A 70,001-nucleotide genomic window follows, 5' to 3' on the forward strand; every position below is an offset into this window, starting at 1 on the left:
ACGAAGTCTACCACGTGCCGCTACCACTTAGAACGCGCCACCACGCGCCGGACACTCTGTCTGAGCGTGAAAATCACGCGCCACACGAGCCCACTCGCTCCAGGTCTACAGTGCTGCGCCACACAGGATCCCTGCCCGCTAGTCTATCTTAGCTGCTGTGTACCGCGTCGCACTGGATCCCTACTCGCGGGTGCACCATAGCTGCTGTGCGCGCTCCACACTAGATCGCTCCCTGAGGCTGCACCTGGACCTTCGCCACACCGGATTACTACCCATAGGTTTATTTATTTAATATTTTTTTATTTTTCGAAAAAAAAAAAAAAAAAAAAAAAAAAAAAAAAAAAAAACTTCTACCAATCTTGATAATATTGTCCGTCCCATTGACAATATTTTAGATGGTTCCAATTATATGTTGTGGGCTCAAAATATGGAAGTTTTTTTGAGAGGGAGGAGATCATGGTGTTATATTTGTGGAGAAATTGTTGCACCCACACAAAAAGAAGATGAGTCAGCCGACAAATTTGCCAGTCGATTTGAAGATTGGGATAGTGCAAATTATCGTATTATTTCTTGGTTTATCAATACTTCAGTTCCTTCCATCCATAGTTTGCTCCCCAAGCTTGGGAATGCAAAGGCTGCCTGGGAGTTTTTAGCAACACGATACAATTGTACTTATGATGCCTCACTTGAGTTTCAGATTGAAACTAAACTTTATCAGACACGTCAAGAGCCAGGTCAGTCTATTGCTGATTTTTATTCTCAAACTAATAGTCTTTGGGAGCAATTATCCGCTACAGATCCTCAACTGAAGCATCCTGAAGATGTAGAAATATTTGCAAAGTATCAGGATCGTCGGAAGTTTATGCATTTTATGATGGCTCTTCGTGCGGATTTTGAACCCACTCGGGCTTCTCTCTTACACTGCAATCTTCTTCCCACATTGGAAGCTGCTGTAGCAGAACTTATTTCTGAAGAGACTCGACGGTTCACTATGCACTTGCAATCTCCAGATATGGCTGTCGCTGCTATACCTCTGAATGTTCCTAAATTTCCTCCTAGACGATCCACACCACAGTCTTCCTCCATGAATTTAATTTGCAACTATTGCAGGCAACATGGTCACTCTATTGCTAATTGCTATAAGCTCCAAAACAGACGTCAGTCACGAGCTCCTTTCCAACAAACAGCCACAGTTGTTTCATCTGGTTTCTCTGCACCTGCATCTTATACTGAGAACCAATCTCAATCCTCTGCTCTCACTGCATCTGACGTTGAGGCACTAATCCATCAGGTTCTGTCTCGTTCCTCTACTGCCTTGTCCATCACATCAGGCAAAAATTCATGGTTCATCGACTCTGCTTGTTGTAATCATATGAGCCATGACCCCACTTTATTTTCGTAAAAGTCTGCCCTTTCTCCCAACCCTGTCATTTATACTGTTGATGGTTCTAGGTTACCTGTTAGTCACAGTGGGTCTATTTCTTCACCTAATTTGTCTATTGATAACACATATCTTGTTCCCCAATTGTCATTAAATCTTCTTTCAGTTGGCCAACTTTGTGAACTAGGTTTGGAGTTGACATTTTCTAACAGGGGTGTTGATGTGCAGGATCCACAGACGAGTCAACTAATTGGGACCGGCCGTAAGATTGGACGTCTTTTTGAGCTTTCATTCTTGCAAACTTCTACTCACTTAGCAGCTGCTGTCAAAACACTCACTGCTTCTTCCAACTTATGGCATTCACGTTTGGGTCATGCCTCTCTACCACGTGTCTAACTTCTTGCATCTCAAGGTCATCTAGGATCAGTATATGTAAAATCTTTTGATTGTGTTTCTTGTCATCTTGGAAAACAAACACATTTATCTTTTAATAAAAGTGAGTCTTCATCTTCTGCACCATTTGATTTGGTTCATTCTGATATTTGGGGCCCTGCCCCTATTCCCACTGAGGAGGGATCTCGCTATTTTGTTATTTTTCTTGATGATTATTCTCGTTATACTTGGATATATTTATTACAGCATCGCTCTGAACTCACTCAAGTTTATCAAAATTTTCATCAAATGATACAAACCCAATTTTCTCGTATCATCAAAATTTTTGGTTCAGATAATGCTATGGAGTATAATGAGAAATCTTTTCAAAAATTTTTATAACAAAATGGGACCCTCTCTCATCGTTCTTGTCCTTACACTTCTCAGCAAAATGGGCGTGCAGAGCTCAAACATCGTCACATCTTAAACATTGTAAGAGCTCTTCTCATCTTTGCCTCACTTCCTGAATGCTTTTGGGGTGAGGCTACTCTCACTGCTATTTACACGATTAATCGTGTGCCTTCCCCGACTATTCACAACCAAACTCCTTATGAGCGCTTGTATGGTAGCATACCTAACTATTCTTTGCTTCGCGTCTTTGGTTGTATTTGCTTTGTCACTCTTCCTCCACATGAGCGTACTAAACTTGCACCCCGCTCTCACTTGTGTTGCTTCCTTGGTTATGGCATCACTCAAAAAGGTTATCGCTGCTATGACCTCATTGTTTGACGACTTAGGATCTCTCGCCATGTGGAGTTTTGGGAACATAAAATGTTCACTAGTCAAATGCCTTTTCCGCATTCCTCCTCTGCATATTCTCCTGTCTTCACTGACCCCTCTATTGTCTTATTTCCTGGATCATTTGCAGATAATTCAAGCTCATTGGACGAACCTTCTGCGGCTGCTTCTAATTTGCCTGATTCAACTATGGATCCTCCTGCTGCATCACACACTCCCGAGCCTTCTCATGAACTTCGTTGCTCCGATAGGGTAAGAGCACTACCTGCTCATCTCCATGATTATCATTGTTTTTCTGTTCTTGCTATTCTTCACGAACCTCACTCTTATCGTGAGGCTAGTGTTGACCATCTTTGGCAGAAAGCTATGTCTGATCAACTAGATGCCCTTTCTAAAACCCATACATGGGACTTGGTGAATTTGCCTCCTGGGAAGTTTGCAATGGGATGTAAGTGGGTTTATAAAATTAAAACTCATACAGATGGATCTGTGGAATGCTATAAGGCTCGTTTTGTTGCGAAAGGATTTACTCAGGAGTATGGTATTGACTATGAGGAGACTTTTGCTCATGTTGCTCGACTGACCTCTGTTAAATCCTTACTTGCAGTTGCTACTGTTCGTCATTGGCAATTATTTCAGATGAATGTTAAAAATGCATTCCTCAATGGTGATCTTACAGAAGAAGTCTACATGCACCCTCCACGTGGCTATCACCATCCACCGCACAAAGTTTGCAGACTCCGTCGGGCACTTTATGGTCTCAAGTAGGCTCCTCGTGCTTGGTTTGCCAAGTTCAGTTCTGTGGTTGCTCAACAAGGCTTTGTTTTTAGTTCTTATGACTCAGCTCTCTTTCTTCGGACTAGTAATAATGGTACTATCCTTATCCTTCTTTATGTAGATGATATGATTCTTACTGGTGATGACATTTCAGGCATCTGTGCTCTTCAATCCTTCATTAGCCAAAATTTTGAAATGAAGGACTTGGGGACACTCAGCTACTTCCTTGGTCTTGAGGTTACCTCGAGTAATGATGGTTATTATCTCTTTCAAGCCAAATATGCTTCTGATCTACTTTCCCGAGCAGGTCTGACAGACAGTAAAACAGCGAGCAGCCCCCTTGAGACCAATGTCAAACTTCTAGCCACAGATGGTGAGCCTTTATCAGATGCTACTCTATACAGGCAACTAGTAGGTAGTCTCATTTATCTTACTGTTACACGGCATGATATTGCCTATGCTGTTCATTTGGTGAGTTAATTTATGAGTGCACCTCGATCTACTAATTTTGCTGATGTTCTTCGCATTTTGCGCTATGTCAAGGGCACTATGTTTCATAGTATTCATTTCTCTTCTCATTCATCTCTTGAGCTCCGAGCCTACTCTGATGCTGATTGGGCTGGTGATCCTACTGATCGTCGCTCTACCACTGGATATTGTTTCCTACTTGGAACTTCTCTAATTTCATGGCGCAGTAAGAAATAATCTGTTGTTGCTCAATCTAGCACTGAAGCTGAGTATCGTGCTCTTGCTGACACTACATCTAAACTTCTCTAGTTACGATGACTTTTGTCCGACATGGGTGTTTCTCAGTCCACTAGTTCTCTTATTTATTGTGACAATCGGAGTGCCATACAGATTGCTCATAATGATGTTTTCCATAAGCGCACAAAACATATTGAGATTGATTGTCATTTCATCCGCCATCATCTTCAGCAAGGTATTTTACATCTTCATTCTGTCACCTCTGCAGATCAATTGGCTGACATCTTTACCAAATCTCATCCACCGGGACGACTCACTGATCTTATCTCCAAACTCAAGTTGGCTTCGCCCCCTAGAGTTTGAGGGGGGACGTTAAAATATTATGAATCCTCTATTTGCTTGGTCTCTACTCTTGGTTTGGTTGCCAAGTTAATTTCCTTCTAGAGATTGTTTTCTTGCAAGTTGCTTTATTTTGTAATTATTGTATTTCCTTTCTTTTAGGGCCTCATTCAACTATAAATAGGTTATTCCATTGTACAATTGAAAATACGTCAGAAATACAAATATCTTCTCCACAATTATCTTTCTGTTGTCCTTTTCTACAATATATATATAATTACAACATCCCTAATTGGTTTCTTTAACTGAGAAGAGGACTCCAAGGTGTGGCAACTAGCTATGTACAAATCATTCTTTCTCTTACAAGATAATCCAAGAAACTCATACATGTCAAGTTCTTCTAGTTTGATATCATTGGGGAGTTTCCAATTGAAGCAATACAACAACTAAGAAAGAGCAAGTTCAATGGTAGCTAAAGCAAATGATATGCCTGGACATATCCTCTTACCACCTCCAAAAGGAATGTATTCAAATTTTGTTCCTTTAAAATCAATACAAGAGCTGTGAAACCTCTCAAGGCGAAAGTAATCAGCATCAATCCAATATTTTGGATCTCTACCAATGACCCAAACATTAATGACTATTTTTGTGTTGCATGGAATCATATATCCACTAAGTTCACATTTTTCCCTTGATTCTCTTCGGACTAAGGCACCAGGAGGGTGTAATCGCAGAGTTTCTTTGACAACAAATTTCAAGTAATCTAGTTTCTCTATGTTTGGCTCATCAATGTTCCTCTTCCCCTAAAAGACTCGTCGCACTTCGGCTTGTGCCTTCTCCATTGCTCTTGGGTTTCTCAACAATTCTAACATTGCCTATTCTATTGTAGTTGCTGAAGTTGCACTTGTGCTCCAGAGACAACGTCCTGGAAAAGGATTTTGAACAATAAGAGCATAAACAAAGAATGTTACTGTACTTTTGGCAAGAATAGGGGAGAAGAAGGGAGCTACAATCAGATTGTTTTAATCTCTCCAATAAGACATGCACCATTAAATACTTTTTATTAGGACCATTTTATACCATACACAAAAACAAATTCTCAGGCGATAATACTTAACCAAACATAAGTACTAGAAGAAAAGTGGAAAATATCTAATAATATTGTGATTAATATGTTTGATATTTACATAAATTTAGCCATAACATTCTCCTCCTTGAACTCCCAATGTTTTTTTTCAGTTTTTGGAACTTCTCCTTGGTAATGCTTTACTGAAAATGTATGCTATTTGCTTCTCTAGCTTACCTGTCAAACTTCAACTCTACTTGCTTCTCTGATGTAGTGGTGCATAATTGCTGCAATACTTTAACTCTTGTTCAAATATGGGTGCGATCGGGCCATTCTACCACGTGTTGGGGAAGGGGGTCACCGTCCTATATCAGTGATTGTGTCTACAACTTCGGCCCTAAAACCTTTTGGTAAACTTTTTTATCTAGAATTGATTTAACCATCTCTATCACACGTACGGCTCGGTTCTTCACTATAAGCTTTCATTTGAATCACCAATTCAAAGAAAACCAATTAATAATCTTTCACATTTTTCATTTTCTTTCATCTCATATTTTCAAAATATCAACCAAGAGTACTCCAAGAGATTGAAGCTTGGTAGCTAGCCCTTACTTTCTTATCTCCATTGGAATACTCCTAGAAGTATATTCCATACTTCCAAACTCTTCTTTCTTCCACAATTATTAGGAAGATAGATTTTGACACTCCCGTTTGAATCACTCTAACAACACAAGCATGCCTACTTTTATCCTCCTTCAGTCCTTTTACTTTGTTGAGCTTCTATCAAGTTTGCTTTGAATAACTTGGGCACTCGATACACTGATTCAACAATGCCCAATAAATCCAAGTAAATAAATAAAGTCTTCATCTTAAACATTGCTCCAATTTATACTACTTGAGCTAATGATGTTTCTCTCTCAAAGTCACTTTTTTCTTCTTCTTCTCTTCCTGCCCTAAAACCTTCTGTGAAGACGAATTTGATACCTAGATATTCCAACAAGTATAGAACACAAGAAAAGCTAAGAAAACTAGAGCAAATTAAGTCTTAACAAAATAAACTCTTCTGCAGAAAACAGAGGAAATTTGCCATCTGAATTTTTTCTTCTTTTCTCTTACTCCATCAATACTTACAACCTTAAAGGAGTAAAAGAATTCTACTTAAAAGAAAAAGAAACAAAGAAATGTGGGTAATAATTGAATATTCCTTTTTCTGAGCAATTTCTGTAATAAATTCATAGATCTCACATACCAGAGTGACAGCTTTGATGTGGTTTCTTTTGATATTAAAGTCAAGCCCGCCCGACTCCCGAAGTTGAATAAGCACATAAACTATATCATCATCTTTGGTGGTCGTTGTAATTGTTGGCATTTGCTTGGTTACGCCAACAATTAACAAGAGCCGATGAAAAAAAATGTCGGCTCGAGCTTTTTTTTTGTTTTGTTTTTGTTTTATGTTTTTAACTTTATCATATTTAGCTCATAGTTTTTACCACTATTTAAACAATGCGTGGAAACCATTTAGAAGTCACTCATATTTCTCTTATAATGCAACCAAGCATAGTTGACAAACAAACAATATGAGCTTATAAGCAATAATTATTCCATTTTAAAAGAAAAAATGAGGGTGTTAGGGATGAAAGGCAAATGCACGTGACAATTTTCCATCTATTTTAACCTCTAAATAATGTTGATAGAGTGGCCTATTTGATATGAGATGATAGTTTAGCGTATTCATTACTGCCACTTTTTGATGTTTGGTGGTGTAAATTAAAAAGCAGTGATTGTTGATGGGGGGAATTGTATTTTCTCTCTATTTTTCCTTGGCTTGGTCTTCCCCTTAATAGTGGAATTAAATATGAGCGGGATCCTCCTCTTAACAAACTTTCATATTTTTTTTCTTTTATATTTTCTCATCTCATCTATAAATAGAAAAGGCCACATTAAAAATAGATAAATGATTAGTTAAAGGTGTCTAAAGAAACTAATAGATAGCTAGTGTAAATTGCAATGAAATAGTAATTCAAAAAGTCAAATGTTGAAAATATAAGTTTGAAGGTGTCTTTTCCAAAAAAAAAAAAAGGAAACCTCCCTCTAGAAACTACTCCTGATGTTTTGAAATTAAATAGTTTTTACCAATATTTCAAAAATGGATGGAAACCATTTAGAAGTCACTCATATTTCTTTTATAATGCAACCAAGCATGGTTGACAAACAAACAACGTAAGCTTATGAGCAATAATTATTCATTTTAAAAGTAAAAAATGAGGGTGTTAGGGATGAAAGACAGATGCACGTGACAATTTTTCATCTATTTTAACGTCTAAATAATATTGATTGAGTGGCCTATTTGATATGAGATGGTAGTTCGACATATTCATTAATGCTACTTTTTGATGTTTGGTGGCGTAAATTAAAAAGTGGTGATAATTTGCCTGAAGTAGATCTGTTTTTATAATTTAAGTTTGGACATGGGTTAGCGAATGTTGAAGTTATAAATAGGACATGATTATAAAACTTTTATGTTTGTTTATATAACGTTGTAACCTCATATCTTTGGTAATGATTTATCAAAACTTTACGCTCTCCTATGCTGGGGTGGAGGGAGAGGGGTCCTCAACTTCCAATTTTTTTTTTTTTTTTTTACCAGGGTAGAAAATCCCTTCTACCCCGGATGTCCAAGTTGCCCACCATCATCCACAGATGAAGAGCAATCGACACTCATTCATCAGACATCAGGAGCAAATGATTCAAGCAGCACTGGGATGTGTGAAAATTTTTTGCCACAGTTTCAGCGTTTCAGAATTTTTTTAGGTTTAGGCTAAAGATGAAAAGAGGAGAAGACGATCCAATCACGTGATGCATGTCCATTTATTAAACTCCCCGTTTAAAGGTTGTGGACCACTACCTTTGTTTGTTGGACCCTTTGTTGTGGACCCTACCTTTTCGTTTAACGAGTAAGTGGGCTTCGGGAAACAAAAAAAAAAAATGTCAATGGCCAGTGGGTTCGTTGAGATACCAAACTCCAGACTTTCTAGAAGTCCAAAACACTAAAACTCTTCACAAAAAATAAATAAAATCCAGCACAAAAGCAAAACACGATTAAACACAAAAGCATAAAGTATTGTTTGCCAACACGATTAAAAACAACATCCCTATTCGGTTCCTTTAACTAAGAGGAATCCAAGGTGTGGCAACTAAGTGCAAATCATTATTTCTCTTACAAGATAATCCGAGAAATTCAGACATGTCAAGTTCTTCTAGTTTGATATCATTGGGGAGTTTCCAATTGAAGCGATACAACAACTGAGAAAGAGCAAGTTCAATGGTAGCTAAAGCAAATGATATGCCTGGACATATCCTCTTACCATCTCCAAAAGGAATGTATTCAAATTTTGTTCCTTTAAAATCAATACAAGAGCTGTGGAACCTCTCTGGGCGAAAGCAATCAGCATCCATCCAATATTCTGGATCTCTACCGATGGCCCAAACATTAATGACTACTTTTGTGTTGCTTGGAATCATATATCCACTAAGTTCACACTTTTCCCTTGATTCTCTTGGGAGTAAGGCACCAGGAGGGTGTAATCGCAGAGTTTCTTTGACAACAAATTTCAAGTAATCTAGTTTCTCTATGTCTGTCTCATCAATGTTCCTCTTCCCCTCAAAGACTCGTCGCACTTCAGCTTGTGCCTTCTCCATTGCTCTTGGGTTTCTCAACAATTCTGACATTGCCCATTCTATTGTAGTTGCTGAAGTTTCACTTGCTCCAGAGACAACGTCCTGGAAAAGGATTTTGAACAATAAGAGCATAAACAAAGAATGTTACTGTACTTTTGGCAAGAATCAGGGGAGATGAAGGGAACTACAATTAGATTGTTTTAATCTCTCCAGTAAGACATGCACCATTAAATACTTATTGTTAGGACCATTTTATACCATACACAAAAACAAATTATCAGGCGATAATACTTGACTAAACATAAGTATTAGAACAAAAGTTGAAAATATCTAATAATATTGTGATTAATATGTTTGATATTTACAACACTTTAGCCATAACATTCTCTTTTTTTTTTTTTTTTTTTTTTTTTGATGAATAAGCAACTTCATTAACAAACAAACCAAGAACACATCAACAACTAATACAAGCCTGATTAACAGACTGAAAAAAGCCTACACAGAGGCCAAAAAACAACAAACAGCAGAAAAACTCTAGCCAACAGCCCAAAACAATTAAACTAAACCCTTACAGAGGGCTAAACAATAGCCTCAAATCAGAAACAAAAACCAACAAAACAAAGGAAAAAGACCCTATCCTCAAACAAGCCACATATAAAATCTGCAGCAACACCCTTACAGAGGAAACATAATATCCTCAAAACCATAAACAAACCACAAAAAGCCTGCAACATATCATCAACAAAACAAACTTTTAGACAAGTTTCATAAGGAGCAGAGTAAAATATTCTCCCTAGTCCTTGGGAACTTTCCTTTCCCGACAATTCTAGCACGAACTTCCCACAATACTTTCTTCAAAATCTGCTCCTCAGTGTGTGGATGGCCTGCATGCTTAATTTCATTTCTAGTGCACCAAATGTTATAAACTGCAGAACCCAAAGCCAGCCTACAAAGCAAGCCTTTAAGAGTGTTACAACTCCAAGAACTACGTCACAGCTGAAGAATATCCTCCCATATAATAGGGGAATTAGCCACTTTGCATCTAGTCATACAAAACTTCCAAATTCTATAACAAAAGTTGCATTCAAAAAATAAATGGTTTCGGCTCTCCATTTGAATCTGCAAAAACAGCATTGAATATCTCCTCTATAACCCCAACTCAGCAACCTTACTCCTGTAACCAACCTATCCTTCATGGCAAGCCATAAAATGAAAGCTTGCTTAGGAATGGCTAAAGAAAACTAGACCAGTCTCCACCACTCAATCTGATCCATTTTTTCCCTAAGAGCCTCCCAAGTATTTGAACTTACATAGATACCTTTCCTAGAAGCAATCCAAATAGGTTTATCACAAGAACCCAAACTGATTTCAGTAAGCCAAGTTTGAATATCCACCAAGGCTTCAGACCTAGCAGGCCTCCAAAACCATTCTCCATTATGGATAACAGAAAATAATTTTGCCTCCACACTACTTTGAGCATCATAAACAACTCTAAAACCATACTTCTCAAGAAGAATGCCATCAGGATGCCAAAAATCCATCCAGAGACATATATTACTTCCATCCCCAACCTCAAATCTCAAGAACTTCTTAGCAGTATCCCTCAACCTGAGAAGTTTCCTCCAACACCAAGAGCAATTCTACGGTATATTGACACTCCAAAAACTCTTATGTTTCAGAAACTTTGCCTTAATCCAGGCCACCCATAAAGAACCTGATCTAACAAACAAAGTCCATATGTGCCTAAGCATAGAGGTTTTATTCCAGACATCAATTCTCTTCAGCCCCAAACCACCCTCTTTCTTAGGAAAACAAATATCATTCCAAGCCACTTTTGCTTTTGCAGCCTCCATATCCTTCCCATTCCACAAAAACCTATTAAATTTCTGCTCAATAGCCTTTATAACCTTCTTAGGCAGAATGAAAATGCTAGCCATAACATTCTCCTCCTTGAACTCCCAATGTTTCTCTCAGTTTTTGGAACTTCTCCTTTCGTAATGCTTTAGTGAAAATGTCTGCTTCTATCAACTTTGTTGAGCTTCTACTTTTATTCTCCTTCAGTCCTTTTACTTTGTTGAGCTTCTATCAAGTTTGCTTTGAACTTGGGCACTTGATACACTGATTCAACAATGCCCAATAAATCTTAGTAAATAAATAAAGTCTTCAATTTATACTACTTGAGCTAATGATGTTTCTCTCTCAAAGTCACTTTTTTTTTTCTTCTTCTCTTCCTGTCCGAAAAACTTCTTCTGTGAACACGACTTTGATACCTAGATATTCCAACAAGTATATATAGAATACAAGAAAAGCTAAGAAAAATCTTCTGCAGAAAACAGAGTAATTAAATTTGCCATCTGAATTTTTTCTTCTTCAATCTTACTCACAAAGAAATGTGGGTAATAATTTAATTTTCCATTTTCTGAGCAATTTCTGTAATAAACTCATAGATCTTACATACCAGAGTGACAGCTTTGATGTGGTTTGTGGTGATATTAAAGTCAACCCCGCCCGTCTCCCGAAGTTGAAGAAGCACATCAACTATATCATCATCTTTGGTAGTTGTAATTGTTTGCATCTTCTCCTCGATTATATCCTCGAGAATCTTGTCCATCTTTCTGTGTAGTTTCTCCAATGCAGGCTTCATCCCAGTAAGGAAAGCAAGGAACTTCAATGAAGGGAAAAGATCAGGCACATTAAAGCCTCCACTGAGACTAAAACCTTCCCTGACCAACGATATGAATTCTTTTTCATACTTGCATTTCTTCCCAAATGCCGCCCTGGAAGCAATTCTATTTGTGAAGGAGAAGATTTTCTCGCTGAGATTGATCGGAAATCCCCCGGACCCGGACAATGAAATTGATTCCACAAGATTACACGCCTCTTCTTCTCGTACAGATCTAAACGACAGGACACGCTTAGCACTTAGGAGCTCCACGACACAAATCTTTCGAATTTGTCTCCAATAATCACCGTAGGGAGTAAAGACAATACCTGAATACCCATAAGACAAAACTTCAGCAGCAAGAGCGCTAGGCCGATTTGCGAATGCAGTGTCATGTGTCTTGAGCACCTGTTTGGCTAAATCTGGTGATGAAATGATTATGGCCGACACCTCACCCAGTTGCAGTTGCATAATGGGTCCATGTTTCTTGGCCAAGTCTCTCATGGAACGATGTGGTAGGGATGAAAAAGCCAGCTGGTGCAGGTTCCCTATAAGAGGCAGTTTCCATGGTCCTGGGGGAAGCTTCTGGAGAACTTGGCCTCTGGCTTTACATCTTTTCCAACAAATAAACAGGATGAAAAGGTTGAAGAAGGAGAAGAAGAGCCATGAAGAAAGAGGAAAGGAGAGACCTTGGAAATGAAACATGAGGGAAAACCGCAGAAACTCTGTTCTGAAGACACAGAGGGGGAATGGGAGAGGTACAAGTAAAGATTAATGGCGTCGCTGGCGGGAGGATGTAAAGTCAACGAATGAATGATTAGGTAGATCATGGAGAATGGGGTCCACTAGAACTTGCAAATCTTGGATCTGGCTTACATGTAGTTATTTTAATAACAGCATGTATGTTGTAGTGTAAGCAACGGTCAAAATTGAATCTTTCAAAAATTTTCTTTATTTTCTCTCTCCTATTAAAAGCTTTTCAAAGTAAGTCAACTTTGAGATTCAATCTTAACCATTACTTACACTACAGCATACATGCTGTCATTTTAATAACAGCATGTAAGCCAAATCCGCAAATCTTTCAATTACGGCTTTAAACGAACAAAGCTAACCATAAACCCGTTCAGGCCTTGTCTGATAAAGTTCGGTCTGTAAAGTCAATTATTAAATAAGCTGCTCGTGAACACGAAACTAAACTTGCTTATTAAAAAATATATACCCGTATAAACACTCGTTTAAAGCTCGCGAACATAGTCTCGACTCGCCTTTTTTATATATATATATATCAAGAAAACATGACCATCACATGATAAAGATGTAAAATGAGATTAGATAAGGTTTAAGAATCAAATGGCCTTATATGACAAAAAAAACAAAACAAATACTAGAATATAATCATATACCCTTTGCTTAATTACAAAAAAAAAAAAAAAAGTCAAAAAATGTTCTTATTCATTCATAGTAACTCGAACAACATAACCTATCTCAAAATCATCCCATTTAGACAAGAAATTGAAAGGCAGAAACTTCAAAACTGTCCGTGCTCAACACCAAAATTACCATGGCTACCAGAAAAACCACCACCAATATCACCATTACCACCCTCCAAATTCTGATTAACAAACTCATTCCCCAACCCCACATGATCCCCCACACCCACGCCTGATTCCATTGGAGACACCAAAGAACAAATCCTCATCATCATCATCTCTTCCACCCTTGCCGCCACTTTCCTCCGCACCTCCTGCAACGCCCTCGTATAGTGCTGCAACTCCTCCAAACCCATGTTCTCATCCAGCGGCGCATCCCACCAAAACCCTAATTCTTCGTTCCCGGCCGCATTCTTCTTCTTCTCCTCCTCAATCACGGCCACACGCTTTTTCTCTATTTCCAACTCCTTCTGAGCCTCAGCATACTGCCTGCTGAACTCATCCACAGGCACATACTTTTTGAACGGCTGTGGGAAGGTGTTTCCATTGCCGAGATAGCGGTTAAGGACGGCTTCAACATCGGGGTGGCCAAAGCAAAACGGCTTCTTTTTCTTCTCCGAGAACACAATGATGGCGACTTCAGCGCCGCACAAAACACAAAGCTCACCCGCTTTTTTGAAGAGGCCGGTGCGGCGCTTCGAGAAGGTGACTTGCTGCTTGCTACCATCTAGTTTCTTCATCTCTATCCTTTGTCTGCCTCTGGTTTTCTTGGTCGGCATATCCATGGCTGGCTGCTGATTCTAAACCAGAAAAGAAAAGGGTTAGAGAAGGATGAATGCATATATAGGGTATTTATACGTAGATCATGTTCCCTGGTACAAGGGTTAAAAGCTTGGTGATTGTAATTAATTTGTTCCCTTTACGTACTCCTTTCTTATTGGTGATATGCGTTGTAATTAATTTGTTCCCTTTACATACTCCTTTCTTATTGGTGATATGCCGAACAAAATCAACGTACACAATGAGGGAATAATTGGTGGGAACTCACTTGACTTAAGGGCAAACCCTAATTTAGATTCATCGCCGAATCTTTTTGATAACAGAAAGACCAAAGGAGAACGTAATAAGGAATATTATTAATTGAAAGTTACGATAATCAAGACAACTTTCCTGGGAAAATAAATAAACATTCAAAGAATTTGAAAGCATATGAGGAAGGAGGAAGACAAATTAGTAAGAAAAATTAGAAAATTAAAAAAGTTCTCTAATGGGTCTGGTTTCACATTTTACTCTTATTCTATTAATGTTATGTTCCCCATCAAGTGACAATTTTTTACACAATACTATGTGAACCCAACACGAATCTCTCACAAAATTAGTGGAATGTGATTGAGGAGTGTGACCCGTTTAATTAAATGAGTAAGTTAGAGTTAACTTATATAATCTTATACGTACACATGTTTTGGAACGACCCAATCTGAACACATGACATTTAGAATTGACAATTTTTTACATGATCAGCAAACCTGACATAAATCTAATACACTATTAATAAGTTAGGGTTGAGGGACCGAAACTGTTTAAAGGGATAAGACATGAACCATTTGTTTTGACACTCGCATGACGATGATATTATTGTTCAATATTAAAACAAGTACTTCTTGGAAGGAATAAACAAGGCTTTATTATGAAAAAAAAAAAAAAAAAAAAATTCCCATTAACATAACTTTTTTTCACCTAAATCTATAAAATGGAAAGTATCCCTTGGTGTAGGAGAGAATATTTGTGATTGATTGATTGTAAATTACTATGGAAAAACCATAAGTACTCCTTTCTATACAATATTAATGGTTGGTTATTCTATTGAATATTCTTATTCTTATTATTTTATTTTATAAAATTATATGAAAAACAAGATTTCATTAGGGAAAAAAAAAAATTTTAGAAATTTTTTCTAGAAATCTTTTTAGAAAAAATTAAACTGAAAAAATAAACTTTTTTTTTTTTTTTCTTTTGGCCAAGCCGTACGGTATATTTCCCTCCGCGCGTCCAAAAGCGTGGTTCAAGCTCTTTTCGTTACTATAAAGGACCACCATAATACAAGGAAGACAGGGGACTGGCGAGTGACGACCGGTCATCGACGCGCTTCTAGCTGTCGTGTAAACGTGCATCTAAGTTTTTAATTTTAATTTTTTTTTTTTTTTTTCCAAAGCTTTTGTTCTTTTTTGTTTTTGCTAACAATAATAATTGTGAAGCCAGATGTTCATTGAAATATCCTCGTAGAATACCTTAAAGATTTTAGCTTGGTCTTCTCTTTGAAGGAAGGCAGTGTCAAATTAAAAAAGGAAATGCTAAGTGTTCTTTTAGTGTTTTTTCGGTGTTCTCTCAACTGTATTATGGCTTTTAAAATCACCAATAGATTAAAGAAAAATGCTAGTTGTTCTTTTAGTGTCTTTCTGGTGTTCTCTTAACTGTGATGTGGCCTTTAAAATTATCGTTGAATTTGAGATTATCATTATTAACTTTTAATCTATTGGTGATTTTAAAAGTCATATCACAATTGGGAGGACACTAAGAGAATACTAGAAGAACACCCAACATTTTCCTAAATTAAAAGTTAATAATGATAATTTCAAATTCAACGATAATTTTAAAAGTCATATCACAGTTGAGAGAATACCAAGAGAACGCTAGAAGAACACCTAGCATTTCCCAATTAAAATTATGCCTTCTATTCTTTTTCCCAATAAAAATCTCATTATTTTATCACTTGAATCAAAAGTTAGGATTCAACTAATCAACATGAATGCTTTTTTCTAATAAAAAAAAAATGACATTAATGGCAGAGATTTGATTGTAGAGCTAGCCTTAGAAAAGTATGAACATTTTCTTTCTATAATCTCCATTATTCTTGTAAAAACTGAAATAACATCAATTATAATCCTATATATGATGCATTCATACACAAAGGATTAAATGCAGCTAAAGCCAATTTTGATCTTACTTAGACAATTTTATGTTAAACAAACTAGAACATGTGTAACCAAAATCAATTTTCATCTTGTAATTGGTAATTATGTACTTTCAATTCTTAAGCACTAGGTACTTTGTTAAATTATCAATGGCTCTTTGGGTCTAGCTAACTACCACAAGACCACCTTCCTCTGCCCCAAATAAGGAGCCCAAGACATCGAGCACGCCTCTTGCCCACCTGGCCATAAGAGGTCGACGAGGAGGTCCAGGATGTTGGGCCTAGTGTGTGCTATACCACAGCCAAAAACTAGGTGTATAAAGTATTATGGGGTGCAACATATCAAATCATCATCATGGTACACCAGGCACTTTCCTTGAAAAAATTTAGGGTTGATGGGGACTAACACGTCAACGTGCATTGCGGAATAAAAATGCGGAATAAAAATATAGTTTATAACAATACTCTTAAAAAAAAATTTATTTAAAAAAAAAAAAAAAATCAAAAGTGAGAAGACGATGAATTATTCATAGAATAGGTAGATTATAAATGAATTCTTTACTAGATGAGATTAACGTGAGACTAAGCTTTACAAATAGTCATAAGGAGCTTCAATTATAACTTTTCTCCATTTTTTTAGAGTGGTAATGTAAATATGGCTAACCCTTACATACATGAAACCTCTTATTACTATTATTATTATTATTATTATTATACTGTCTTTTGGGGTTTTGAAATGGTCAAAGTCTCAAAGGGAAATGATGAGGATTTTTGTTTTTTTTTTTTTGTCTGAAGGGATTGCTGAAGATTCACACAAGTTGCCTAAAGGCCTTCTAAATACTTTGGTCAAATCATAAGAGAGAAAATCCAAAATTCCATGTAACTTAACGCTTTTGGTTGCCTGCAGGCTGCAACCTTGTTGTGTGGCTAAAAAGGTCCACGTAGCATTAAACCAATCCAAACCAAAGGTCACCTGTTCTAATTCATGACTGCCATGCAGTTAATTTGCCAAACATGGGGAGAGAAAAAGCATAATAAGTACACAGCGAACCATTAGAGCTTGTACTCACACACGCTCCAAGCGCGTCTATTTCTTTCTATTTTCCATTATGTTTTTTTTCTTTTTGCTTTTCAATTTGATGAAATGATTGATTTGCGACTTGGGCTATCTTTTGTTTCAACTTTTTGCCTCCCTGACAGCTCAAATTAAAGTGATCTCAGAGATCTTTACCACCCTGCAAAAAGCCTTACAGAAAATTTAGCACCTTTTTAGTTTTCTGTCCAAACTCTTCTTTCCTTTGAGAGAGAATCTGCCTACTAATTCAAAGTAGTTCATGTTTATCTGAGAGAGAATATTTTTTGTGTGTACTTTTGATTCTGAGATGAATAACAGAACAAATGTTGCTGTTAGTACTCCTAGTATTACAACAACAAGGTTCATCAAATGTGTGACAGTTGGAGATGGTGCTGTTGGGAAGACAAGCCTTCTCATCTCCTACACTACCAACACTTTCCCAACTGTATAAATTTACTGTCTTTTCTTGCATGCTCTCTAGCTATTTCTTTTGTTCTCTTTTCTAATTGCTTTTCTTCATGTTCATATGATTTCCAATGGGTTTTTCTTATTGTTTGACAGGATTATATACCAACTGTTTTTGATAACTTCAGTGCCAATGTTGTGGTTGATGGGAAGACTGTGAATCTGGGTCTCTGGGATACTGCTGGTATTCTATAGTTCTCTCTTGCTTATGATTCATTTGCATGATATATGCATTTTTATTCTTTTATCTTTTTCCTTACTAGTTCTGCAGTGGTTGTTTAATTTCTAATGTTACAAGAACCTATGTCCTCCATAGGGAAAGAAATTTTGGCCTCTGATTTGAAGCCATTGTTTCATGATCAATGTAGCCTGGCTTTCATTTGTTGGAATGGTTATGTTGAAAACTTCTACTTTCTTGTTTTCTTCTATTTTTGAAAAACAAAATCTAATTTTGGTGACATGACTACACCAAACTAATTGCAATCAAGTAGTAGGGGTGATCCTATGATGGATTGGAAAGTTGAATATTCTGAATCATGAAATAATATGAATTTGTTCCATATATTTAAGAACTACATTAGAACTTCCATGTGATATAAAGCAGCATGCCCACCAAGCTTCGCTTTTGCTTTTGAAAACCAATTATTATAAAGAAGCATGATTCTTGGGATAAATAGTAACTTTTCGTGGGTAATTGGCTTCTATGGATATGATGAAAGCTTACCATGCATGCAATTCTTATAGGTCAAGAAGATTATAACAGGCTGAGGCCCCTAAGTTACAGAGGAGCTGATGTTTTCCTTCTTTGCTTTTCTCTCATAAGTAGGCCTAGCTTTGAGAACATAGCGAAGAAAGTAAGCTTCTTTTTGTCTATTAAAGTCTTCTTTTGATTCCCTTTCATTTACAAAATATTCAACCAAATGTATATACTAATCAAATTCTCTGTTTGTGCTTGTTTCTTTTTCTTTCTGCCTCTTATTATGTTGGATTAGTGGGTTCCGGAGCTGAGACATTATGCCCCCTCAGTGCCCATTGTTCTTGTGGGGACCAAGCTGGGTAAAAGATTCTTTCCTTTATCAATTTGCTTCTTTTTGTGAATGGGTGTTGCCAGAACTCTTCCCTTGCTTTTCTATCAAGTTTCCCAATGCTCTAAATAAAGACTAAAAGTAAAGAATGAAAAGTTCTTTTTTTCTGCTCTCTTCTGATTTTCAACAGTTTCACACCCAGAGAAATTTTACAAACATGAAGAATAGTTTACAAACAAATTTTACAACATGATGTGGCATAACATAATTGGAAATGAGATAAATTCAACTTTTGAAAAATCCAATCATATTGTGCCACATCATGTTATAAAAGTGTTTTTGTAAAATTTGTTAGCCTAGTATTTTTCTTGCCGTAAAACGGAAGGTCAAGATCGGTGCTTCCCCTGCCCACTTCCTTCACAAGCTACTCTGTGCTTGTGCATGTGGTTGTGTTATTATCTGCTAAAAATGTTATTTGGGATGGCAGATCTGAGAGAAGATCAACAGTTCCACTTAAATTATCCTGGGGCATGTACCATTTCTACGAAACAGGTTAAAAACGGTGTTTATTCATTTGTTAGTGACACTATACGATTTTATGCCAATCATGATTATTACTTTATATCTATATATAAGCTTCTTTTCAATACCAGGGTGAAGAACTCAAAAGGCAAATTGGAGCACTAGTGTATATAGAGTGCAGCTCAAAGACACAACAGGTATGTTTCACATCTATATATGTTGTAACATTTATGAAGATGCAGATCATATGAAACTTCAATACTCAGTCTTCTAGAACATAAACAATGTGAAAACGTATTGATTGATTGATAATTCAAACATGTTCTGTCTTGCCAATTGAAGCCACCATCAAGGAAGAAAATTTCTTCTAATAGTTTGTTCATTTAATAGCTTACTTTATTCATTATTGTATGGCATTCTTCCAAGTTGGCTTGAAGAACTGGCGGTTGAAACTTTACAGCTGAAAAAATGCAGAATTTGAAAGCTGTCTTTGACACCTCTATCAAGATGGTTCTGGATCCCCCGAAGGCCAAAAATCAAAAGAGAAAACTGAGGACCTGCATTGTTCTTTGATCATGCTCTAGTGCTGCTAGCTCCCTGATTTTATGCCAATGATGATGACTACCTTCTCTCTTCACAGCTGTCAATTCTCATCTTTTTTCCACTTTGTTTTCTTGTGGATGTTTTCTCTTGTGGATGTTTTCTTGAGATTGTATGGCATTCTTTTTAGTTTTTCCCTCTTTCTTTTCTTTCTTGCTTTTGTTAAATTTCTTTCTCTGGTATAATGGATTTTTGGATAAATGGGGAAGTCTGGTGCATTGTGTCTACTTTTCCTAATAATGCTCTCTCTTTTTTTACTTGTGTACATGTACTAGCTAGACAAAAGTAAACTTATAAATCATGGTTATTAACTTGACATAAGAATGGGCCTAATTAAACGCTAGTGTCACAGCTTCTCCCTCTCCTCCACTGCCCACACACCACCCCTTCAAATTCACTCGCCTCCGCTACATCCGACGACCGCCCTTGTTCGTGCGCATGCTCACCACGTGCTGCTGCCGCCACCACTGCTCCGTTTTTGCTCACACGGTGGATGCTTGGCTCCCCCTCTCTTTCTTCATTGGATCTCCATAGATTGTACTTTCTTTTTTCCTATAGGGAGTTCCATATCGAGTTGTAAATCTAGATGTGGTGTTTGCCAAGCCTATTTCGCCAGGTACCTCCCTCACCGAACGCCACGGTGGTACACCTCCTCGACAGCTTCAGTTCAACCACCATCAGTGCTCCTCTTCCTCTTGTAGTTCTCAAGATTGTTTGCTGTTGTTGTAGTCAAAGTTGTTTCGGGTAGATCCGCCTCTACACTGCTTCTTGAAATTGCCATCCAAGGCAGCCCCTCTCTTGGCTATGAAATAACCCAATGGGCTGGGCCAATCATTGGTTGTACCAGAGATTTTGTTGGGCTGTCCACTCTTTTTTTTTTAACTTGCATGTCAACGGGGAAGGAAATGAGGGAAGGAGATTCGAACTATTGGCTTACGCTTCATAAGGCATGGTCCATAGCCGATTGAACTACCTCTTAAGAACGCTACCCACTCATATTTGATGTAAGAGTAATACTACACACACATCTACTTCCTCACAAGAATAGTATATGCATGTGAAAATCATGTGCTCTAACTAAAAACATATATCAATTTAATAAATTGAATTGAGAATTTTCCTCTGATTTAGCTTTAGAGGAAAAACTTAATTTGTCTAGGTATATAGGTATAATTGTAAATCTCTTTTTTTAAGTGTTTTATTAAACGTTTGATGACAACAAGAACCCCACTAATGATTATTGAATAAAAACTTTGAATTAAAATTAGAAAACAATCAGATTGATCTCATGAGATCTCCAGTGCCTTCCAACGACTCATATATAAATGTAGATGGATATTGGATAGTCGAGATTGGGACTTCACCAGTTGTGCCTCAAATTTTGTCTCCAAAAAGCCAATTAAGGGTTCATGAGATCCTCTAGAATTATGCCTACCAAAATTCTATTTAATTAGTCTTTTGGCTATGGGATAGTTGAGATTGGGACTTCACCAGTTGGGACTTCACCAGTTGTGACCTTCCTCTCTTAATCTGTTTAAATTTCTGTGAAATTCATGCATCCTAATTCTAGTGCAATTGTACGCTCATATTATTTGGAATTTAGGCAAGTAATTGTTAGAGGACCCTTGTGGGCCCACCATCCCAAGCAGGTGTTTGGGCAGCTCGATAACTGCTTGAGCAGGTGCCAAGTGGGCTCCACAAGAGTATTATTAGCAGTCTCACCAAAATAATTAAAAATACATTTTTCTTTATTTTAACTACTCATTTTTTTATAGCACTCTAACGCCCTCACTATTTTAGCAATCCATTTTCACGATTTTATTTCAAATATTATTTTTAAAGATTTGGTTATTCTTTCTTTAACTATTAAAGGAGGAGAAAGAAAGAAAAAGAAAAAATGGGAAGAGAAACCATTTTCTATTCAATTGGTGTTTTCCATCAAATTGGTGAGGCTGAAAAGTTGAGTTTTTAAGCATTTTTATCAAATTGTCTCACCAAAATAACCAAAAAGTGGTTTTGATGAGGCTACTAATAGTGCTTTAAAGGAATTTTCTCACAATTGCCTGCATGGATGTGAGAGAGCGACGGCAAATAGTTTACACATATAAGAAGTGTAAACCATTTAACTCTTCATGAACGTTATTTCCCTTAGTTAATTGAAAATAATTTCAAATTAACTAATATTTTACATCGTGCTAAACCCAAAAAATATTTTACGCCGAAACAATTGCGGCGTAGATGGTTATTCAAAATCAACTTATTCTTATTAAAGAAAATTGAAACATTTTTGGAATTTAAAATTTGACAAGTTACAAGTAATATCGATATGGAAATACGTTTTGACCTCCCTTTCTTACTTGTTTTGCATGTAACTTGTCGTGTTGAAATTACCCAAGGAAAGAAATTCCAATACGACTTGGCTACATAAAAATAAAATAAATTCTATTTCTTAAGGGTGGGTTCGGCATTGTAATTTGATAGACGAAAAATGCAATTTTAAACTAAATCGATAAAATAGATTGTTTGACGTTTTTTTTTAAAATAGCCATTTGAAAAATGAATATATATATATATATATATATATATATATATATATATATATCTGTGTTTTCAAATCGTAGATGAGAAGATGCATTTTTTGAAAATACACAATTTTAAAGGCCAACTTGCCATTTTGCCAAACTTTTAATTGTGCTTTTAAGAATTACACATCCTTAAATCGTATTTTTTGAAGTCGCAAAGTCAAACGGACTACAACCCAAAAGCTTTTTGTATTTGGTAAAGCATTCTTCTTTTTCGTTTTTGGAAAAATCATATTTAAACCTTAAGTTTTCGTGTAATTTGGATTTAGTCTTTGAATTTCTAATTTTCAAGAATACAGTCATTAAGTTTTTTAATAAGTTAATTTAAAATAAGTCTCTTTATCACTTTATTGTGAAAACTATTGATTTGAATTCGATCACGTATGTCACACATCTGCACCCATGCAATGCCACTTCAGCAAATATCAAATCATTCATGAGAAAACATAAACAAAAACGAATGACTTACAAAATTACTTAGAGAAACACATATCCGACTTACATCCACTTCACAAAATAATTGAGCATCTCCGTTCAAATTCAATAATCTCATCACAACTGAAAAAAAAAAAAAAAAAAAAAAACCAAAAAAAATGGTCCAAAGCTCCTGTTGAAAAAAAAAAAGAAGCATTAATTAATTAATTAAGAATATCATTAATAACCCAAACCTGGAACGAAGGTAACTAAAAGTCTACCACTCAAATGGACTTGACTTTTGAGCGAGTTAAGAATTAAGATTAGACTCGCATTCAAAGCTCCTGTTGAACAAGAAAAAACAAACAAGAAAAACATTAATTAATTAATTAAGAACATCAGAAACAACCCAAACCTGGAACGAAGGTATTTAAAAGGATTCTTTCTATTTCAAAGGCAGTGGGTATATAACGTACGGCGTACGCCAAGAATGACATCCAAATGGACCAAATGAATGACTGATACGGATTCTTTCTATTTCAAAGGCAGTGGGTATGTAACGTACGGCGTACGCCAAGAATGACATCCAAATGAATGACCGATAGGGATGAGACTAGGGCTGTTAAGTGAGTGAAGCGTCTCGCGAGCAAGCTCGGGCTCGACTCGCATAAGCTCGGCTCGTGCTCGACTCGAATATTAAATGAAGCACTTCATGAACACAAATCCTAGCTCGAATATTAAACGAAGCAAGCTCGGCTCGACTTAGCTAAACTCGTGAACAGCTCGTATAAGCTCGAGTGTGTGTATATATATATATATAAACTAAGTAATACATAATTAATTATAAATCTCATAATTATTAAAACCTTAAAATTGCATTTATATTTAAGCGTTAGAGAATGAAAAATTCTACACCCTTCATGATCAAAGAGAGAGAGAGCAATCATTAAAAAGACCTCGATTCAATTAGAGCATATCCAAACGAAAGGAAGAAAAATTAAGCAGAAACTATTGTGAGAGATTGCAAAAGGCATAAACTATTGAAGAATCAAACAGACCCAAACACTATCACTACCTGTCTGGTGAGTGAGAGTGAGAGAGTGGGAAATGAGAGTTTAGGTGGAAGATCCGTTGTGACTGGTGAGGGGGATTGAGAGAGAAACGTTAAAAAAATATTTTTTTTGTAGGGGGCGTTGTCCCAATGTAGTTTGAATGCAACATGTTAACTTGTCCCACATTGTTAAGAAAACATCAATCTCCAAGTTTGCTTATCTATAAAAGGATGCATATCCTCTCTCTTTGAAACCAAATGCCTTGCTGTATTGACTCAAGCTCCATACTCGACTAGTCAGGCTAAGCAAATGCTCATATGCAAATTAACTTCTTAAGCCGTTTAAGAGTACTTGAAGTTAAAAAAAAAAAAAATTTAAAAAAAATTAAATATAAGAGCTAGCTCGCGAGCTGGCTCGGCTCGACTTATTATTAGCTCGAGCTCGATTTTTTTGGCTCGCCCTTAAGCTCGACTCGAGCTCGAGCTCGAGTAAAATTTAAACGAGCAAAGCCTGAACAAGGGAAGCTCGCTCAAGCTCGGCTCGTTTACACCCCTAGATGAGACTAATAGTTGTAAAATGTAACACATTATCAGTGACGCTTGTAATTTTGTAGCTTTGACTATGATTGTTTATAAAAATTTTATGCTCGTGATGATTTTTATGAATGAGACTCATATGAATTTCCTTTAAAAATTAAAAAATAAATAAATGAATGACATCCAAATAGGGGAAGGTAGAGCAGTCACAAACAATTTTTTTTTTTTACGATTTAGTTTAAAATTACATTTTTCATCTATGAAATCACAATGTCGAATTCACCCTTAAGAAATAGAATTTTTCTTTTTTTTAATAAATTGCGCTAGCAATAAGGCCCATTGTAGAGCAAAGAAGAAGAAGTATCAATGTTTCAACATATCAAATAAGGCTCATTCTGGCATGCACCCCACGCACCAACTCCAATTTTCGTCTCTTTTTGGCAGATTTTAGGCTCCTTTATTCCTTTTCAGTTGCTCTGGATCTCTCTCTCTCTGTGTATATAGAGAGAAATGCTATTTTTTTTTTTTTTTTTTCCGTTGATATTGTTTTCCAAATAGACTAATGGGATAAGTTTTTTTTTTTTTTTTTCTGCTTTTTTAAAAAATAATATTCACGTAAGATTATGAGAACGCCAAAAAGAATTGTATGGAAACTTCTAGAGATACACGCCTCCGCAACACTTAATATCGTCATTGATATTATTTGCCACTTAATTCTTGAAAATGATTCTATTATTGGTACTTCATGTTTCTCTCACTACAAAAATTAAGGACTTTATTGACGTGGCAAACAGTAACTAATGTTTGCCATGTCAATAATTTTTGACGTGTCTAAATAAATAGGTCAATAAAAACTTTCTTGACGTGGCGGATTTCAACACGTCAAAAATTTTTGATGTGTTGATATGGCATGTCAAAAATTTTTGACTTATTGAAATGGCACGTCAAAATTTTTTGACGTGGCCATCAAAAATTTTTGAAGTGTTATTTTTAGCACGTCAAAATTTTTTGACGTGCCATTATTCCACACGTCAATAATTATAATTAATTATAATTATACAATATAATTATAATTATAATATGCATGATAATATACAAAAAAATTTGACGTGCCATTAATTATACAATATGCATGATAATAATTATAATTAAAAAAAATATATATGTATTAAAAAATTAGGTTGTAAATTAATTTTAACTAATATATACGTATTGTATAAATTAATATTATCATGCATAAATCAAACATTTGATCATATTGGTATAAATTAATTGGTATATACCTATTGTATACCAATTAATATTATCATGCATAAATCATTCTAGTAATATTAATATGAAAGCCATTTTAATTTTAAAAAAATAGGACATACAGAATACATTTATTTTATAAGACCCGCAAACCCCACATGAACCTGGCTAACACAAAATATGTATTCGGCGAGTCCTTCACTTATCTCAATTGTTTATTGATCCTACAGTGGAAATACTTGGAAGCTCGATCTGATTCTTGGAACGTAATTATTAAGTCCTCACGAAAAAATGGATTTTATTATCTGTACATCTAGAATATTAATTTATTTGTTCTCTAATTAGTTTTAAGTATATTGTATTTATAATGTGTTATATAAGAGAAAAAAATGATATAAATTCAAAATTTAAAAATTTAGGGGAAACTTTAGTAAGCGCCCCCCCCCCCCCCCCCGGAACTTCCAACCAATTTAACAAGCACCCCCTGAATTACCAAAACTCTCACTTAAACTCCTTGAACTTTGGTTTCCTCTCACTTTGAACTCTTTTGTTAGTTTTCAACGTTAAACTAACATTTTGTGCCCATTATACCCTTAACCAAAACTACATTGTTTTGGGCTTCAAAACTACATCACCACCTAGCCTAAAACGACATCGTTTTGAGTATAATATTAGTAATAAAAAATTAAAAAATTAAAAAAAAAAAAAGAGGGACCAAATCGGAGCCACCCCTGGCCAGTTCTAAGGGTGGTCGAACCACCCCCATGGCTAAGGGAGTGGTCCGGCCACTCCCAAAAGGCCAAAAAAAAAGGGACAGAAGGGGGGGGGGGGGGGGGGATCGGGTGTTTTGGGGGTGGCCGGACCACCCCCAGGGGGCTGGGGTTGCATGGTTTCGGCCACCCGCTACAGGCCGTATGGGTGGCCGAACCACCCCCAGCCCCTTGGGGGTGGTCCGGCCACCCCAAAAAACCCGATCCTTTTTTTTTTTTTTTTTTTTGGCCATGCTCGTGTCGACCTTTGGATCCGCACCCAACAGAGGTAATGCTATATTTGTGTTGTTTTTGTTATTTTTCGGTTAACATGACTATAGCCCGCATTGATCACTTTAACTGTTAGAATTATGTCTCCACAAAAGTCTCAATTAGCAACGCATTGTTTCCGTGGTTCATTTTAGAACTAATGTATATTTGCATCACTGTATATCTGTGTTTTGAATTTTTTTTATAGATTATCATTGGTTCACAACTCATTTGCAAGTAATGCAGATTAAGCATTGGGGGATGACTATATTGACTTGGACTGATCGAGCACGTGGTTTATCATTACTGTTTGTTAAGTTTTATATATATTTTGTTACTATTTGTTGATGTATTTAGTTAGATCAAACTATATGTTTGTTGAGACTAGTTGGAACTTATTTGTAGCAGATAAAACAAAGATGGTTTGATTGTATATTTGTTTTGTGTCGTGTTGGAACGTATTTTCGATATAGATATTTGTAGTGTTGAAACGTATTTTTGATGTATATATTTGTTTTATTTTGTGTTGTGTTGTGTTGGAACGTAGTATTTGTGTTGAAATTTCATATGTATTGGATGTATATGCAAATTGAATTGAAATTTTATGTGTATTGGGTTGGATGTATTGCCTATATTTGATGTATTGAATTAATTGGATGTATTGGATATGTTTGAAATGGGGTTGGATATGTTTGATGTATTGGATTAATTTGATGCATTTAATTAATTGGATGTATTGGATGTATTGGATTGGATGTGTTAAATTGAATGTATATTGGATAGATTGGATATATATTGAATGTATTGGATATCAGGTTAATACGTAAATCTAGGTATAAATCCGAATAATTTATAAAATATATAAATGAAAAAAGAAAAAAAAGAAAAAAGATTTTTGACGTGTCAAATCAAAAATTTATGACGAGGTGAAATTTACCACATCAAAAAAATTTTAACGTGGTGAAATTTACCACGTCAAACATTTTTGACGTGATAAATTTCACCACGTCAAAATTTTTTTTTTGACGTACCATTTTCACCGAGTCAAATTTTTGACGTGGTAAAAGTGGAACGTCAATTTTTTTTTTTTTTACATTCTAGTTTTTGACACATCAAAAATTTTTGACATGGTGAAAATGCCACGTCAAAAACTTAAATTTTTTGACACCCGCTCTTTTAACCGTTGTGACACGTCAAAAGTGATACGTCAGAAATTGTTGGTAAAAAAAAAACTCGATATTTGTAGTGTCCTGTTCTCCTCAATCAACTCGATCCTTGAAAATTATTCTATTACTGTTATTACAGTTTTCTCATGGTCTCCTCAATCAGCTCCTTTAGAAGCTCATAAAAAAAAAAAAAAGGGCCTGTTTTGAATTATTGGTATGAACAGTGTTCGTTAGTTATTGGTCAGTCTTTATATTTGTTCTCTTGTTTTTCTGTCATTTTTTTTTTCTTATTAGTATATATTATATTCTTCTATTTTTCTCTAAATTGACGTGACTTTTAAAATTATTTTTATATTAAAATTCAATAATAATTTATTACAAATTAAATGGTCATTTACAATCACATTTAGCATAACCCTTTTATAAGGGTGTACATATAATACCATATCCGAAAGAGTGTCATGACAATTAACATGAGATAACATTGATTAATCAGCACTTTTGGTAAGTGTACTGGATTACCAGTTTCAACCTTTCAGTTTTTCTTCTTTTCCCATTAGTTTTATATTGGTCACCAAATTTCACCATGAGAAAATTAATGTCCCACCAATGTCCCAATGGTCACCTCAGGCACATTGCATGACTTTTAAACCCCTCTCTCTCTCTCAAGCTTCTCCTATTTACACCGACCAAAACCTTTTCGATCTCCTGCATAGTTCTTTCAAAAGCCACCCAAAACGACTAAAACACCAAAACACACAACATGGATTACGGAAAACAATCTGTTGGAAATCCTGCACTGCTCTTATTCTTCTTCTCCGGCGTCTTCTTTCTCTTTTTCTGGTCTTCCTCTTACAGAAATCCTTTCGTTGCATTCCAAAAGGACCCCATTTGCACATTTTCGAACACTGTAAGTTTTCCTCTTATTCCTTCATTCATTCCGCATGTCGGGCACAGAACAAGTCGCCGTGCAAAGCGCCACCTCCACAGAACTTGTTTGGGAAAACAATTCTTTTCAATTCTTCTTTTTTTTTCAGTTGATTTGAGATCGCTAACATTCAACTCAACTTAAAATTTTATATTCTTCAAAAACTCTTTTCTTTTTTTTGATGTTCATAATTTTGAATTCCGTAGAATAGAAAAAAATTGGAAACCCAAACGAGCCCACTTACCGGTAAAGCTAACCCTTTGAGATTAATGTTGTTAATCTTTCATTTTTGCAGACAACCATTTATGCCCTTCAAGATGAACTTGAAGAAGCTCTGACGAAAGCTTCAATGGCGAACAAAACGGTCATTATCGCAATCATAAACAAGGCGTACGCGGAGCAAGACATCAATGCCGACACCACCATGCTTGACCTGTTTCTCGAGAGCTTTTGGCTAGGGGAGGACACCAGACATCTGCTTGACCACCTCTTGCTCGTTGCCGTTGATCGGACGGCCTACGATCGCTGCCAGTTTCGACGGTTGAACTGCTACAGATTGGAAACGGACGGCGTGGATTTTGGGGGAGAAAAGATTTACATGTCCGACGACTTCATCAAGATGATGTGGAGAAGAACTCATTTTCTCTTAGAAGTTCTCAACCGCGGCTATAACTTCATCTTCACGGTAAGTCACCGTTATCTTTATTTGCAATTAGTGATTGTCAACGCCGTTTGGTTTACGGAGTCTTTTTGTTTTTTGGGCGGGGCGGGGCAAAGACGGGTAAGAGATCTGGTGACAAAGACTGATATGCCCTAGTTGAGAATTTATGGTGATGGTATTGCTCATTTAATATTCATTAACTCAACTGTTTTAAGTGAATTTTCTTTTTCATTTTAGTATTGAGATTATTTCGAATTTTCTTTAAATTTAAAATTTTTAAATTCATAAATTTTAACGCGTCTAAAATATAAACAGATTCGGTTTACATGCTGTTATTAAAATAACCTGTAGTTTAATCAATAATTAATATTGAATTTCTCAAAATATCTTTTTATTTTCTTTTTTCTATTAAAAATTTTTAGAAGTAAATCAACTTTAAGATTCAATCTTGACTATTGATTAAATTACAACATATATATATATTTTTTTTGACGTGAAACTACAACATACATAATAACAGCATATAAGTCATGTTTTAATATTTAATGAAGAAATATGTTTATTAAATTCCTTGAAGATGACTTTCTCATTAAATATTAAAACATAACTTATTTTAGACCCTTAAATGAGATGAATAGTTAAAATTTATAAATTTGAGAATTTCAAATTTTAAAATTTTTTTACAGAATCTCAATTCTAATTTTTAAAGTAGTTGACGTGAGAAGTCATTTAAAACATGTTTATTCATTATGCTTAGTGGGTTCATGTAGAGCGTTGAAGTTTGCAGATAGCCGAATCCTTTAAATAAATGCTAGCTATATATAATTTAGCCCCGATCTTATCTTAGACATAGCGGTAATATGATTATTAAGAACTAAGGCACCATTTGGTACTTGGGATTGTTATTTTATTAAAAAATAATAATAATAGTTATTATTAGTAACAGAGGACTTAGCTTAGTGATATATATGAGCTTAGTAATATTCATTGAAATTCAACCAAAAAGTTTGAACGAAAATTAAAAATAATGTGGGATTTTTTTATTTTTTATTTTTTTTTGGAAAAAAGGTTGCGTATTCCTCTGTATAAGGAAATACTTAATTGGTAGAAGTAATCTTTTTAAGCGCTAATTATTAAGTCAACACTATTTGGCGGTTTTGATTGGTGAGGTTTGGATAGAGATCATTAATGTACTGTGACAGGTTGAAGGATAGAAATGAAAGACAATTAATTAGTTACTGTTTATATAATTAATTAGCTTGACTTTTGGTTTCTCAGGAAACTGATGTTGGTGGGATCTCTAAATTTTATTTAATTAAAATCCCTTTAGCAGGAAAGAGGGCACCTGAATATTCTTTCACTTTAACTCTCAAAAAAATAAAAATGCTTTCACTTTATTTACTTTTTTTCTTTTGAGCTGTGAATTATTTCATTGATCTGTTTTTGGCCTGAGGGCAATAGTCTAGCTATAGCAATGCCAAAAGTTAGGGAAGCAAACATAGACAACTGCTGAGAACTGTGGACTGGACATTGACCTCTCAGTCACATGATCTAAACATTTGAACAAGACCCCAGGTGTCATGGAAATGGTTCTAAGTATATATATATATGGTTTTGTTTCTCAAGCAAGGTTTTATTAATTTCCTAGGATTTTTGTTTGCATTCATTTTGGTATCAAAATCAAGAGTTTGGGTTGCCTCCGGTGAATTTTTTTTAAAAAAATGGCGGACTTCGTCTCCGCCGTTCATTATTTCATAAAATGATCTTCAATTATTTTTTCACTGAAAGCAAGACAAACTCCAAAAACCGAGGGTTTTTGTTTGCTTTCTAAGGTTTTGATTCGAATCAAATCCAACATTGGAGAAAAAGCTTAGGAACTTTATAAGCATCAGCCAATGCGTCTCACACGAGCATCTGTTTTTGGTTCTAAGTGGGTGGCACGTACTATATATATGATAGAGAAGTTTCATTACATATATATATAAAACTTCCAATGATATATGATGGATTGCCGTGTGATTATTTAAATTAATAAACACTTGTTTTTGAAAAATAATTGGTGGGGGTCACGTACTTCCCAGAAAAGAAAAAAAGCAATATGTGGTTGGTGGTATGTCAAAAAGGTGGGGATATTTTCTCTACCTAAAACATAAATAAAATAAGTATAACGTCGGGTATTTAACTCTTTCGCCTTATTTCTAAAAGGTAATATCCCATGAAATGTCCTCGTAACTTTTTATGCCGACACTCATTCAACCAATTATTATCTTATTTGAAGAGCAATATTATCTAACACATTTTACTTTGTTTTTAAACCAAAGTGTAGTATTTACCATTTCTCTTATAATCTTTACAGATATTTATTATATTCATTTCACATCATTTCACATCGAATGTGATCTTAACGAATTTTAAGTGTTTTATGTTAGTTACTTAAAACATATACATCACATATATATCAGATAATATAAATTTGGTGTGATGATGGATGTGAACAGTGGCAGAGCCAGACAATTTATATTGGGATTGTTACTAAATTTTTTTTGAGAATGTCGAGTAGTACCTTGCGTAGGAGAGAAAAAAAAATATTCTTTTTTTTAGGACATGGGTAGGAAAAAAAAATTAAAAAGTTTTGGGGTTGCCACCGCCCTTAGTGTGAATAATAGAATTATTTTATTTGAATTTGGCTTTTGCTTTTTTTGTTTCCCTTAATGATTAGGTTGAATAGTTGATATGTAGCTCTTTCAACATGACGTATGAAGTCCAGCGTTTTTAACATATATGGACACATTGGAATCATATGGCTTCTCATGACCGATTATATCCATTAAATTAAGACACAAATGTTTTACATGGGACTTTGTGTCTTTGTTCATGGCCACAAAAGTTTCACGTGTCACCTGTGTAACGGGCCCAGCTTGTCAATGTCTGCATATATATATATATATATATATACCTAACATAATATATATATATATATATATATATATATATTATGTTAGGTGTAGTTGTTGTTAGATAGTAGGTCTCTTAAGAAGTAATATTATCTGATAGGGAGTATTATTTATTAGGTTATTTAGTTTATTAGTGTTTTATTGTTTTATTAATTGTTGAGTTCATTAGTTGTTTTATTGTTTTATTATTGATGTGTAGGTAGGACTCTAGTGTCAATGTGTTAATAAAAATAGATTTAATTATGTTAGTAGTTGAGTTATGATCCACATTGAAGAGTTTGTTTCTCTTGGGACTTTTTTATTGTGTTTTGTTATTTAAGCCTTTTATTGTGTTTTGTTATTTAAGCCTGTAATGCTAATATGCTATGGAATAAAAACAAATCAAGTAAATTATTCAAACCCTATGTTTGAATATAATTAAGATCAGTTGAGGGCATCTCTAATTGCTCGTAGGTTTAAGATTCTTCAAAAATTCTATCATATCAATCTCTTTACTATATTAATCTCTTTACTTAGTTCTTATCACGTTACATATAACAATATAGTTTGAGTTAGATCATCTGGTTTAGGGGAATTAGGTTGTCGACCAGGCCTACTACGTACCTACGACGTCGACAGAGCTCCAAAAGTCTTGAGTTGCATGTGGTGAAATTTTGTCGATTCAACTAATTTGAGGAACAATAATATGGTCTTCGTCATTTTGCTTGCTTTCTTGCACGACACTTCATATACGTATAGAACTTGACTTCTGGGTATCTAGGGTTGGTTACTGAACCCTTCTTGGGTTCCAAATTTGGTGAGTTTTTCCAAACTTGGATGGTTGGCTTTTCAAACCCAATGAAGGATTGTTCAAACACTCATGTCTTGTTCATATATTTCCAGTCAACTAATCAATCGCAACTCATGTCTTGTTCATATATTTCCAACCAACTATTCAATGGCCATAAATCCGTGGAGAAATTCTATTTGTTATTCTCATGTCTTATTTTTATTTTATTGGATTGACGTAACAATGTGGTATGAAAAATAAGCATTGCCGTGTCAATATGAGATTTTATATAAAAAAAAATTAGAAGATATTTTATGGTTTGCTAAAAGAAATTGAATAAAATATGCAATTTCTAGTTGTTTTCAATATCTTCTAATATTTGTATATTAATCAAACCCATTGTTTTGGTAATGCTTTTTAGAGGGTTTTTTTTTTCAATTTTAGTTATAACGTGATACAAAGGTAAAAGTTGTTTTGAATATTTTATGTGTATTGAGTTGTTTGCTAATGTGTGTTTTTTTTTTTTTAGTAAACAGCAAAAAGTTGTCCTAAAGGGTGATGCCAAATGAGTCCTAATTCCTCTAGTTGGGTTAACAATGGGTTTGGTCTGAGGGATGAATTTCCAATCCAAATCAATTCTTTGTTAGGGCTTGGACCTAGATATTTAATCGGGATAGAAATTTTCAGTAATTTTTATGTCAAAATTGCTACCAATGTGCTCAGTGGTAGATTTTCAGCAAATGTAAAAAAATTCTTATGAGAATTAAGACCTACGTGTCCAAATAAATTTTGAGTATCTCGCCTCCTTGTTTTTAGACAAGTAAGCCTCAGAAGTTCTCACACATTTGTTATCCAAATTACTAACAATTCGGACAATAAATTATTGGAGATCCCGATCCGTTCAATTGATCCCCTATATTCATAATCACTTCTCTCTTTTTTTTGGTAATTTTTTGTTTTTTTTTTTTAACATTTTAATTATATAGTTAATGACATTTATTTTTTGTAACAGGACACCGACGTAATGTGGCTAAGGAACCCATTTGCAAGGCTAAGCAAAAACGAAAGCGACGATCTCCAAATCAGCACCGACCTATTCCTCGGCGATCCACGGCCGGAAAAACAGCTCATCAACACCGGCTTTTACTTCGTCCGATCAAACAACAGGACTATCAAACTATTAAACACCTGGTACGCCAAGAAAGACAACGCCACGGGGCAGAAAGAGCAGGACGTGTTGCTGAATCTGATACGAGGAGGCATCATCGGAGAACTAAACCTGACCGTACGGTTTCTGGACACCCTCTATTTCAGTGGGTTTTGCCAGGACAGCAAGGATTTGAGGGCGGTGGCCACTGTCCACGCCAACTGCTGCCGGAGCATCGACGCCAAGGTGAAAGATTTGAAGGCCGTGCTTCGCGATTGGAAGCGATTCAAAAAGTACAGTTCTTATAAAAGATTGGACAATGTAACGGCTAATTTGCGGTGGTCGGGGCACTTTGGATGTTGGAATTCATGGAGGGTAGATAATAAGCCTAAAAAGTAAAAAGGGTTAAAACTTGTTTGGTTTGTAAGTTCAATTCTTTTCGAGAATGAGTGATACGCTGTCTCGTTTAATACTGGTTGACGTAATGTGTTTTAAATGACTTTGTATCACTCACCTAAAACACGTTACGTTAAGCGGTATAAGATGCGTGTGATAAATAAGTGTGAAAGTAAAATTACTCTTTCAAATTTGTTGTAGAAGAACTTGATACATTGGAGTAGAGGAAGAATGCGTACAAATAATATATGATTTATTATTATTGTTTGTTTCTTAATTAATAAAATTATTGTTTATTTCAAACGCTTAACATGTGAGGTGATCCTCCTTGAGTCCAGTTCTTTGCCCAACTGCCACCCACCAAGAGTGGGAATATAGATGAATGAACTATCTCTGACACTTTTTAAAACCAAATTGACAATTTAATAATAGGAAAAAAATACAAAATTAGTCATTGTGATGTGCCCGATTTACAATTAGCTTCATGTGGTATCAAAATGACCTAAAGGTTCTTGAGGTATGTCAAAAAAACAATTTAGTCCCTACACTCAAATTTCATCTTCTAATTTAATAGATTCCGTTAGTATGACATTGACTTAAATTAGACAAGTATCACAATTTTATTGGCTCTAACATTTCACACTATCATAATCTTTTAAGTCAGTGAATAGAATTTGACTGTAAAAACTAAATTGTTTTATATCTCATGGACCTTTGAATTTATTTTGATACCGCATAAAGTTAATTGCAACTCAGGTAAACTAAAAAGACTGATTTTATATTTTTCTCTTAATAATAAGGAAAAGTAAATACTAAAAAAATGTATTTTAACCCTATTTCTTAAAAGGATGTTTTATTCATTAAATTACTTAAAAAGAAAGAGCACTCTAACGTGTCAAAAAGAAGAAGAAAAAAACAAAAAAAAACAAAAAAAGCAAGCAAATTTATCAATTTAGCACTACTCAAATTTCTCGTCTCTGTCTCTCTCGTTGTCTTGCTCTCGTGCATCGGATCCACTCAAGTAAGTCCTTTACTTGATACAGTGCTACGTCACTTTACATGCCTCAACCGTTAAATTATCAATTATTTCAAAAGTTTAAATTTATAAGAATAGGTAAATTTAATCACTTAATCAATACTTTAACATTCACCCTCATGTGTGGGCTAAAACTCCATTTTAATAGGCGATACCCAACACGTGAAATATTTAATTTTAAATGGGGGTGATTTAATGGAGTCAAAGTTCGATCGGGGGTGATTTAATGGAATCAAAGTTTGATCACAGGACTTTTGGTTCTGATACCATGTTAAACTAACACTTGTCCTAAAAGCTTAAACTTATAGGAAGAGGTAAATTTAAGCACATAATCATTAGTTTAACACTCCCCATCACATGTGAGTTCAAACTCATTTTTAATAGGTGAGACCCAACACGTAGAATATTTAATTTAAATGAGGGGTAAATTGACGGAGTCAAAGTTTGATTTCAAGACCTTTAGCTTTGATATCATATTAAATTACCAGTTATCTAAAAAACTCAAGCTTATAAGAATAGGTAAATTTAATCACTTAATTAATACTTTAACACCAACACCGATTCCTTTGAAAATCTGTTTCAATCGCATTCACTCTGGATAGACTAATTACCGATTTCTATTCTTGATTTGTGATCTGTTTGGTTGCTCAGAAAATGTAAATTATTACTTTGAATATTTGGCTTAATTGAAGTCACACTTTTCCACTTCTATTTTGTTCTGAATGGTATTTGGTTACTGCTTCTTACTATTTGTCCATTTCGCACATTTTGTTTCTGATTCAAATTCAACTTCACTGTTTGCTTTATGCTCATAAAGTCACCAAATTTCACCAATGTATTCGCAAATGTGTGTATGTACATGCGTGTCTTTGCATACATGATGCCTCTGTGCGTGTATGTATGTGATCATGTGTATAATGTAGGCATTTACATGACCATACTTGTTTGTGTGTGTGTGTAATGTACAATACGACAATGCATGTATGGAAATGATCTGGCATGATTGAAGGCTTAAAGGTTTGTGATGTTTTTGAGGTTTTGAATCTTGATAATGCAGGATGTCTCATACATGATGGAGGGGAATATATTAACAAAAATTTGGAATAAATTAAGTTTGAAATTTATTCTGAGATATGGAGAAGTTTCTAGAACAAAAACTCTCTAAACAAAGGAAGAGCTAGCTATATATTATGAATAGTAATTAAGACCACTATAGGTGCAAATGCATTGCATTCGTAGCTTGCATATAGCACTGGATCATATTAGAGTAATAAAGACATCAAAACCACATAATCATCAGATTAAATTTATTCTCCTCTTGCACCATGTAGTGTTGTCAGCTTTAGATTTGGAAGTTTCTTTGTTAAAATTATGACTGAAATGTCAGGGTACAAATTGCTCAAATAAGCATTTTGAGTAACAAAGAAACTGGCCCTTATGGAAGCTCTCTTAAGGGAAGCACAAGTTGCTTTGTTGGCCACTTGATTGGAGGGGATTCCTTACTCAAGGTTTTGGTTATCAACAAAGGACATATTTTCAATTGCATTTAAAGTTTTCAAATGTACAAATTTCCGTGCACTTAATGTTTGGAAGCATCCTCAATTTTTTTTTCTTCATATTCTTTAAAGATCTATTTTTCCTTGTAATCAATTTTTCCCTCTCCACCACATTGCACTACAAAAAAAAAATAAAAAATAAAAAAAGGTTTTAGTGACAGTTTGGATAGTGTTAGTTTAAGAAACCGACACTATAAGGTGTCGGTTTCTATTCAACCGACACCAAATTAAAAATGATGTCGGTTGAACAGTAACCGACACTAAATTAAAAATGGTGTCGGTTGAACAGTAAACCGACACTAATAAAGGTGACGGCTTACTGTTCAACTGACACCATTTTTTAATTTAGTGTCAGTTGAGCAAAAACTGACACTAATAATAGTGTCGGTTTACTATTCAACCAACATCAATTTTGAATTTTGAACACAGATTCAACCCTCATTTCTAATTTGAATCTTTTTGGGTTAAGTACTAAATATCCCCCTAGGGTTTCGTTGCTTTATTTTTCCCCCTTTAGAGTTTGATTTTTATCATAGGAGGTCTATATAGTTTTGATAATAGACCAAATTAGTCCTCTGTCAGTTGACCATTAGTTGACTTAACGGAAGTCCACGTAGATCAATCAAATGTTGACACGTGGCACCTACTTTTTTTTTTAAAAAAAATAAAATAAAAAGAAAAAAAATGCTCCGAGGGGGGGGGGGGGGGGGGGCTTGGCCCTTTGGGGGTGGCTGAACCACTCCCTTTGGCCATGGGGGGGTGGCATCTGGTCGGATGGGGGTGGCCGAGCCAAGGGGTGGCCGAAACCACCCCTAGTGGGTAGGAGGGTACCCTAATTAAAATAAAAAATAAAATTTAAGCAGGTGCTACGTGTTAACATTTGATTGGTTCACGTGGACTTTCATTAAGTCAACTAATAATCAACTAATAGAATGATTAATTTGGTCTATTATCAAAACCACAGAGACCTCCTGTAATAAAAATCAAACCCTAGAGGAAAAAAATAAAGCAACAAAACCCCAAGGATATTTAGTATTTAACCCAATCTTTTTTAGATTTAAAAGTTTAACACACTATGCTTTCATTTCATGTTTCTTCCTTCTTTTGGGTTTCGAAGTAAAAATAATATGTTTGTTTCTTAATAAATGATGTCAAATTATCGTTTATTTTAAGGCCTAATATGAGGTCAAACACGTGGAGATCTTCTCTCGCCACTTGCAAGGGATCCTCCTTGAATTGGGTTCTTTGCCCTACTGCCACCCACCAAGAGTGGGATCTCCCCGGTCCGTTAAGTTTTTGAACGAAATATAGATGAATGGACTATCTTTGACACTTTTTAAAACTAAATTGACAATTTAATGATAGGAAAAAATGTAAAATTAATCATTGTGATTTACCTGATTTATAATTAATTTAATGTGGTATCAAAATAAACTCAAAGGTTGTTGAAGTATGTCAAAAAAATAATCTAGTCTATACAGTCAAATTTTATCACAATTATATTGGCTCTAACGTTTCACTCTATCAGAATCTATTAAGTTAGTAAATAGAATTTGATTGTAAAGACTAAATTATTTTTTTTAGTTCATTTGAATTCATTTTGATACCATAGATAGTTAATTACAAATTAAGTAAACTATAAACATTGATTTTACATTTTTCCTATAATAATAAGGAAAAGTACATACTAAAAAAAAAAAAAAAAAAAGGGTTTTTTAACCCTATTTTTAAAAGGATGTTTTATTCATTAAATTACTTAAAAAGAAAGAGCACTCTAACCTGTCAAAAAGGAACCCGGCTTCATGCGGAACTTTTTAAGTACGCACATCTGCGGTTACAAAATTGAGAGTCCAGATTGTCCAAGGCAAACGACGTCGTGAAAGAGAAGAGGCAACCGTTAAAACAAAAGGTAAAAAACAAACGTTTAACTGTTAAAGGCACTTGAAATAAAACAACAGTACTCTCTGAGATGGCTGAACCGAAAAATCCCACTACACCTCTCTTATCCTCCCTCTTGAAGGGTCTGATTCCATGTAGATATTTTTCTCTATGGTTCTCTAGGGTGCTGAGAGCCTGAGACTATTCTACGGGGGAAAAAAACAGAAAAAAAAAAAGACAAAGCAAAACGAAGCAAGACCCAAGAGAACAAAGCTTGAGCTAATGGTGAAAACAAAGCAAGACCCACGAGACAAAAATCAATTTTGCACCCGACAATATAGTTATCAAAGAAAAAGATAGAAAGAAAGAATTAAAATACGTAGCCCTCTGCTTCTTCCTCGTCTTCTTCTTCTTCCTTTCTCTGCTTTTGTTGAACTTCGGCAGATCCAGGTGAAATAAACGTTTGCTTCCACCGTTTGCTTTAAACGTTTGCCTCTTCTTTTCCACGACGTCGTTTGCCTTGAACAATCTGAACCCTCAATTTTTATAACCGCAGATGTGCGGTACTTTTATTTACTGCATGGAAGCCGGGTCCGTCAAAAAGAAGAAGAAAAAAAGCTAGCAAATTTATTAATTTTGCACTACTCAAGTCTCTCGTCTCTATCTCTCGCTGTCTAGCTCTCGCGCGTCTGATCCACTCAGGTAAGTCCTTTACTTGATACTGTGCTCCGGCACTTCACGGGCTCCAACACTGATTCCTTTGAAATTCTGTTTCAATCGGATTCACTCTGGATAGACTAATTACCGATTTCTATTATTGATTTGTGCTCTGTTTGGTTGCTCAGAAAATGTAAATTATTACTTTGAATTGGCTTAATTGAAGTCACTCTTTTCCACTTCTATTTTGTTCTGAATGGTATTTGGTTACTGCTTCTTACTATTTGTCCATTTTGCACATTTCGTTTCTGATTCAAATTCAACTTCGCTGTTCGCTTTATGCCCATAAATTCACCAAATTTCACCAATGTATTCACAAATGTGTGTATGTATGCGTGTCTTTGCATACATGATGCCTCTGTGCGTGTATGTATGTTCATGTGTATAACGTAGGCATTTACATGACCATAGTTGTTTGTGTGTGTGCGTGTGTGTGTGTTTGTAATGTACAATACAACAATGTATGTATGGATATGACAAGTCTATATATAAATCGTGGAAGTGATGCATACATAAGCAAGGAGCCTGTCTGAGCAATAGGGTAATCATAATTATGGCAAAGTGTTAAGTAAATTGCTTGTACGAATCGGTTTTTCTATATATGTTTGATGATTTGTTGGTTTTTATAAGAAAAATTATACTTATTTTCTTGTGCTGAATATTCTTGTGGCTTAATTTTCTTTCCTCTGAAAAATTCTTATATGTGGCTTTCACTTGTGTCTCAGCTTAGTAGAGGATGGATTCATCAGCAGCTCTATTTAACCAGCTCAAGGTTTTTACTAGTTAGCTTTTTTGATTGACTATCTTGTAAAATACATGCATTAGATTGTGTACATGTAAAATGAAACCCTTATGCTTTATAGTATATCGATCTTAACAGGCAGCGGAGCCATTTTTCTTGTTGGCGGGTCCCAATGTGATTGAATCTGAGGAGCATGTTCTTCGGATGGCCAAGCACATAAAGACTATTGCGTCAAAGTACGCCCCTTTGTTTGTGATATATGCCTTTGTCTTCATAAGAAAAATAAGTGTTTTAATGAAATGGGCATAGTTTTGTTTTGAAATTGGTTGAGGAACTTTTTCTTTGTCGTATGGAGTTAAAAGTGTCATCTCTTTTTCCAAAAGTTGTATTACTTGTGACTTATATCTGTACTTTGTGCACTGTTAATGAAACATTCTTATGAAGTATATTACTTGTTATAGAATGAAGTTTTATTTAAAAGAACACCCCAAAATTTATACCCATGATACACCTGCATACATCCAAAAAGGATAACTTCAAATTTCCTTTTTTTTTTTTTTTTTTGATTTTCTGTTAGTAGTTTTTTACAAGACGCAAAAGAGTAGATTTTATTCTTTGGTAGTTGTATCCAAGAGACACAGCAAAAGAAATTCAATTTAGTTGTTAAGTAAGCTCATGGAGTTCTACAATGATAGAGAGTTTATTTCCAAATCTTGTAGAGTTGGGTTGCCTCTGGTTTTCAAGTCAAGTTTTGATAAAGCTAACCGAACATCCACAAAATCATTTCGAGGCCCTGGCATGATTGAAGGCTTAAAGGTTTGTGATGTTATTATTTTGTTCTCATGCATTGATGTTTTTGAGGTTTTGAATCTTGATAATGCAGGATGTCTCATATATAATGGAGGGGAATATATTAAAAAAAAATTGGAATAAAATTTGAAATTTTCAATGCTACATTGTGAACTTTACAAAAAAATAGTTTATACGGTAACGGAGAGAAGAATTCATTGAAAAACTAGGGAGATACATGTGGTTAACAAAGGCTGGTTCTGCTGTTTGAAGAAGTTTTCTGGGGAGCAGTTGATAAATTTTCATGCATCTTCTGAGATATGGAGAAGTTTCTAGAACAAAAACTTTCTAAACAAAGGAAGAGCTATTATGAATAGTAATTAAGACCACTATAGGTGCAAATGCATGCCATTTGTAGCTTTCATATAGCACTGGATCATATTAGAGTAATAAAGACATCAAAACCACAGAATCATCAGATTAAATTTGTTATCCTCTTGCAACATGTAGTGTTGTCAGCTTTAGATTTGGATGTTTCTTTGTTAAAATTATGACTGAAATGTCAGGGTACTGTAGATATAAGGTTAAGGTACAAATTGCTCAAAGAAGCATTTTGAGTAACATATTCCTTAGATATCTATGAACTTTGGATATGAAACTAAAAGATTTGAAAAAGGAAACAATGAAAGATGTCAATTTTCAGTATCATTAGATGTTGAGACTCTGCTTTGAGTTTTAACAGATACCATATGCATCTTATAGTTTATCTATTGTTATTTGCTGATTTGTGGACTCTTGTGAAAATTGTTTACAATCAAATGTGGCATACTCAAGAACCATGGTTACTTATCTAGAACTGTATTTTTCTTGCTATACATGGATTAAGTAATTTGAAAAATTAATATAGAAAATCCAATAAAGTTCCAATAATTGTAAAATCTTTCTTATTTTTCATCTTTATTTGCAGATACTTGAGAAGGTTAAAATAGCGTATGATATTCCTATAGTGACTGATGTGCACGAAACTATCCAGGTAAGGTTTTCTTTTACAGGGGTACTCTTGCTCCTTTTGTTTTATTTCTACCTAGACATCTCTTTTCATGAGCCTGCAGCCATACTTGTTGGCTGGGTGCACTCCTACGGAACCAGTGTTGAATCATAAATTGGCTTAACAGCCAAATTTATCTTGATTATTTACTGCTTTCTGCCTTCAGGATGATGTGTTCATATGTATTTCATCATATGAATCCTTTGCAAGCAAATGAGAATATCCATTTTTTCACTGTTTAGGGAAGATCTGAGTAAACTACATTTTGCTTTGATATAAATACATTCACTAAATAAATTGTGTTTCTCATGAGTATTTCTTCATTTATACTATATGACTATAAGTTGATGCACTTAACTGTGAAAAAACAAAGAAAAGAAAGAACCATGGCCAATTTATAATGTACTTTAATACTAAGAAATCTTGATTTTGGACTTGAGCAATAGACACCATTATTTCCAGCTAAAATGGATCTATTGTAATCAGACCTATCATCCTCATACTGAACTCTTACATTCTTGTATGTTTCAATCATTCTTATTTGATCCTCGTACTGAACTCTTACATTCTTGTATGTTTCAATCATTCTTATTTCTCTATGGTTTTCCAGTAACTCCTCTTTTCTTTTTCGTTGTGGATGTAGGATAGATTAAGGGAAATCTGTCTACATTTGTTGTGGGATTTAGGGTAGGTAGAGTTATGAATTTTTGGTTTTTTTTACAGTGAGGAATAGGCTTTGCGGTTTGTAGTTTGAATTTTGGTTTGGAAAAGATATGGGCTAGAGGACAAAGAGGGGCTGAAATAATGAATGGTTGGTTGCAGGAATTTACTTCAGCAGCTGTTTGAAGGGTTTGGGGTTGGATTTGAAGGATTATTTGGTGACGAAAGGTTATGGAACACATGGAGGTTTTAGGACTTAAGGTAAATAAGGGAAAATGGTCTGGTTTGTACTTTTAAAGAAGGAAGAAAAGAGAGAATTTTCTTGCTGTTCAGGGGCTGTAAAAACAGTGACATGAACAATAAGAACGTGCCTAAGAAGAAGGAGAGAGAGAGAGAGAGAAGAACACACTAAGAACAACATGCGCCTAGTTAAACATTCAGTAATCCATTTATTGAAACTTTGAATACATTGAATTTTATAAATAGAACATTGGATGCTAATTGCTCTGATAGGATTAGGTAAACAAATCTTGATAAAACCAATAAAAGACTCCTAGTGCTATTAAAAGTTCTATAATAATCTAAACAACACATTTAAGAAACAACCCTGAAGGAATAAAATTATGAGATTCCAGATCTGGCTCTATACAGAAGAAAGCACCTACTCAACTAATGACGTTTCTAGAACTATTTTAACCCTATATCACTTATAATGTAAGTTTAGAAACCATGTAAGTCTTGCTTTATTCGAATGTTGCTTGTTAGCTCCACATATGAAAAGCTGTGAGTTGCCAAAACTGAGAATTACACTAAAGTCAGTAACTTAAGCCTTATTCCATGGTTGTATGAGTTGTCAATACCCTTTTTCAAAATGAAGTGCTGCTACCAGTATAAATAACATGGAAAGTTTGGAACTGGTGCTATTCAAAATGTCAAAAAAACATTTGAATAATGCTTTTATCTTTTCTTTTGCCAGTGCGAACCAGTTGGCAGAGTTGCAGATATTATTCAAATTCCAGCATTCTTATGCCGGCAGGTTAACATTTTTTATCTACTGAAATTTCAGAATCCACATGCTAAGTAAAATTTTCATCTTTAATGGACATGATTCAGCCAATTTCATTTATCTCACTTGTGACCTCTCCTTATCCAAAAAAGTATATAAATCATTTCTCATTGTCACATCTTACAATAACAGACGGATCTTCTAGTTGCAGCGGCCAAGACTGGAAAAATTGTTAATATCAAGAAAGGCCAGTTCTGTGCTCCTTCCGTGAGTACTTTTATGAACCTGACAAATTGGAATCTATGTTTACGTACTCCAAATTCAAGCCTTTATGCTTCTATATTGTACTTTTCTTCTAATTGTATATTGTTCATATTTTGCAGGTCATGGTAAATTCTGCTGAGAAGGTTAGATTGGCTGGAAATCCAAATGTGATGGTTTGTGAGAGAGGAACCATGTTTGGTTATAGTAAGTTTCTGGATTTGGTTTCAAATGCTTTATGTCACATTCTTCTGAACCTTTTTTGTTTTTTTTGGTAATTTTGAAATTATTTATCTTCTTAAGTGTGTGATTTGGAGTCTTTCTAGTTCCTCCAAATTCTTTATTGTCTTGAACTTGGAAAGCCCTTTGGATTGATATAGCATGTGATGCAACAGATGGTTGATGACTGCAGCAGAGCTGCTACTGTTAGTTCATTGTTTTAGGCTTTTGCCAATGTGCTTGTGCCCGTCACACTCTCTATGCAATAAATGTTTAAGTGGAAGCTAATATAAATTTTTTATGAGTCCTTTGTTTTCTTTAAAAAGTTAATCATTTGGCTTGGCTTCTGAATTTTCTAAGGTTTGAATGGTGCTTCAAACATATTTGGATATTGGATTCAAGTCAATTCAGCATTACTGATATTTCCATGCCAGTTTGATTGATCCTATATTTGATTGTTGGTTTGTAGATGATTTGATTGTTGATCCTCGCAATTTGGAATGGGTGAGAGAAGCCAATTGTCCTGTTGTAAGTCAATTTCTTATCTACATCACAAATGATTCTCCATATTGTCATCTACCAAGCTTTAATGTTGTTTTTTTCCTCTTTTTTAGTAAATAATGGATAAACTCGATTGTGGAATGGTAGAAACAATAGCTGGTTTAACCCAATGGCAGAGATATAACAAATTTACATTTAGGTGATTGGTCTATAGTGACCTTTAACTTCTTTCAAATATCTATTCCTTTTAGCTAATCCTTCTTTCTTTCTTTTTTAAAAATTGATATGCTCAGTGATTTTGCAGTTTTTGAATCTTAATGTATTGAGGGTGATATTTGCTGCATGCTGTCTCTATACACATACTTTTATCTGGAAGACCTACTGATCTGATTAGGAGTTTCACTACAGGTAGCTGATGTCACACACTCATTACAACAGCCTGCTGGGAAAAAGGTGTGGTTAATCTTGTGTTGTAGAGCTGCTTCTATGTGAATTGTGTGATTTTTAGCCAATTCTTTACTTTTTGAAAAGAATTTAAGCAAAGGAAGATGACTCTATTATTCATGTTTAAAGAGAGGTCAAGGATATCACCCTTTAAATATATGCATATGGTTGGCAATTTTGTGTGGAAATGTTTTAGTGCTATTTACAAATTACTGCAGGATGCTCATTTCCAAATTTACTTTTGAGTTTGGCTTTTCTCATATCAATGGTTTAAAATTCTGCTTTCTCATATAGCTGGATGGTGGAGGTGTTGCTAGTGGTGGTCTTCGTGAATTGATACCATGCGTTGCAAGGACAGCAGTTGCTGTTGGAGTGGATGGGCTTTTCTTGGAGGTACAGGGAATCTGCTAAGCTGATCATTTGTGATTTGAGTTGGTGTGAAACTAGAATGTTTAGGGTTAATAATCAAGTTACAAGCAGTACCTCCTTCACCTCTTACCAATGTTCCTTCTAGTATGCTAGGAGGGAGGAACTGTCTTCAGTAAATATTCTCTGATGTCCAATGAGGCAATATGAATTATAATTGGACATAGAATTGTAAGAGTATGATACTCTCATTATTATTACTTTTATTTTCTTTTTTAGTTTGTTTATCATTAGGTTTCTAAGAGCCTCTTTGGGTGTGTAGGTGCACGATGATCCTTTGAATGCACCATGTGATGGCCCAACTCAATGGGTGAGTTTTATATATATCATGTTTGCTCAGATTCATGGAACTTTTCTCTGAGAATTCACTCCCTTTTGAGGTTGCTTCCACATGTAGAGAATATATATATATATATATATTTTTCTTCCCAGAAGAGTATATTGAAGCTGTAAACACTTTAATTTTTTGCTTATTTATGTAAATAGCCTTTGCGTCATTTGGAGGAACTGCTGGAAGAGCTTGTGGCAATTGCTGTAAGTCCATTGCCATATACTTAATATGACTTATAATTCTTGTGTTTTAATGGCTAGGAACTCTTTTCTTTAGCAATACATGTACATGGGAAACGTGAGATATAAGTTATATGTCATGTGCATGTGGTTGTTGAATTCTTGGTACTGCTGCAGTTTTCGTCGTGATGTTCTACTGATTGGCCAAATGTACCTTCAGCTCCCCGTTTAACTTCTCTCCTCCTACTCTTATCACTATCATCCAGTCATGGTTCTCTCTCTGCTGGACTTGTATCTTCAGCCTTGAATATCTTTGTGACCTGGCATCCACTTCCATAACCAGTAAACGGTCTTACCTGTAATATTTAGAAGTATTCTTTTTGAGTTCTATTGGCGGTCTTTTGTTACACTACAAAGAATTATTGGCCTTATTGTTTGCTTTTCTTCTCAAAATTCTTCTTGCATAAGAACCAATTCATTACTTATAAAAATTTAAAATTAAAACAGAAGTACTTATCTAATTCTTCCTTTGTCTATACCAATTTCATTTTCATCTTCAAAATTATAAGTAAATGAGAAGCAATTACTACACTTCAATTAACAGCTCAAAAACACCATCATTCTGCATTTTGTTAGAACTGAAAGGAAAATAAACTGCGACTCAAATGGCACTTCCTTCCCATAGAAAGAATGGATAGAGGGTGAGGTCGTAAGTTCAAAGACCACTGGATGCATGTATAACTTGCCATTAAAAAAAATGAATGTTGGAACTGAGAAGATATAGTACAAAAGCATTTTGAGTTAGCAGCCATACTCTCTTGCATGACATTGGAATATTTTACTGCAATCTTCATGACTCAGTTGTAATCATTATTAGTTTGGATGGCACTATGAAAATTGGAGCCATTATTACAGAAAATATATGAAAACTGAAAATGTCATTTTATGAAATTCTAGAAATAGTTTTGCATTATCAATCATCTTATTTCAATTGCTATGAGAAAAAACCTGCTTAATCTATTTTCTATGTAAAACCAAATTAAATAATTAAATCTATTTGTGATGTCTGCGTTTTTCTTTATCTTTTGAAATTTAGTTGGAACTCAATTAACTTGGATATTAACCCCCTCTCCCTCCATGGTAAAAATAAATAAATAAATAAAGAAGAAATAAATGATCTAGAGCAACATTATACATATCTTGGTGCATGTCTTCCTATATAATGTTCAATTGTCACTCCAGACGTCAATGTTGACATGGATGTTTTCCTCTATTGACATCTTGTAGAGGGTAAGCAAGGGAAAGCAACAATTCAAGATTGATCTCACGCCGATTCGTGAGTAGAGAGACTAGCACTTCTCTCAATGGTATGCAGGCAAAACCTTTTTTTCCTTTTTTTTGTTTCCTCCAATTGGCTAATGATTATGTTTGCTTGTAATATAATATTTAAAATACTATAAAACAATTGTTTTCAGTATAAATGCATAAAAAAAATGCTTTCATAATTTCAATATTTTCATTTGCAACCAAAAGATCTTCGTTCATGATTTGGGGGATTTCAAGACTATAGCAAGCGTGATCACAAATAGACTATTACTGGAGTTTCTTTGCTCTTTCTGATAACAAGTATGCTCTTGCTCTTAGTGTCTCTTACAGGGTTTCAATTTCTTAAACTTTTTTTTTTTTTTCTCTTGTTTTTTTGATAGGTGGGTTTCAAGTAGTTATGCCTGTTTAAAATATATATACATATAGGTTTCTATGAGCCACTTCGAGTTTAATTGAAGTTGCATGCCTTCTGTAGTTTTTTTTTTTTTTTTTAATATTTTGTTTCTTATTAAGTAAAAGTTGATATTGCTTTGCATCATGTAGCTGAAGGTACCACTCATCTTTGAATCTAGAAATATCTGTGAAAATTTCCAGCATAAAAAGTATTGTTGCCATTGTATTTCTGGTTGTTCTCCAGTTTCTGTTTATTCCGGCTATAGCCAAAACAGTTGGTTTAAAAGATATTTCTCAATATCATGCAACTATTTAAATCCATGGAATGAGCTGGTGATTACCATTTTGCTTTTTGGCTGGAGATAATAGGTAGGAATCTGAGGGGGTTAGTTTAAGGGCCCGTTTGGGATTACGTTAAAGAGCTTAAAAGGTATTTTTAGTACTTAATAAGTCATGTCAAACAAAAGCTGGCATGTTTGGTAAAAAAATTCAATAGTATTTTTTTATTCAAAAAATGACCAAAATGCACTTTTGGCAAAAGCTTAAAAATGAAACTTTTACCAAAAAGCGCCTTTTGACTTGAATGTTATATTTCTTAAACGCAATCTCAAATGGACTCTAAGATATTTATTATAAATGAAATTATTCACATTCTTCCAGTTTCTGTATGATCAATCTAGATGTGATTAGGTGGTGTTCTAGTTTGAATCATCCTCAATTGGAAGGAAATGAGAATAAACCCACTCCCAATCCACAAATTATGAGTCGAATAAGGAAACAAGAAGGCATTGAAGATGCATATTGATATGCAGCATGTAGGGCTCACATCAAGGAAATCCATTTTAAAGAGGTCTAGTATTTTCTGTGTCAAAAATAAACCTTGCAGCCTTGGAACACAAGGTAGAACCATTTATATTGTTAAAGTGATGCTATTCTTTATATCCATTTCACGTCGTAACATATTGTAAATAGCTTTTCTTTTGTTTTTGTTTTAAGTGGCTGACATGATAAACCACTTAAAATACATTTACATCTGTCAGTGTAAAATGAGTGTAAAAAGTAGTATTACTCTATGGAACTTATCATTTGGATGAAATCGATCATTAATGCAAATCTTGGGCATCTGTTCTTATCCCTTTATTTTTCAAATTTTCCCAAATATGATTATTCTTTAATTTATTTCTTTTTGCAACTGCTATATTTGCAGGTTAAAGGATGCAGGCCAGAATCAAACTTAAGAAAATATCCAAACAGAGAGAAATGGAACTACTTATGTTCTGGTTCATGAATCATGAGGGTTGCTGAGCCTGTAGTACCTGGAAAAATTATTAACCATTGTCTTCGTCTGCGCGTGCACTCTAGTTTTTACATGGATTATCAAAATGAAAAATCTTCTTATCCCAATAAACCAGGACTTTTAGTCAAGAGTCGGCTTTAATGAAGCCAAGTCAAGTAGAGCGTTGAATGTTCAAGTTCAATTTGTTTATTTATTTATTTATAGTATTTTGGAACATGGGCCATGTTTGAACTTATTACTGTGTTAGATAATCTATTTAAACTTGTTTCATTTATTTTTCGAACGAATTTTAACTTGTTAATGAGCTTTTCAATTAACTTATTCATTCCATATATAAAGCTTTATTTTTTATTATTATTATTATTTTTTGGCACATGAATCTGATGAATCATGATATGTCAAACGAAAGTCATGTAACATTAATTGGTTGGTCTGACATGACATACGGTTAATTAATTGGATAATAATTTATAAAAAAAAAAATTAATTAATTGGACAATAAATTGATAGAGCGACCTATTTGAAATCGAAGAAAAAGTTAAGACTTAATTGTTGAAATGAAAAAGGAGAAACTTCAAAAAGTACCCATGAACTTCCAGGCGTTTTGACAAGCACCCCTGAATTTTCAAAACTCTTACTTAGGCCTCCTGAACTTTAGTTTGCTCTCACTTTGGACCCTTTTAACGTTAAAGTCAAATAATTTGACTTTTATACCCATTTTACCCTCAACTAAAACTACGTCGTTTTGGACTCCAAAACTACATCGTTTTGAGCTTCAAAATTACATTACCACCCAACCTAAAACGATGTTGTTTTGGGCATAATATTAAAAAAAAAAAAAAAAAAAAAAAGGAAATCGGGGTGGTTGAGCCACCCTCTGGCCGGTCTGGGGGTGGCCGAACCACCCCCTTGGCCGTGGGGGTGGTCTGGCCACCCCCAAAAGGCCAAAAAAAAAAACAACCGTGGGGGGGGGGGGGGGGGGGGGGGATCGGGTGCATTTGAGGGTGGTCAATCTCCCTTTTTTTTTTCTTTTTTTTTTGGCCAAGGGGGGACCACCCCCTTGGCCATGAACCACCCCCTGGGGGTGGGTAAAATGTGTATAAAAAGTAAAATTATTTGACTTTAACGTTAAAAGAGTTTAAAGTGAGAGCAAACCAAAGTTTAGGGGGCCTAAGTGAGAGTTTTGAAAATTCAGGAGGTGCTTGTCAAAACGGCTGAAAATTTAGGCGGGCTTTCTGAAGTTTACCCAATTAAAAATAAAATTTAGAGACTAAATTTAAATCATTTGGAAACTTGGATTAAATTATTATATATATTTTTTCTTCGTTCCAACATGCAATATTATTCAATATGAAAACCGCTTGGAGTACAAGAGCTTTTACTACAATTTTCATACAAATTGACGTGCATAGTCCTCTATGGGCATTAATAAGGCAATTGCTAATTAATTAAATTGACAAGTTAAATTTTTTGTTTAATCAATTTGTAAAAAATAATTAGTATACTAATTATAGCCTATCAAATCAATTTAAAAAAATAAAAATGTAGTAAAAAAAATATAGTACTATTATTAACACCCCATTTACTATTTTTTATTTAATTGTTGTTGCCACAATGCAATATTTGTGATACACTCTGTTTGGCTTAATAATTTAAACGGTGGTTGGTTTTTTCTTAGGTAAAGTTCATATACTCCCTTTAGACTACCATTAAATTGACAATGTCCCCCCAAACTTTTAATTGCGATAATGTCTCTCACAAATTACCAAAACATTATCAATGTCCCCCCTAAGACTAGCAAAAAGATAAAAATGCTCATATATATTTCTCAATAAGACAAAAATACCCTTATAAATTTGAAAAGAAAAATAATTTTTCTTATTTTTTTTAAAACGAAAATTTAAATTAAAAAAAACAATTTTTTTAAACGAAATTTTTTAATTTTGAAAATGGAAATTTTTATTTGAATTTTTCTATATATATTTTTTAAAACGATTTTTTTTTTTTTTAAAACGAAAATTTTCAATTTTTATATAAAAAAAAAATCGAAATTTTTAAATTTTTTTCTTATAAAAAATGATTTTTTTTTTTTTTTTTTTAATTTTAAATTTGGCCGACCCTTGATTTTTTATTTATTTTAGTTTTAATTTTTTTTTTCGAAGTTTTAATTTTTTTTATTTTACTAGGGTAGTTTCATCATTGTGGAAACATTGACAATGTTTTAGTAGTTTGAAAGAGACATTGTCACAATTGAAAGTTTGAAGAAAATATTATCAATTGGGTTGTAGTTTGTGGGGCATGTGGACTTTTCCATTTTTGTTTTTTTTTTCTAATTTGCTGGGAATGAAAATTGCTATACAAATATGAAAAGGAAACGTGCAACCCTCACGTTTGGGAAAGGGAATATCTTTTTCCTTTTTCTTTTTTGAAATGGTTGGGGAAATTTCTTTGGATAAAGTTTCTTTATATATATATATATATATATATAGAAGGAATTAGAAGCTTTGTTGTGTGTACACAACAAAAAAACCCCTTGCTTTCAATATTAGGGTTTCCTCTTCTCCCAAACTAATCCTCACGTAAATAACAGAAGAGGAGGAAAGCTTTTCATTCCATAATCATCCATGGTGAGACCAAGAGGCATGGGTCGCAGCAAAATTGAGATCAAGAAAATAGAGAACAAGGACTCCATGTACTCCACCTTCACCAAGCGGCGCAACGGCCTCTTTCGGAAGGTGGAGAAACTCTCCACCTTATGCGGTGTTGATGTCGCAGCTATCGTGTTCTCGCCAAAGGACAAGCTCTATGCCTATGGGCAGCCGTCGGTGAACTCCGTCGTGGACCGCTTTCTACGAGAAGAAGAAAAGCCCTTGCATGGGGATGGGATTGGTGGAGATATTGATCCCTCGGTGAACTCCGAGATCATGCACGGGGATATCGGAGATTTCGTGAGAGCCAAACAAGAAAAAGAAACGACTGTTGCTGGAGGGAGCGAGAGTGGCGGGTTTTTGTCGAATGAGCATATTTGTGGCATGGAATTGCATGAACTTGAGCAGTGCAAAGATTTCATGGAAGAGTTGATGAAAAAGGTGGCTGATCGAGTAGAAGAGACGGTGAGGAGGAGGGTCTCTTTGAAGGATTTTCTGCCCATGAATTCTAGTCTTCAAAGAAGACTAGATTAATCTTCATTAATTAGGGCAATTTGTGTTTTCTTGTTCTGTAAGGTACCGTGTCTTTTTCTCTGCAGCTGTTCCATAGGGTTTAGGGTTTAATAGGCAGGATTACTAAAATTTGTAATATTTCCTCTTTGTGAAAAATTAGTTCATTAATTTGTGGTGGTTTTTTTTTTTTTTTTTTGGTTTTCTTTTTTATTTAGCCTCCATTGTGATAAAGTTTTTGTTTTGAGAAAAATTTCTCTTTCTTTATAGAGTTATAACTTCAATCAAGTTTTTGTGTAAATTTGGTCTACTTAAAACACTAAAAATAATATATCTCTTCACACCAATTAATTTTCTTTTTCTTAACAAAATATCTCATCTACAACACATCAATCAATAAAACTACGTTGGTTTTGGAGACTTTAATATTGAGAGCTCGGAGATGGGTGGAGGATTCAGAGGTTGGTGGGCGTTGGGTTAGAATGAATGGAATTGATTTGAATTAAAAATACCAGAGTTTTAATTACACTATATCCGGATAGAATGTGCTCTAACCTATATATATATATCCACCATTGATGTCCCACATACACCAACATAAACGGCACCCATAGCCCAAAAAGGCAAAAACCCTCCAACCTAAAAAATTGCCCTGATTTGTTGCAGCAAAAGCCATCAACACCACTTCACAGTTCACACCTTTAATCCAAAACGTTCCAAAAATGATCACCCATTGCTGTCGTTTCATAGCTACACTCAATAGATGAAGAAACTGATGCGAACTTCAAAACACATGATCTCCAATGGTTACTTCAAGTGAGTCGAGAACTCTCAAAATACAGAGACTGTATTATAATACCAATATTCAACTTCCTTTCATTCATTAACAAATGTCATTCAATAATACAAATAGTCCTAAGGTGATAGATGTCTATTGATCATAAATAAAACATTATCACTTAACTCCTATATATCCTAATAAAATACCACTACTCTTCTTATGTAGAGAGAACTCTTATTGATAACTCCTATCATCATCTACAATTCTCTCGATAATATCTCAAATTATAAGGATTTTATCAGAAACCAATTTTGTTAATCCAATAGTTGATGTAAGGAAGAAGGTCAAAATAAAATTTGTTATTTAACACAACAAACCAATTTGGCACCAAGAATTTTCAAACTGGACTTGAAATTAATTTGGATAACATTCCAATTTTTTCCATGACAATATTTAAATTACCGTATACATAGTTCAGTCCAAAAATAAGCACACAAAAAAAAGTGATTTGGAAAGCGTTTAAGAAGATGACAAATGTTTTACTTTTTAAAAGGCAATGCTAAATATTGTTTTTTTTTTTTTTTTTTTGGGGAAAATTACAGTGTACCTTCTTAAAGTTGACAACGTTTTTCAATTTGAACACCAAAGTTTCAATTTTTGCAATCTACCATCACAAAGTTTCAATTTTTTTCAATTCGACCAATATCATCCCAAAATTCACATATTGCCCATAATTTTTATTTTTTATGAAAAATAAATAAATTTGGGAGGTGCAAAAATGACCAGATAGCCAAAGGGGTGTTTAGAATTTAGAATTTTTTTTTTTTTTTCAAATGTGATATACAGTAAAGAAAAATTTTGAATTTTTTGTAGAGAAAAATAAAAAAGTTATGTTTTATACTTGGGTTTTTTGTTTGAATAACAATAAAAAAATGATTAATGTTATATAAAAAGTAAGAAATTAACTTTTTTTTTAAAAAAAAATTGAGTTGATTATCAAAAGAAGCCAATATATAGCATTTCCCATTTTTAAAAATGTTCCGTGCTTTAAATTATTTGTTAATGGTTGTGACAAAAAATTATACGGTATGTTTATTAATATATTTTAGGGTTTACTTTGATTTTTAGTTTTAAAAAAAATGTTTTATAGCATGTTGATATTACATTGAAAAATAGAGCGTTTAAAATTAAAAAAAAAAAAGCTTTTAGAAGAAAACAAAATTTATTTTTAAGCTTTTTCCAAATGACACAAATTTCCTCCAAACTTCCTTGAACCTACTCTAATAAGTGACATGGTTTATTCAACATTTTTGGATTTTAAAAAATTAATGTTTGGATTCCTAAATTAGTAGAATGACAATAAATGACAGTTAAAAGTTAAAGAAAACATGTAAGAGATTACATTTGACACTTATTAGATTAGGTTGAAAAAATTTTTCTCCAAACCAGTTTGGAAGAAATTTCTGTCATTTTCCAAAAGTGCGTTTAACATTTTTAGAGTGAAAATGTCAAAGAAGTGATTTTGAAAATTTTTACCAAACATATCAGTTTTTTGTTTGGTACAACTTTTTAAGTATTAATTATATATAAAAATATTTTTTAAGCTCTTTAATACAATCTCAAATAGGCTTTTAACCTAACCTAAATATCTATTTCTATATATATATATATATAGATAATTTTTTATTTTTGTATATTTATAGCCATAATTTTTTTTTATAGTTAAAAAAAAAAAAAAAAAAACCTCTGTCATTGTCATGGATAGAGATTCGGTGCAACATAAACTGCCGTATCACTGTCTGTTTCTGGAGACCCTGCCCCTATATTAGATTGTAATCTTAAGCACAGCGTCACCGACTCACCAGCGTACGAATCATCCTCTAGAGGGGAGATGATCAAGTGCATCACGGACCACAAAGTTCTCAATTTTTGTGACCCACCAGAAGGTCTTCACAAATGATCACCAATAGTTTCACGCCAAGTGTACCCCAAGCCACTCACAGCTTATCTTTCCTCCTTGAGGACAACACTCAACAAACCCCACGCACTGCGGACTAGGATATAAAAGGAACCCCTATTTTTCGAATCAACTCCCGCATTGCTGTGTCTCTTTCTCTCTCTCTCTAGGGTTTCGATATTCTCTCCGCTAGGGTTTCATTGACCTCCAGTTGCGAATCTTCTTATCGCAATTCTTTAAATTTAGGGTTTTTAAGTCCCAATTTTTGAGAAGTTTTAGTCTTTGTTCGACGAAATTGTGAAAACAATGCCTCCACGAACGGTGAAGAGAGGTGGGGGGTTGGGGCCGCGGAGAACGGCGAGAGCCACCAGAGGGGCCCAGAAGGCCCAGAGTCAGCCGCCGGAGGCTGCCACCGAAGAGGTGGCGAAGGTCGAGGAGGTCCCCGTTCAGGCTGTGGAGGAAGTCAAGGTAGAGAAGAAGCCAGTCGTCGAGGAAAAGCCGGTTCCGGTCGATCTTGAACCGGAGATGAAACGAGACGTGAACGTTTCGGGTCCGGAGAAAAGTAAGTTGTGATTGTTTTGAGTCGTCTAATTTGATTTGGGTCTGACGGGCTTGAGAAAATTGAGTTTGAATTATAATTATTATTACGTTTTCTTTTGTTGTTTATTGCTTGATGGTTATGTTGCTTCAGATCCAATGTTGTTTTGCTCCGTTAGGCGGGCTGCTTTTTTCTTTTCTTTTTTTCTTAGAAGTTTTTGTTTTTTGGTAAAGAACAAATTTGTATGGGTTGGGCTCGGAGAAAAGTAAGTTCTTGTTTTGGATCATTGAATTTGATTTGGGCCTGATGGGATTGAAAAAAATTGAGTTTAAATTATAATTATTATCTGTTTCATGTGTGCGTGTGTGGATATTGTGTGGTTGAATTGTTGGAATTGTTCAAAGTTTTTGTTTTTCTGTATGGAATTATTGCAAGAAAAAAAAGGAACGTTTCTTTTGTTGTTTATTGCTTGATGGTTGTTTTGCTTCAGATCCAATGTTGTATTGCTCCGTTTAGATGCTTTTTTTTTTTTTTTCTTAACTCTTTGGTTTTTTTTTGGTAAAGAACAAATTTGTATTACTTTGTGGATTTTGTGTGTTATTTGTTGGCCTGTACTTGATTGAGATCGACGGTGTTAATGGATGGGTTGGGAAATACTTTTATGAGTGAGAGAATGATAGAGTAGAAAGGCGTTCAATGGGAATGGTTCAGCTGGAACTTGTGGTGTTCAGTCCACATTTGCATGATCAGGGGCTGAGGCTTTTGCTTTTGGTTGTGCATTTACTTGTAGTTATTTTGATCAAAATTAGTTACAATGAAGAGGGCATGTCATTTTGTTTTCCTTTACATGAGAACACCATTTTTGTTGGAAACCTAGGGTTACAAGTGGATGGTTATATTGTTTATAGCTCACATGTGAGCGCTTTGTCATGTATTGATAAGATATCTCTGTGATAATTATGAGAAACATATAAATACCAAGAAGGATGAGGACTTTTTGTGGGTTCTGTTAATTTTTTATTATAAGTTTCGTTAAGAATATTGAACTTGAGCCTATTTTGACGGGGCTGGATGGATCCCCCCTTATTTTGTGACAGAAGAAGAAGAGGTGAAGGAATCTGTTGATGAATATGAAAAAGATGAACGGTTGGAACTAGAGGATAATGACCCTGAATATGAACATGAGGAGTATGGTGGGGTTGATTATGATGAGAAGGAAATAGAACAAGAGGATGTTCAGGAGGTGGGGGATGAAGGAGAGGAAGAATTTGAGGAGAATGTTGATGAAGAAGAAGAGGGTGATATGGTTGAGGAGGACATGGAAGATGTTCATGAAGAACTTGAGGGCGAAGAGGATGATGAGCAGCATGCTGGTGAGGAGCAGGAGCATGCACAGCTGGTTGATGCTGAGGAAGAGGAGCACAATGAAGTTGTGAAAGAGAGGCGCAAACGTAAAGAGTTTGAAGTATTTGTTGGTGGTTTGGACAAGGATGCAAGTGAAGATGATCTTAGGAAAGTTTTCAGTGAAGTTGGTGAGGTTACTGAAGTCAGGCTGATGATGAATCCTCAGACTAAGAAGAACAAGGGTTTTGCATTCTTGCGTTTTAAAACTGTGGAGCAAGCAAAACGGGCTGTTACAGAGCTGAAACACCCAGTGGTAATCTTTGATCTTCTCATAGTTTGAACAGGAAATTTTATTCTTCACGTTGTAAATTATATTTATGTTAATGACTGCTATCCAGATCAATGGGAAACAGTGTGGTGTTACTCCAAGTCAAGATAGCGACACCCTTTTTCTGGGTAACATATGCAAGACATGGACAAAAGAAGCCGTAAGTATATTGGTTCACTTAATGCCACCTTCAACTTTATTAGTCATGAGCTGGAGTTGCTAAATGCCTGATTGTGTTATCAATCTTGGTTTCAGCTGAAAGAGAAGTTGAAACATTATGGAGTCCATAATGTTGAGGATTTGACATTGGTTGAAGATAGTAACAATGAGGGAATGAACCGGGGGTTTGCTTTTTTGGAATTTTCGTCTCGTTCAGATGCCATGGATGCCTTTAAGCGTCTTCAGAAGAGAGATATTGTGTTTGGAGTTGATAGGCCTGCAAAGGTTTCTTTTGCAGATTCTTTCATTGACCCTGGTGACGAAATTATGGCACAGGTAATCTTTTGGGTCTAAATTTTCTGCCTTCTATTAGGGAAACTGCAACTCCTCATGGTTTGGCTCTATTCCAACCTTTTTGTTTATCATGGGTGTACCATGCCAAGCTAGGGATGCTAATAAGATCTTGTCTTGAGTAATGTATACTTACTATTACTTATGGAGAATTTAGTTTGGATATGTGCATCTACATATTCTTTTATCACTAAATCCGATTTGTGGTTGAGTTACAGTGATATCTTTTGACAAAGTAGATTGAAGTTCTCAGAATCTGTGTCTGGGCCCTTTTTTTTTTTTTTGGCTTTTGTATTTGTTGAGTCTACCCTTGAATGTTTACTCTTTTACTTTTGGTGAGGAGAATCTTTGAGCATTCATATTAGTTTATGTGTAGCAGTCGAATAGGCTTGCTATACCCTTTAATTGAACATGCTTAGTAAGTATTTTGGAATTGCTGCTCACATACTTTAAGTTACAGGTTAAAACTGTATTTGTGGATGGTGTTCCTGCTTCATGGGATGAGGACCGTGTCCGAGAGCTTCTCAAGAAATATGGAGAGATTGAAAAGATTGAGCTTGCCCGGAATATGCCAAGTGCAAAGAGAAGGGATTTTGGTTTTGTTACATTTGACACTCATGATGCTGCAGTGACATGTGCTAAAAGCATTAACAATGCAGAGTTGGGTGAAGGAGATAGCAAGGTTAGTCTTGGTTTTTAAGAGCTTATGATATTTCAGATTTTGCTCAATGTTGTACTTGCCTCGTTTGTGCATGGCTTTGTATAACAGTTTATGGTCTTATTTCAGGCTAAAGTTAGGGCCAGATTGTCAAGACCACTTCAGAGAGGTAAAGGAAAACATGTTAGTCGTGGAGATTACCGACCTGGGCGTGGGGTTGGGAGAGTTGCCAGGAGTTCATGGGGTCGTCCAGCACCACGTAGTCTCCCTATGCATGGAGTAAGAGGAATTGGAAGTCGCATCCCACCAGTCAGTATGAAGAGACCTGGCGGCTTGAGAGATAGACGCCCTGTTGTGTCCATGCCGACAAGAGGCAGGCCCTTGGCTCCTCCAGCTAGGTCATATGACAGAAGAGCACCTGGTATGCTGAATTTCATGTGTTCAATGACTGCAGGCCTGCATTTTTGCCTATGAATAATTATTTCACTTTTCAATTTATTGACAGTTCCTTCATACCCGAAGAGTAGCTTGAAGAGAGATTATGGTCGGCGTGATGATCTTCCTCCTCCAAGGAGCAGAGCTGCCACAGATTATGGTCCTAGGGCTGTTCCAGAAAGACGCCCATCATATAGAGATGACTACTCCTCCCGTGGTCCTGCTTACTCTGATATTCCTAGAACTACATCACGTCCAGCTGCAAGGAGAGCTTATGTGGATGATGGCTATGGCCAAAGGTTTGAAAGACCTCCTCCTCCTCCTCCGAGTTACCGTGAGGGAAGGGCTCGTGATTATGACACCATTTCGGGGTCAAAACGACCATATGCTGCTCTGGTTAGTGTTACTGTCAATATGGTCTTGTTCATTTAAAAAAAAAAAAAAAAAACTGTCAATATGGTCTTTGCTACAATATGCCATTTTAATATCATATTCTGTTTTCCCACTACTTTCATATTTGAGTAATTTCTGAAGTGCATCTGATATGTGCTCCAGGATGATGTACCCCCACGTTATGCTGATTCGGGTGTCCGCCAATCTAGGGCTCGATTAGATTATGAGTACAGTGGTGGTGCTTCTCAATATGGGGATGCTTATGGTGATAGGTGTGTTGTTGTTTTCTGAATTGAAAGCAGTTTTACCTCTCCGTCTCCCTTTTCTTACCTGTGTGTAGCTGTGGTAACTTACTTTTCTGTGTTTTTGGCTGGTAGACTTGGGAGATCTAATCTAGGATATAGCGGAGGCAGAAGTTCTGTCTCAAGTCAGGATTCACATGGGCTCTATAGCAGTCGTCAGGGCATGAGTTATGGAGGAGGTGTGTTAAGTTGATAGCAATCTGATTTGACATTCACCACTTAAGTGCATTTGTTGAAGTGATCTTGTTCTTCGATTTTGCTTGTTTTTTCAGGTTCTTTCGGCGGTAGTGATGTTGGTGGAATGTACTCATCAAGCTATGGTGGTGATTATATGTCCCGTGGAAGTGATGTATGCTTCTAACGTTCTCCATTTGAGTGATAGTGTTGATCATCAAGTCTTTAGCTATTTAGTATAGTTATTCTATTTCTGGCATGTGTCACAGGTTGGTGGTAGCTCTTACTCATCAATGTACTCTAGTCGTGGTGTGGGTGGCAGCAGTTACATGGGAACTGGTGGTTCTGGATCATATTATTGAGGTATGTTTTTATGCTGCTATTGTGTTCTTTGGTAAAGTGCATAGGAATTAGGTAGTTTAAGTGTCTACGTATCTTTTAATTGGAGAACGACATTTTCCTGGACGCATGGTATCTCTTTGATTTTCTAAGAGGTGTGCTTGGTAAAACTTGGGAGCAGTATGGTCACAAATGAATTTGTCTATGGAACAGATCTGACATGACAAAGATGCTGCTGTAGGATGTGAACTAAATCAAGCTTATGCTTTATGATGCCTCTGGTGGAGTGAGTGTTGCCAAGCTTAAAGGCCCCCCATAATTGTGGGAGTGTTTTACCGAAAGGGGCTGTGTTGGTTGAAGCCATCTTAGAAATCTATAAATGTGATTAGTTTTTAAGTCGGAATTTTATGCTGTATGGAAAACTAAAGTTATTCAGAAATGAATTCAAGAAGTGATTAGCATGTGGTTATGTATGATTTACATATTTTATTTTCTATATAAGACTCCACTTGATGGACAAATGTGGAGGTGTGCTGCATCATCTGTTCTTCTGGACAGAACATGATGAGATTGAGGCTTTTTTCTGTAATTGGTTAAGGGATTTTTGGAAATCTTCTTGTGCTTAAATTCGTTGGAAAAGTTCTGGTTATTTCACGGGAAATCTACTTGGCTTCTTCTACTAGACATTTTGGTTATCATGGACCACATGCTCTTTCCAGCAATACAACCTTTATGAATATGGAAGTGAATAAACAAGCTACTTCCTGAAGGTAGTAGAAAATATTGAGCTTGTTTGGAACAGCTATGAAGTATGAGAAATGAGGTCATAGATTGTTGGCCTACATGTTAGTCATTTTGTTTTCGTTTGGTTGATATAGATTGGGAATTGTATGTCATTGGTTGTGGAAAACTAGTGCTACTTCCCAACTCATTGAGAACACTCTAGCTGATGGAATGTAGAAGACAAGATTAATGGCATGCTAATTAATAGTTTGTATGTATTTTTGTTTGAGGAATATCAACTGACCAACCCCTGTACAATGGACTAGTCTTTTAACCCTGTGAGAGCTTCATTTGGAACTTGTCCCCTACTAAATTATTGGTAATATAAAATCTCAGAGCTTGTATAATTAATGGAGAAGTTAAGGATGGAGAACTGCATTTGTAATCCCTATCTTTCCAGAATTTTAACAATCCAGAGGCCGTGCCTTCTTGTATGGATCATAAACAGGTGCTGCTTTTCAAATTGGTTGAGAAAAACTTGGGGATTTGGTTACTGCCCCCACTCTGAGGTTTGTTCTGCCAAGGATTTTCTTCTATGAATAAATTATCGAGTTTTACACCTTTTCAATGGCTATAGGACCGAGTGATTTCTTAATAAATTTTTGCAGTGTGAGTCTCAAGTTTTAGCTATTCATTTTTTTTATTACTGGAAGGCTGCTGTTGACTTTGTGAGAGAGTTGAGAATGGTTCTTATGCAAGCTGTTTCTTATTAGGCTTCTTCTCGGGGTTTATTGGGATATGGCTGTGTCCTTCTGTTTCTGGATAAATCAGGCATTATTGATTCATCCAGTGGTATGTTGGAAATGTTCTTCCCTTGGTTTGAAGTGATGAGTATTGGGTTTTGTATAGAAAACTTCCATTAGGTTATGGGTCAGACGAGAGCTAGATAGTAATATTAATATGTTTGTTTTTGAGTGTGAATTTTAACCATTTTTGTATGCTTTTAAATAGAGCTACCATTGGATTCCAGTCTCTCACAGGGCGTAGCTCCTCACAAGTTGTTGTTTGGCTGCCTTGAAACTCTTTTAGCCTTGCAGGTGCTACATCACCTTGTACTTAATTTGACACTGTTTTGTGTCTTTATATACAGTTTCTGTGAAATGAAGTGATAATTCTTGTAATTTTCTCTCTCTCTCTCTCTCTCAAACAAGCACACGTATGTAGAGACACCTCTGAATTAACAAATATAAGGTGGTTGTGTTGAACACTGAGATGTGCCAAAAACATAGAAGATGGAATGAATGGTTTGGTGTTTGCTATGATAGTCAGCTCTCTATACGTAAATCATGTGAAAAAAAAAAAAATAACAAAACAAATGTATTATCTACTATACAATACTTGCTACAAGAATGGCTGGTAACTTGTAAAATGTGACTCCTTTAATAGACATATCACATTTTTATTGTACAACTATTGTCCAAGTTATCGACTTTTTTTTTGTTTTAACGAAGATTAAGAAGACTGTTATATCAACATTGTGGAGATAAAAATGTGGTTAAGACTGCTTTATCAACATTGTGGAGATAAAAATGTGGTATATGACATTTTGCTTTTATATATAATGCTTGGGTAGTGGGGAGTTATGTTAGAAACTGCATTTTTATCCGTCAATACTATATATGAGTCCCATCCAATCATCTAATTAGTCTTTTTAAAAAGAAAAAAACAAAAACAAAAACAAAAACAAAACAAAATAAAAATCAACTTCCAATCATCTAATTAGTCTTTTTAAAAAGAAAAAAACAAAAACAAAAACAAAACAAAATAAAAATCAACTTCCAATCATCTCTTTTTAAAAAGAAAGAAAGAAAAAAAAAAAAAGAACAAAAATCAGTTGAGATTGTCACATTAACATAATTAAAGAAGTGTAGACTCTTTGTAATGGATAATATGAGACTGCGGCAAGCCCATTATCAAAGTTCACTCAAATATTCAACGATACTTGCAAAATATATTTCCATAAAGAAAGAAAAAGGCTTTGGGGGTATTTCTGGTTGGTCCGACAACTTTGGTAATTTCATTATGTCTTACTAATTTATTTGAAGAAGAGTCCCCCTCAAACACAGGTTAGCAATTATAAAGATTTTGGCTTCTAGCAAATCTCATAGTCATAATTATATAAGAGGGACGTAAGTCAAGGTGGATCCGTGGCGCAATGGTAGCGCGTCTGACTCCAGATCAGAAGGTTGCGTGTTCGATTCACGTCGGGTTCATTTTCCCAAACCTTTTTATCTTTTTTGCCAGCTATATAAGTGCAGAAAAAAGCTGAACCTCAATTATAAGTCAGATTTCATTTTCCCAAATATTAAAATGAAAAATTTGTTAATTGAATTCTGACATCATTAGCCTAAATTTTGACAACTTTTTGAAACAATAATAATTAATAAACAGCTTAGTATTAAACACAAGATTAAGGTTGCGTGATGATGTCATGGAGAATAGGATTTGGAAATAGAAGTCAATTCCAACTACTCATTGCAATCACCATTTGAGTCCTTGTCGGCAGAAAAATTAATTTGATGATTTTGAGAGGTATTTGATTTGATCAAAATTCAATAATAATCGATCATTAGTTCAATGACGATTTTATTAGTCAGATCATTTTTAGAGTGATACAAGAGAGATACAAGAGTGACTTCTAGTATTGCTTTCAGGAAATTTAGTCATAACTTGGAACTACAAAAAATCATATTGAAGTGATATGTAGTAGCCACATTTACGCTATCACCCAAAAATGACTTAGATTGCGTTTGAGGAGTCTAAAAGTACTTTTAACATTCAAAAATTTCGTTTGAAGAAAAAAGTACTTGTTTGGTAAAAAAATTAAAAGTGTTTTTAAGAGTCCAAAAAGCTCAAAAATGGCTAAAAAACACTTTTAGCAAAAGCTTAAAAATGAAGTTTTTGCCCAAAAACTCTTTTTGACTTAAAAGTTCTATTTCTCAAATGCAATTCGAAACAGGCTCATAGTCAAGTTTGAGCTTTCCTATATAATACATTATAAAGCTTAGTTTCACCTAATAATTAGGTAATGTGAAACTTAGCATCCATGACTATCTTTATAAAACATTCACTCTATGTGAATTACTTCTTATTTTCTCATTATGGGACTGGGTGTCATAAATTTTATCATGAACAATGTTGATCCTTAAACGCCGAATCAAGTCGGGTCATTAAAGGCATAAAGTCTAAAATAGTGCGGGAGAGGCCCTCTCTATCTTAAGGGAAGTCAAAGGTTGAATGCTATATGTTATCCCTTCAGCTATAGATTGACCCTCAAACTTCGAAGGAAAAAGTCTCTAGATAACCCTAAAGAAGTGGCAGAGGAGGAAAAGGTGTTCATAAGATCTGGTGCTGAGTTGCAAAGGGAGCAAAGGATGGCTTGATCATCATTCAAGGGAATGAATCAAAGAGAGTGTGTTGTGTGAGTGGGGATACTACATTCTAGATCAATTTCCACATAAACAACTTCAGCTTCTGATGAATTTTCATGGAAAGAAGTCTGAGGGGCAGGTGAAATAGATGAACCACCAAGGATGAACTCGAGTACATTGGAATTAGATGGGCCATCTTCTGGGGTTGTTGAATATTAGATCACCCACCAAGTCCAAGTTTTAAGTCTTTAACATACATGATAAGTTGCTTGGAAAAGGATATAAATTTCCCATAGATTTGAGTTTCCAGCTCAATATTTAAAAGTGTGGTGTGACATTTAAGCACGTTAAAAATGCTATTAAAAAAGCACGTAAAAATAAATGAATGACACTTTTAGAGATTGAAATTTTTTTCCAGCAACCAAATTTATAAAAAATTCATGTCCAAAATTCCATAAAAGGAATTAGTGTAGCTTCATTTTTAAACTTTTGTCAAAAGTGTTTTTTGACCATTTTTATGTTTTTTGGACCTTTAAAAACGCTTTTAATTTTTTTTATCAAACGAATATTTTTTTATTCATACGGACTTTTTGAGTGTTAAAAGCATTTTTAGATCCATTAAACGTAATCTAAAACAGATCCTTAATGTAGCATTTCTCATTGGTAATTAGCCAAACTTTTTTTTTTTTTTTTTTTGACAATGAAGAGCACTTTCCCTATCTGATCCTATCTGATCTTTTAGGAGATAGGCTTGCATAGACATAGTGTTCTACACCCTGTCAATCTCATATTATGACTATGTTTCAATTCAATAAGGTGGTAAGGGGCACTAAAATCATGGTACAAGGATAAAGGAAAAAGCCCAATATATTTAAAGGAGACAAAAAATAATTTTTTTTAAAAAAAAATTCACATCATCTAAATATAGTTAATCTCTAAAGAATAATGGGTTTGCTATCTGGTAAAAGAATTCGATCTTTTCCTTGAGCATCTCATGCGGCAGCCGGTAGTAGCAGTTTTAGCTACCTAAAACACAATTTTTTATATTTTAACTACTACATTTTTAATATAAATTTTAACATTATCTATTCCACTCTTTACATTATTTTATTATCATTTTCAATGTAGTAAAGGGAGAAACCATTAAAAAAAATTAAAAGTAAACCATTACCCTCAATATTTTATTCACTGAATATGAAAGTTCACTTTGCTAGATTCAAAAAAAAAAAAAAAAAAAAATGTAACCCTTTTTTTTAAAGCATCTATCAGAGATGCTTTCTAGGAATCAGGTTGAGGACAGGTTGCATCCTCAGACCATATTTATTTAATTAATGGCTTGAGTCTAATTTTACCTCTTATTACTACATAATAGACATCAATTTTTTTTTTTTTTTTTTTTTTTTTTTTTTAAATGAGTGGGTTTGATTAGAGGGAGTGCAGAGCAAACAGGGGAGGGGATTAGACTTTTTGTTCTTGTGTTTTTGGGGGTATTTTTGTTTTATGTATTATGACATAAAGGTCAAAACTGTTTATGGTTTAAAAACTGAAAACAAAAGACAACCAAACAGTGATTAGGACCAAAAGCCATCTAGGCATCTACCATTCATGAAAGAGAAAATACACGTTTCATTTTGGTCATTGAAGGCAAAGCTTTAATAACATATGCCCCTTCGGCCCTTCTCATGCATCAACAGTGCTCTCTCAATTAGGAACAATTTATGGCATTTACAGTTGGCAGACAAGTCTCTGGTCCCAATCGAGTATAAACTAAATTCACACAACTAACTTTCCCCTATAAAGATCAATCACAAAAGAGTCCAAAATTCTTTCAATGATTCATTCATATATGACAATCCTGATGCACTGAAATCAACAGATAGAACGGAACTTGCAAATAGTCTAAGCACATGCTGAGGAAAGCATTCAACCTAAAGATGGGCTGTCTGAGACACCATTTTCTTCCTTCTCCAAGCATTCATCAGTGAATGCAGTTTGATCAAATAACACTTGAAACAACAAAAACCAAAACAAATTTGGGTTTATGAATAAATGGCCTCCTCACATTTACCCAATACTACCATCTGATGCAGAAAGCAGCTGCAGCCTGAACTCCGGATGAGGAGAAAAGTTGGTGCATCACCGTTTGATGCGCAAACTTTAAATCCTAACTATGAAAGAGAACCTGAAAAAGTACTCTGAAAAAGATTCTGGAATCAATCATATAAATGAAACATCTAAAACATAACACTAGATATGCAGGAATCTTCAAGCAGAATTAAGACAGATTACATTGTCCAACTCTTTTCAGTACGTCACATTATGCATTGAAGCACAACATATTTAGCAACCACAAGTAATCAAGAGCCAAGAGAATTAACTCTTTTCCAGCAGCATTTTATGCATTAATTAGAACACAAAGCCAACAATATATGATGGTTGATGATGCATCTACTCCCCCACATATAAGGAAAACAAGACTACATTTTCACTGAAAATCAAGCTACAACTAGTGAATTCCCAAATTGAACACCAACAACTAAGCTACACAACTCACATTATCTCAGTCTCTTTGGCCTCTTTGAGCTAAAAAGCTCCATTGAGTCTCCAATGCCAAACCACTCATTCCATCCCCCAACTATCAACTGCAGCAAAACTACACAAAACAAAACCAAACACCAGTTGGGTGGCACCAACAAGGCCAAGAAACCCGCAAAATCCGACCGCCGATAAAGCATTCTTCTAAGCCTCCGGGGGCGAGGGCATTCGCTTTGCCTTCTTCTTCTTGCTCTTCTCAGAGAATGCCTTCGCAAATGCTTCCACGATCCGCTGCTGCGACTCCAGGATCATCTCGGTGCGCTTCATCTCCATTTCCATCCGCATCGCCTCGATCTCCCTCGCCATCTCCATCTTCATCTGCTCCATCCTCACAAACCCATCTCCCAAAACCTTGATCGCAGACACCATCTCTGTCACTGGGTCCCTCTCCCTCTTCCCCGAACCCTGCCTCGCCGAATTGCAGTCCCTCAAAACCCGAGCCCCAAAATTCCCACCAGAGCTCGAACTAGGGTTAGGGTTGGGGTTAGGGCTCGAATTCGAATTGTACTTGCTTCCGTAAAATTTCGACCCCGGCTGCGCTATACTCACTCCGGTGGGAATTCTAATCCGAAACCCACCACTACCACCGCCACCGCCACCACCACCAATCCCATTGTTCCTATACAATTTGCTCATGTGCCTCATATTGGACCCTCCATTTTTGAACTCTTCGTACAGGTCCTGGTCCTCCTCGTTCTCCTCGTCGTCGAGGTCGACTTCGTTCCCGTAATCGCTATCGGAGGCGTTTTCGATAGTGTTCTCGCGGCGCTTGGAGGCGGACGCGGAGGATGGGGTGGAGGTGGGGCCTTTTTCCATGGCGTCCATGCGCTTGAAGTGGACCCAGGACGAGGCGAAGCGGGAAACGGGCATGGATCGCGCGCGCTGGAGCTCCGTGCGGTACCGCTTGCGGAGCTTCTCCATCTTGTGCCGGCACTGCACAGCTGTCTTGGCCGGCGCAGATGCCGAGCATCGCCGAGCCACCGAGTCCGCAACCTCTTGCCAGTGGGTCGCCTTCAGATTCCCCCTCCTGAGCGAGTACCACTTCTCGCGGTACGAGTCGATCAAGGCCACGGTCTCGTCGTGCGACCAGCACGGCGGCGGCAAGCGCCTCGACACGGTACCAGTGGCGGTGGCGGCGGTGGTGGTGGTGGTGGGTGTTGGTTGGGTCTCGGTTTCAGGTTCAGGTGGGGCCGGGAGAGAGAGGGGCAGTGGGACCGCCGTGGGTGGGCCCGTCGTGGAGGTGATGGGGCTAGAAGGTGTGTCGATGGCGGAGATAGCGTCCGTCGGCGGCGGCGAGGACGAGGAAGCCATAGGCTTAAGGCGAAGGAAAAGAGAGAAAGGGGGAAAGGAAAAAATTAGGGAGGTGGGGTGAAGAATAAGGAGGGGGGCGGCGCAGGAAGATGAGTGGTGGTGGGTGACATAATGGGGTGGGTGGGTGGGGAGGGGAGGTGTGTGCGGCTGATTTTGAGATCTAGGTGGATGAGCCGCTTAGGTGGAGGGGTGGGGTGTGATAACCTCCCCGCCCTCCGCACCACAGCAATAGGTCCACCCTCTGACTTGGGCCACGCTCATCAAATCATCATCATCACAAAAGATGTGAAGGGTGAATAGTGAAATGATAGAACCCACCGCCCGGGTGGGTCGGCTGTGAGATGGGGTTGTCATTTTTGAAATTGTGGGCTTTTGGTGGTGGTAGTAGAGTAGTGGTGACTGGTGCTCTTGGTTTGGTTTGGTTTGACCGGGGTGGGAGGAGACAGCCTGTGCTGCTTTGCTACTATTTCTCTCATTTCTATTTGTGGGGTTGGAGAGAGACAGAGAGAGAAAGAGAGAGAGAGATAGCGAAAGCAACTTTGAGATTTTGCGTGTTCCAACTTCCAAGAGCCAAAATCACATGGCTCATGGGGTTGTGCTAGGCTGCTAGCTCTAGGCTCTAGCCTTCCCTTGCCTATCTACTGCAACCGTCAACCGTGGAAGCCAGTAAATTTGGTGTTAGTTGGGTTTAACCAACTCCAATTATATATGAGTTTCTCATATATTGGCAGTCACATTTAAGGGTTTACGCTATGCCACGTATTCACTTGTATCAAAATTAAAAACTAAAAACTAAACATAGAGAGACTTAATTATATCAAATATGAATTAAAAAATTATTTTAAAATAAAATAAAAAATTAATTTTTGTGGAAAAACCACCGCAAGGGAGGTGGTGGGGTGGCCGCGCGGCCACCCCATGGTTTTTTTAATTTTATTTAAAAAATAATTGATTATTTCATATTTGATCTTTGAATGAAAGAAAACACCTCTTTCTCTCTCATCTGACATCATCAGGTTTTTTTGTCCCAAACAAGGTCCAAAGGCCAAGCCTAGCTATGCAGACACCAGTGTATGGGCCTCTATTCGATTATTAAGCCCAAATCCTAAGAAAAGCACCATTCAATTCAATCCATCATTATACAGCCTTCCCAACTTAACACCATCGCAAGAAGACAAGTTATATTGTGACAGTGTAAGCTCAAAACAATATCTCAACCTACCGAAAACAGAAGAGGTCCCAAATTTGGCAGAAACAGAGGTGTCAAGAAATAATGAGGTTAATTCCTGGAAGTTATCATGCCAGAGTTTATTAACTAATTTTAATTAAAAAGATGTGGCTGCTAAAATAACGTGTAATATTTACAGGCATCTTTATGGTTTGCTGCTGCAGCTATTTCTCCGTGGGGGTTCGGGAAGGGTTGATAAACTTTTCGAGATATGTGGTTCTTCTTTGGCCCTTGGTTGTGTTTAAT

At 35.5% G+C, this 70,001-nt stretch overlaps 8 protein-coding genes and 1 non-coding gene across 13 annotated transcripts; 6 read left to right on the top strand and 3 right to left on the bottom strand.

The window, feature by feature from the left end:
- Positions 1–8,504: 8,504 nt before the first annotated feature.
- LOC132185423 (melianol synthase CYP71BQ5) lies at positions 8,505–12,539 on the bottom strand. Its single transcript, XM_059599201.2, has 2 exons — positions 11,575–12,539; positions 8,505–9,218 (listed from the first exon to the last, which is right to left on the bottom strand). Exons 1-2 carry the CDS (start codon positions 12,481–12,483, stop codon positions 8,604–8,606), a joined length of 1,524 nt encoding a protein of 507 aa, XP_059455184.2. The 5' UTR covers positions 12,484–12,539; the 3' UTR covers positions 8,505–8,603.
- Positions 12,540–13,306: 767 nt separating this feature from the next.
- Positions 13,307–13,993, bottom strand: LOC132172687 (agamous-like MADS-box protein AGL61). Its single transcript, XM_059584233.2, has one exon. It carries the CDS (start codon positions 13,991–13,993, stop codon positions 13,307–13,309), a length of 687 nt encoding a protein of 228 aa, XP_059440216.2.
- Positions 13,994–17,471: 3,478 nt separating this feature from the next.
- LOC132182186 (rac-like GTP-binding protein RAC2) lies at positions 17,472–20,075 on the top strand. 3 transcript variants are annotated; one of them, XM_059595384.2, is made up of 7 exons: positions 17,472–17,699; positions 17,816–17,903; positions 18,464–18,573; positions 18,712–18,775; positions 19,232–19,296; positions 19,398–19,463; positions 19,741–20,075. In XM_059595384.2, exons 1-7 carry the CDS (start codon positions 17,562–17,564, stop codon positions 19,837–19,839), a joined length of 630 nt encoding a protein of 209 aa, XP_059451367.2. In that variant the 5' UTR covers positions 17,472–17,561; the 3' UTR covers positions 19,840–20,075. The 3 variants fall into 3 exon arrangements, with proteins under 3 accessions (XP_059451367.2, XP_088368984.1, XP_088368985.1); XM_088512858.1 differs by having other exon boundaries at positions 19,727–19,831; XM_088512859.1 differs by having other exon boundaries at positions 19,693–19,818.
- Positions 20,076–28,519: 8,444 nt separating this feature from the next.
- On the top strand, positions 28,520–34,971 carry LOC132166879 (uncharacterized protein At1g28695). Its single transcript, XM_059577729.2, has 3 exons — positions 28,520–28,796; positions 29,110–29,499; positions 34,211–34,971. The coding sequence occupies exons 1-3, from the start codon at positions 28,650–28,652 to the stop codon at positions 34,742–34,744; spliced, it is 1,071 nt and encodes a 356-aa protein (XP_059433712.1). The 5' UTR covers positions 28,520–28,649; the 3' UTR covers positions 34,745–34,971.
- Positions 34,972–39,803: 4,832 nt separating this feature from the next.
- On the top strand, positions 39,804–49,824 carry LOC132167658 (2-dehydro-3-deoxyphosphooctonate aldolase). The gene is made up of 15 exons (XM_059578671.2): positions 39,804–39,913; positions 40,654–40,700; positions 40,809–40,906; positions 41,390–41,486; positions 42,427–42,492; positions 44,144–44,203; positions 44,366–44,440; positions 44,557–44,641; positions 45,123–45,181; positions 45,563–45,607; positions 45,893–45,991; positions 46,287–46,334; positions 46,511–46,558; positions 47,822–47,901; positions 49,461–49,824. Exons 2-14 carry the CDS (start codon positions 40,665–40,667, stop codon positions 47,876–47,878), a joined length of 873 nt encoding a protein of 290 aa, XP_059434654.2. The 5' UTR covers positions 39,804–39,913; positions 40,654–40,664; the 3' UTR covers positions 47,879–47,901; positions 49,461–49,824.
- Positions 49,825–52,174: 2,350 nt separating this feature from the next.
- On the top strand, positions 52,175–52,732 carry LOC132172677 (MADS-box protein JOINTLESS-like). The gene has a single exon (XM_059584222.2). The coding sequence runs from the start codon at positions 52,175–52,177 to the stop codon at positions 52,730–52,732; it is 558 nt and encodes a 185-aa protein (XP_059440205.2).
- A 2,863-nt stretch (positions 52,733–55,595) lies between these two features.
- Positions 55,596–62,380, top strand: LOC132189564 (RNA-binding (RRM/RBD/RNP motifs) family protein). Of its 3 annotated transcripts, none has more exons than XM_059604309.2 (12): positions 55,596–56,008; positions 57,082–57,641; positions 57,727–57,816; positions 57,912–58,151; positions 58,627–58,848; positions 58,954–59,245; positions 59,330–59,655; positions 59,815–59,924; positions 60,030–60,133; positions 60,227–60,303; positions 60,398–60,491; positions 60,681–62,380. In XM_059604309.2, exons 1-11 carry the CDS (start codon positions 55,753–55,755, stop codon positions 60,488–60,490), a joined length of 2,370 nt encoding a protein of 789 aa, XP_059460292.2. In that variant the 5' UTR covers positions 55,596–55,752; the 3' UTR covers position 60,491; positions 60,681–62,380. The 3 variants fall into 3 exon arrangements, with proteins under 3 accessions (XP_059460292.2, XP_059460299.2, XP_088369038.1); XM_059604316.2 differs by having other exon boundaries at positions 60,709–62,380; XM_088512912.1 differs by having other exon boundaries at positions 57,085–57,641.
- A 1,011-nt stretch (positions 62,381–63,391) lies between these two features.
- On the top strand, positions 63,392–63,463 carry TRNAW-CCA (transfer RNA tryptophan (anticodon CCA)). The gene has a single exon. It is a non-coding gene; the product is annotated as a tRNA-Trp (tRNA).
- Positions 63,464–66,990: 3,527 nt separating this feature from the next.
- LOC132189553 (Alcohol dehydrogenase transcription factor Myb/SANT-like family protein) lies at positions 66,991–69,095 on the bottom strand. Its single transcript, XM_059604298.2, has one exon. The coding sequence runs from the start codon at positions 68,525–68,527 to the stop codon at positions 67,361–67,363; it is 1,167 nt and encodes a 388-aa protein (XP_059460281.2). The 5' UTR covers positions 68,528–69,095; the 3' UTR covers positions 66,991–67,360.
- Positions 69,096–70,001: the final 906 nt, after the last annotated feature.

Source organism: Corylus avellana, chromosome 2, assembly GCF_965113065.1.
Source record: "Corylus avellana chromosome 2, dhCorAvel1.hap1.2, whole genome shotgun sequence".
NCBI classification, from domain to species: Eukaryota; Viridiplantae; Streptophyta; class Magnoliopsida; order Fagales; family Betulaceae; genus Corylus; species Corylus avellana.

Bases quoted from the DNA above. Each gene is read 5' to 3' on its own strand.
- LOC132185423 (XM_059599201.2), bottom strand. From the start codon at position 12,483: ATGTTTCATTTCCAAGGTCTCTCCTTTCCTCTTTCTTCATGGCTCTTC. The intron at 9,219-11,574 runs GTATGTAAGATC...ATCCTTTTCCAG, and splicing joins ACATCAAAGCTGTCACTCTG to GACGTTGTCTCTGGAGCAAG.
- LOC132172687 (XM_059584233.2), bottom strand. From the start codon at position 13,993: ATGGATATGCCGACCAAGAAAACCAGAGGCAGACAAAGGATAGAGATG.
- LOC132182186 (XM_059595384.2), top strand. From the start codon at position 17,562: ATGAATAACAGAACAAATGTTGCTGTTAGTACTCCTAGTATTACAACA. The intron at 17,700-17,815 runs GTATAAATTTAC...ATTGTTTGACAG, and splicing joins CTACCAACACTTTCCCAACT to GATTATATACCAACTGTTTT. The intron at 18,776-19,231 runs GTAAAAGATTCT...TTGGGATGGCAG, and splicing joins TCTTGTGGGGACCAAGCTGG to ATCTGAGAGAAGATCAACAG.
- LOC132166879 (XM_059577729.2), top strand. From the start codon at position 28,650: ATGGATTACGGAAAACAATCTGTTGGAAATCCTGCACTGCTCTTATTC. The intron at 28,797-29,109 runs GTAAGTTTTCCT...TCATTTTTGCAG, and splicing joins TTTGCACATTTTCGAACACT to ACAACCATTTATGCCCTTCA. The intron at 29,500-34,210 runs GTAAGTCACCGT...TTTTTGTAACAG, and splicing joins GCTATAACTTCATCTTCACG to GACACCGACGTAATGTGGCT.
- LOC132167658 (XM_059578671.2), top strand. From the start codon at position 40,665: ATGGATTCATCAGCAGCTCTATTTAACCAGCTCAAG. The intron at 44,642-45,122 runs GTAAGTTTCTGG...GTTGGTTTGTAG, and splicing joins AGGAACCATGTTTGGTTATA to ATGATTTGATTGTTGATCCT. The intron at 46,335-46,510 runs GTGAGTTTTATA...TTATGTAAATAG, and splicing joins GTGATGGCCCAACTCAATGG to CCTTTGCGTCATTTGGAGGA.
- LOC132172677 (XM_059584222.2), top strand. From the start codon at position 52,175: ATGGTGAGACCAAGAGGCATGGGTCGCAGCAAAATTGAGATCAAGAAA.
- LOC132189564 (XM_059604309.2), top strand. From the start codon at position 55,753: ATGCCTCCACGAACGGTGAAGAGAGGTGGGGGGTTGGGGCCGCGGAGA. The intron at 56,009-57,081 runs GTAAGTTGTGAT...ATTTTGTGACAG, and splicing joins CGTTTCGGGTCCGGAGAAAA to AAGAAGAAGAGGTGAAGGAA. The intron at 57,642-57,726 runs GTAATCTTTGAT...ACTGCTATCCAG, and splicing joins CAGAGCTGAAACACCCAGTG to ATCAATGGGAAACAGTGTGG.
- LOC132189553 (XM_059604298.2), bottom strand. From the start codon at position 68,527: ATGGCTTCCTCGTCCTCGCCGCCGCCGACGGACGCTATCTCCGCCATC.